The sequence below is a fragment of the Mustela nivalis genome (assembly GCF_964662115.1).
Source record: "Mustela nivalis genome assembly, chromosome: 10".
Taxonomy (NCBI): Eukaryota; Metazoa; Chordata; class Mammalia; order Carnivora; family Mustelidae; genus Mustela; species Mustela nivalis.
The window spans coordinates 21,732,368-21,802,163 of NC_139029.1; the positions used below are offsets into that span (position 1 = coordinate 21,732,368).

Sequence of the window (69,796 nt, forward strand, 5' to 3'; positions counted from 1 at the left end):
TAGGAGCCACTGAAGCTGGGGCATAGCAGGATAAAGTTAACTCGTTAGAAAGCGCCCTCCAGCAGCACTGAGCCGGCAGCAGTCGGAGACGAGCTGGGAGTTGGGTGCATGTCCTGGGCCCAGTGTTTTAGGGCCCTCCTCATGACAGGTTTCTTGGCACACAGGGATACAACAGGGTTCAAATACCAAGTGGGGGCCAGCCTGGACAATGGCCTGTGGTCAGTCCCACCCAGAGCCTACCCCATGACCCAGCAGACAAGTGCACACCTCACTCACCCCCATAAAGCCCAAGCGGATCCTGAAGTCAGCCCCCAGCCTCCATCTGCCCCTACCCAGGGCTCATCACCACGGGGATGATTTCAGCCCCTGGCCCCTCCTCATGCTTCCCTCCCACTCTCCTGTCCTCATCAGCAGGAGGCCTCCCTTCCTCTCTCCAGAGAAAATCCAAGTCTTGAAATAGAAACTCCCTAGGATTCCTGACACCAAATACCCAAACCTACCCACACTCACAAAGCCCTCCTCCCCTTCCTCCTGAAGATGGAGACCCCATTCCCTCCCGCTGTCTGGGGCCCAGACCTGCTCCAACCAGCCCCTCCCACCCGCAAACCATGCAGGGGGAGAGGGAGGAGCTGTTTTAATCTCTTTATCGATTTAACTGTCTATTCAAGTCTCTCTCACCTTATAACAAACCTCACATCAAACCTGAACTTGATGTTCCCACTATCGCCCTCTCTTTCGCCTTCCAGTTGTGGGAACTTCTTAAATCAACCGTGGATGCTGCTTGCCTCCCCACACACACTCTGGGGACTGCTGCAGTCCCCATTCATCCCCCCACGGCACTGCCCTTGTCAAGACCTGACCTTCACGCCTCCAGCCTGCATTGCAGCCACTACCTCCAGACTGGCCTCTTCCTTTCTTCAGCCCTGTCCACACCCATGCAGTGGCCAGGGGGACCTTCAAACCCAAATTTGTTCATACCCCTCGCCTGTCCACACCATGCATGGCAACTGTCACAATCAAGAGAGCATCCCAACTCCCCAGCATGGTTCTGTGGCCCCTGCCACTGTTTACTGGATGGATGGATGGATGATGGATGGATGGATGGATGGACAACGTGTGGATAGGATTGTTGATGGTTTGATGGATGGATGGATGGATGGATGGATGGACAATGAGTGGATAGGACAGATGATGGACAGATGGATGGATGATGAGTGGATGGATGGATGGATGGATGGACAGATGGACAATGCGTGGATAGGACGGATAATGGATGGATGGATGATAGGTGGATAGATGCTGAATGGACAGACAGATAGATGGGAGATGAATGGGTGGACAGATAAGCATATCTAGGATAACACATCTAACACTCAGAACTGATTCAGATGCTTCTCCAGATTTCACCAAACTCTCCCTGTCCAACCGGCAGATCGTCACCCCACTGGAGGGCAGACTCACACAGGATGACGCCCCACTGTTCTGGGGACTTGACCTGCCTTTTCATGTTGCTCCTCACATCCACACGCCTGTGAGGTGAGTCTCTCACAACCAGCCTATGATCAGGGCCATGGCAGCTCCAGGAAGCTGTGTCGCCCCCTAGTGGGTGGCCCAGCTGGGCACACACCCAGGCAAGCCTGACCCAGAGCTGGGAAGCATGATGAGGGTGCCCCCGGAGGGGCTGCTGGCTTTGGGCTGGGCAGAGGACTGGGTGACAAGGTCTCTTACCCCATGAAGGCTATGCCAGGCTGGGGCCAGCCCTCCACTCTTCTCGCCCCACTTAACACTCTCCCCAGCCCCCCGCGAGCCACTGCTGCTCAGCTCCCTGGCGAGGGAGGCTCGCAGAGGAGCAGTGGCCTGATCAAAGTCCCTCAACCACCGGCAGAGCCAGGCCAGACCCCCAGGATCCCACACGGGGCTCACGGGCCTCTCCGAGCTTCCCAGCTCGGGTGGTTTCTCTGGACAGCCTTGATTTTTCCAGCTCGGCCTCCTCCTGCACTGTGTGGACTCAATGTTCCCCTCAGATCTCAAAATAGGCCCTTTTCAATGGGCCTCACCCTGAGCAATAAAATCCATGAAATCAAGGGTTTCAGGCATTCATTGCTGGTGGGGTTTTTTCCTGATACTCATTAAAATAAAGACATGACTGGAAGAATATAAAATATAGTTTCTCAGTGCACCACCCGCTGTCACCTCTCTGACTCAGCGGGGGCTGGTCCCCCTCCCCGGGGAGGCACAGGACCCGCTGCCGGAGCGGCCAGGAGGAGCAGGGAGGAGGCAGCATCCGGGCGCGTGAACATGGCACAGCCTCTGCCAGCCCAGCCCAGGACAGGGGCGGTTTCTCTTTCCCCTGGGGAGGCCCCAGCCCTGCCTGCCGTTCCAGCCTGGGTTTTGGCAAAGGAAACACCATGGCAGCTGGAGGGGGCCCGGCTGACCTCCGGCCCCCTGACAGAAGGCCCCGTGGGGAAGGCTGCGATGGCCCCAAGAGTCCCCAGGGAATGGGGAGCATGGGGGCTCATCACAGGCGCTTGCCACAAGTCCTGGCTCTGGGAGGAAGCCCCACGCTTGGGACAGGATCCCTGGCCCTGCACCAGCCACAGGACAGAGGCTGGGAGATGCTGGCTGTCCGTGGACCAATGGCTTCTGCCAGGAACGAAGGCAGGAAACTGCAAAGGAAAATCTGATACCAGGAAGTGGGGAAGTTTTTTCCCAAGCTGTGGCCACAAGCCCAAACAGCAAGGCCCGCCAGCCATAGGGGGAGGGAGGCGGCAGGCGGGGAGGACTCCAGGTGCCAGTGGAGGCTGCGGGGTCCCCGAAGGAGGCTGTTCTGGCCCTCTCTGTAAGGGACTGTGGCAAAGCTGGAGGGGGTCCGGAGGTGGAACCATCGGGGCCAGACCCCGACCTGTGGACCTCAAAGAGCATTTAGAACAACAAAGAGATTTCCCCCTGGAGGAAGGAAGACTCAGAGGCCACGTGGCGCAGAAAGGCCTGGGTTTAAGACCCAGAGACTCTACTTGCCTCTGCAAGTCCCTTCTGCTCCCTGAGCCTCACTTGACCCAGCCTGTAAAATGGGGACAATCCTTTCATCCAAAGTAGCTACAGAGAATCAATGAGGTTCGTGCTATTAGGACAATGCTTAGCTCACAGTAAGCAGTGATACATGTTAGCTATCCACAGACTTATATTTCTAAGTTACTATTTATAGCTATATAACACACTATAGTATTATTTAATAATTATATATTATATTATAATTTATATATTATATATTTATGTTTATTATTTACAAGGGTATGTTATTTGCATGTTTTATTTATGTATTATAATGTGTTATATAGAAGTAATATAATACACTATCTGTACTGTAATATACTATAAATCCTTATTTGTAAATTATTATTGTCACACTGGAAGGCTGTGGGACCCAGAGGGAGCAGACACGTTCTGTGTGACCCGCATATCACACATTTATTCATTCTATCTACTTACCAGGGCCCTGGGAAGCCCAGGGGAGCCCCTTTCCTGGGCTTCCTCGAGCACAGGTATCTTCAAAGGTGGGCTCCCTAGAAAGGAAGCCATGGGGAGCTTGGAGGCTGCTGGGGCTACATGCTCATTCGTGTGGGCCGTGGGCCCACTGCACACCCACCCAACCCAGGCAGCCGGGGGTGCAGAGGCCTGGGGAGTAAAGGGCTCGCCAAGGTCACCCAGGCCTGAGTACGGAGCCACGCCTCACACCCGGGTCTGGACACAGGAGGTCCCCCTGCTGACCCCACGCTCCACGTCACCTTCACGGAGTTGTGCAGCCCCTCGCACTTTACAGGGAGGGGGCGGGCAGGAAGGAACCACATCAGGCCCTGGGAACCTGAGGAACCTGAGGAGACAATGGAAGCAGACGAGTTCTGACCTGTTGGGAGGTTTTCCATGAGGGAGGGGGCGCTGTCTCCTCCTGGAAGCCCCGGTGGGAAACCTGTGGCTGAGGGGGTACCCGGGCCCAAACCCCGGCACAGATGGCGTTTCCATCCCGAGCCCCGATGACACGCTATCCTGCACCTGCTGTCTCATTCCAGTCTGCACACCCCAGGTGGGACTTGTTATCTCCATGTCCTCAGTGTGCAAACTGTGACCAGAGGGGCAGTCACGGGCCCCAAGTAACACAGCACGTCGGGGACAGCCCGGGTCTCACCCCCAGCTCTTTGGACTGTAGGCGACTTGCTCTGTCCAGGGTCCCCGAGGAGCCTTTTGGGGGCCCCTCCATCATGTCTACTTCAGGGTGTCTAATGGACCCCTCCCCCCACTCCGGCTTGAAGACTTTTCTATCCCGAAGAAGGGACAAAAGACTTTTTTCCATTGCCTATAGGAGCAAGAGAGGGGAGGGGAGCAGGAAGACGCCCCTTGGGGTGCTCCTACCTAGCCCCCCGCCCGGTCCCCAACCTCCAGGTCTGGGCTGCCACCACCAGCCCAGCAGAGCCTGGGCCAGGCCCTGCGAAACCAGAGCTGAACCTAGCCCAGGCCCCACACGGTGCATGTCAGGGTGAGGGTTAGGAAGAGCACAGCCAGCCAGAGCCTGGAGAAAACAACCATCTTGGGGGAGACCCCCGCCCACGCTCTGCCCCTGGAGACAGATTGCTGCCTCCTTGGGGGTCTTTGTGTGTGGGAGGGAGGGGACAGTTTGAAGGGATTAGATCGCAGGCTACTGAATGCCACAGGTGACAGGCGCTAGCCTAGCTGGCAGGGACTGGTGAGGAACCCCACCCCCCAGCCTGGCTGCCATCTCATTCCTGGGCCGATGCCGCCATCCAGTGGCCAGATTCATCCCTAGCAGCCTCGGGCCACTGTATGATCTCCAAGATCCAAGGTGGTCCTTGAGATCATCTTACCCAGGGTCAGGAGTCCATTTCACAGATGGGGAAACTGGGTCACCCAGGTAGCAGCAAAGGGTGAGTGAAAATAGTAGGAAATCTGGAGTTCAACAGCACTGGGCAACAGCCAAACCCTATAGGTCCTAGGGTGTCCAACTAAGTCTGAATTTTATCTTGGAGACAATAGGGAGCCAGAGAAGGATCTTGAGCGAGGGTGAGACCTGATCAGATGTGCACTGTAGGACCATCACTCTGATATCAGTATGCAGGATGGACTAAAGAACAAGGAGGGAAGGCCAGTTAACCTGCTATGGTCCCAACCTGGAGAGAAAGGACTAGAACCCACCTTCATCATAGTGAGTCCAAACCGCAGAGAGGCAATGTTCTGGAAAGAGTCCTGACTTTGGAGCCAAAGATTCCAGGGTTCAAACCCCAGCTCTGCCACTTACTGGCTGTGTGGTACTTTACATCTGGCAGCCTTGCTTTCTCCGTTTGCAAAACAAATTTATTCACAACATCACTGGGAAGTTTGAATTCAAAATTATGTGTGTTCCCAAAAAAGGGTAACTCAGTGGGGGCGCTAAATATGATTCTGACTTCAGGAGCAGAGATGGCCCCTCCCAAGCCAACCAAGGCTTGTGTGCACGAAGCTCCTGGGCTCCCGTGACGGTGACAGAGCTGCCCATCCGCACAGCGGCTCCAGAGGAGGCTGGCCCATACCCATGCAGCAGGAAGCCTCCAAGAAGCTACTGTCTCCTCTCATATTAATTGCATTTGCATCTGGAACATATGGGGTGTTGGGACTACACCCCCCACCACCACCACCACCACCATTTTTCACAGAGCATTGATCCAGGAGAAAATCATGTAATTAAAAGAGGAGAAATGCAAAACAATCCCCTTAGCGGACTGTGCTGTCTTCCCTCCCTTGTAAATCCATTAATGAACTGTAATTGCAAAGACAAACCTGGTAACCAATTCACTGTGGGGCCAGGGGACTCCCATTGTAATCCAAGACCTGGGGAAAGACAGGGGGAAAAAATCCTAATTAGTTTAGTCCTGTTTATCTATACACAAATCAAAACAACAAAAATATCGGTTACAGAGTAACTTGCCATCTGCCAATAGACTGTGGGCGCCCTGGGGAGATGTTGGTTTTCCTTCTTTGTGGGACTTGTTTATAACCTTCTGTTAATCAAATGGCGAGCAGGGGAAGATGTGGAATTTACATGGAGAGGGTGCTGCAACTGACGTGGGGAGAATCGAGATGAGTTGGGCAGGAGTTGAGGTTTGGAAGACCCCAAGATGCCTGCCCTCGCCGTCCTCAGAGCCCAGCAACATGGTTCTGTATGCGCCAGCTCCCCCGTCCCCATGCAGAGAAGAATACAGGATCTATTCCAGCCAGGAACTAAATAAAACCGCAGCTTGGACCCTACCTGTTGGGGATATCGGGTGGTTCTGCTCGGCCTGCACCCAGACCCTGGATCCGATTACACGCCCCTCCTTCTCCTGGAGGAACCACTCAGTCCTAGTCCTGGGACGGCCAGTGCGGCTGGTCCAGCCATCATCCAGGGACAGGCAGAGCCCTGGCCATTTGATTAACAGAAGGTTATAAACAAGTCCCACAAAGAAGGAAAACCAACATCTCCCCAGGGCGCCCACAGTCTATTGGCAGATGGCAATAGAGCCTTGCATCACACTGGTCACAAGTGATTGTACAAGGGTGGGCACTGGACCCAACCTGAGCCAAGGAGGCTGAAGGCTGCCAACTCAGAGCTGGGGGGCTTGGAGCCACCTTGAGACGAGGCCTGGCTGGACATGAGGCCTCCAGGTCGGAGACCAGAGTCAAGAGTGGCAAGAACCCTTGGCGCCTGGGTGGTTCAGTTGGCTGGGTGTCTGCTTTCAGCTCAGGCCATGATCCTAGGGTCCTCGGATTGAGTCACGTCATTCCTCCAGCAGGGAATCTGCTTCTCCTTCTCCCCTGCTCCCTGCTCGTGCTCTCTCTCTCTCTCTCTCTCTCTCAAAAATAAATAAACAAATCTTTTTTAAAAAAATTTTTAAAAGAGGGGACTGGGGGGCATTGGGGAGGGAGAGGTTGATTGGGTTATGGACATTGGGGAGGGTATGTGCCATGGTGACTGCTGTGAAGTGTGTAAATCTGGAAATTCACAGACCTGTACCCCTGGGGCTAATAATACATTAGATGTTAATTAAAAAAAAAAAAAGAGGGGAGATTGCTGGAGGCCAAAGACGTCCCGGAGTCCAGCTCCTCCCCGGCACCTTCCATCATGGGATCCCATCAACTCCCTTCTCGTGCTGAAGCCGGTTGGTGTGACATTTCTGTCCCTTGCAGCCCAGAGCCCTAACTCATTCTCAGCCAATGGTGCCCGCCTTCCAGTCTCCAGGTGGTCGACCTGCCCTGCTTCTCCTGCAGCCACCCCAGGACTCCCCCTCCTGCCACAGGATGATTTGGGCGGCACTGTTGGAAACAGGAAGCAACCTTCTCCTACTCAAAAATGGGTGAGTTCTGGGCACATACCCCCTTCCATGTGTTCCTTTATGAGAAATCCTGAGCCTCAGCCCCAGAGGCACCAAATCCCCAACCCACCCCAGTTCAGCCTGCACCGGGGCCTGAACCAGGCCAACTGCAGCCACAGGAGCATCCAAGCTCCTGGGTGCTGATCTCCCCATCCAGCACCTTCTCCAACCCCCAGCCTGCTTGACAAGGTGCTCGCTCCCTGCCTGGCTCCCAGCAGCCGCTCTGTGGGGGTCCAACCCTGCTCCCTCTGCTCGGGGATCCTGGGTCCAGCTCCAGGCTCCTCTACGACCAGGTCCACACTCTGCCAAACTGTGAGCCTGCCGACCCTCTGGGAGGAGGACAGGGGAAGAGACTGGCTGCCGGGGTCTGCTGAGGGCCTACTGTGCGCCCAGAGCTTGACATTCGTTGTCACAGGCAGCAAAGCTGAGTTGGTGCTGCTCTTAAGAAAGGCCTGAGCTTTCGGTCAACCTAGGAAATGGTGCCGGCGCTGACTCGGACAACCCCATCACCTGTAAAACGGGTCACACTAACTGTCACACAGGGTCACCAGAAGGATTTCACTGGGCCCTCGGTGCCACCGTCCTAGCAGTTTCTCTGTTCTCCCTGCAAGTAAGGATGTCGCTGCCTCACGGTGACAGGGAGGTCAGCCGCCCTGCACGGGACCCAGCAGGGCCAGCCTCCAGGTCCCCACCCCACCCTGGGCAAGTGAGAGGGATGCTCAGTCCCCACCCACCCCAGCTCAGGTCTCTTCACAGCCCATCTTGCATGCCCTCCAGGGTTTGTGGGGAAAACATGAGTCCCATTTCTAATCAGAGTCCGTTCTACTTTCTGATCACATCACCTTGTTTCCTAAAACCCTTGCCTGGCTTCACACCACTCTGCAGGGGGAGTCCCGCCTCCTCTGGTCCTGGGCCTGTGCCTTGGTCCCTGTGACAGGCAGCTGCATCCGGGATCTAGGGGGGGCCCCGCACACCTTCCTCCTCAGGGCCCTTGCACACGTCACTTGCTCTATTTGACACACTAATCCCCAGCCTCCCTCTGCCTTCCTAACTCCCAAGTGCCTTCAGATTCAGGCGTAGGACGACCGCCTCCAGGAAGCCTCCTCCACCCGCCCACAGCAGGGGAAGACCTCCTGTGGCACACCCTGAGTCCTCCCCCGCTACCCCAGCCAGACTCCCGGTGAGGCTTTCTGTCTGTCTGCCCCTCTAGGCTGGGAGCACCACAAGGCCAAAAAATGCTGGGCGTTTCTCTATTTTATCCCGAATGCCTTGTGCATGCTTTGGCCTCTGGTGGTGCTCAGTGAATGGGGAAGGAAGGAGGGAAGGAAGGAAAGAATGGGGGGAGAGGGTGGGGCTAAGACCCGGCTGGCTGGACTTCGCAGTCCCTGGCCCCTCCCTCTCAGGCATGTGCCCTTTCACAGCCCCTCCTCCCTCCACACACTGCTCACCTTCCAATCTTGCCCTGCAGGAGCAGCCCTCAGTCTCCCTGCTAAGCCACCTCTGCGGTCTCCTCCAGGGAGCCCTACAGGGCTGGCCATGCCAAGCCCTCTGTCTGGGTGCCATCAGCATGAATGCTAGTGAGGAGGGTACTGTTGCCCCGTTTACTGTCAAGGAAGCTGAGGTCAGAGCGCAAAGGAGTCTGTCCAAGGCAAGGGGGTTGGGGAGAGCGGGTCTCACACCAGGACTGTCGACTCCGAACTGCTAACCTGTCCACTGTCACCTCTCCATGGGATAGTTCCTGGGAGCTTGGAGTCTGACGCTTGGTCTCTGCCAGGCCAGACACCCCCTGGCACACCTTTCTCTCGTCCGACTTCAAGGAAGTAGTGACAGCTCTCAGCTCTCAGCTCATGCGTCCCCTGGGAGATCCTCAATGACTGCTTATTTCTGGATCATCTCTCCATTTAGCAGATGAGGAACTAAGGCCCACAGGGAGAAGGGACGGTTTGTCCAAGCTCACGCCACCCTCCGAACCTCATTTCCCTGAGCCGTGACCCCCTCCCCCCACATACTGGCACTGCTCCAGGCAGAGAAAAGGCTGTCCCTGACTTTGCCTCCTGGTGGAGCTGGGGGATCAGTCCCATGACCGTGACGCAGGTGGGCCAGAGCCATGGTGCACACTCTGGTCTCCAGCAGGTAACAGGTGCCCCAGGTGGCACAGTCCCCGGAAACCAGGTGACTGCAGGATCTCAAGGGACACTGGCCCCAGATGGGAACGAGGGAGCTTCTCGGGTGCTGACAGGTTTAAATGTGTCCCTGAGGCTGGGAAACCACTCAGCAGATGGCAACAATGATGCCAACTCCACTCTGGGTGCAAAATGTGGGTGGGCCCTGAGCTGGGTACCCCCCACCCATCTCACTGACACCCCGTAAGATCTTCGAGGTGGTGCCAGTATCCTTTGCCTTGGATGTAGGTGGGGAACTCAGAGGGGGAAAGGGTTCCCACCAAGTTACCAGGCAGCTAAGGCACGGCACTGGAACCCAGGATGGTCCCGCTTCGATGCAAGGGTTTCCTGGGTGTCCTGAATAGCCAAGGCAGGGAGTGTAGCCAGAGAGGGACGCCAGAGAACAACCCGCTGCAATGGATTAAAAGTGGCTGCAAATTCTTTATTGCTCTCTCTCTGTGAAGTGGAGTGTACCTCCCCACCCCTTGTGTTCAGCCTGGCCTAAAACTGCTTTGATCAAAAAATAATGCAGCAAAAGTCATGCAGTGCCATCATGGGGCTCCAGACCTAAAAAGCTTTCCACAGCCCTGGGCTGCCAGGGAAGAAGTTGCATTCCCCCGCCGGAGAGCCCGCAGGGACATACATGGAGAGAGAAGTGGAGAGAAGCCCAGCCTTGCACCCCCATCTCCCCAGGTAGCAGTCATACCAATGAACCCTGTGGCACAGGGGAGTGGGCCATGCTGGAGGCTCCGGCCGGGTCAAGACCACTACGAGTGTGACCCCAGCCGACTCCACATGGAGCAGAAGAACCACCAGCAGAGCCCAGCCAACTCGCAGAATCATGCTGGGCACAGGTGTTTTTCGGGGGGGGGGGTGATGTTTTGAGTCACTAAGTTTTAGCAGGTGTAAGGATATAATTCTGTCTGCAGGAAGTGTCTCTAAGGAAGACCTCTCAGGATGGTCTGAGTCTCTCATAAAAGCCTTTTAGAGACTCCCAAGTGTGAATCTAGTAGTAACTTAAAAATGCCCCATGACACAGGAATGGGTTCAGCAAATCACCCCAGCTCCCACTATGGGACACCAGGGACTGAGACTGTGGGGGGCACTGCTCCAGAGGGGCCTGGGTGAGGCCAGGAGACCTCAGGTAGGGCTGGGGGAGACATGGGGTTCGGGAAACTTTCTCATGTGCCATCCTTGAGGCAGAGGGGTGCCGCCATTGGTGCTGGGGATGGAGGCAAAGCTGCTAACACCCAAGAAGGGAACAGAGAGGACACCAACACGGGCATGGGGTGTGGGGCTGGTGGGGGCACCCGGGGCCAGCCCTGGCGCAGCTGAGACCCTCCCAGCATCTCTAACTCACGCACACACACTCAGCCCACCGGTTCCTGCTACAACCTAAACACTCTCTCCTTTTCCCCAGCTGGGGTGAGGGTGACAGGCACTCAACTGGACTGTAAGTCCCTTAAGGGCAGGGACTACATCTGTCTTGAAGGCCACCATCTCCCCTCTGCCTGCCATGGGCCCGTATTCTGTGTTTGTCTTCTGCATGCACACGTGAATGAATGAATGAAGCAGGAATGAATGAATGTATCAATGAATGCATGAACCAGCCTGTCTGGTGTCCTGGCTCTTCTTCTTCTTTGATGTCTTGCAGCCCTAGATTCAAGTCCTTGCTCTCCAACGGATGCTCCACTGAGCAAGTCATCTGAACACCCAGACACAGCTTCCCCATGCCTATAATGAGGGCGACTCAAGTCCGCTGCAGGCAGGGCTGCAGGAGAAAGAAGCAAGAGCTGCAAGGGCAGGGCAACCCCGTGCCAGCTCTGGGGTAGCGGCCTTCACCCCTGTTCCCACCACAGTTGCCAGCCTGCAGGGTCCCCCTGCACCCGCCCCCCCCCAGTCCTTCATCCCGCTCCCCAAATGACCACGCTACTTCCGGCCCCATTCAGGGCTTAAGTTAAATCATATTTCATTGTTTTTCAGAAGGCAATAGAAAAAAACAGGAAAGAGATTCACAGCACTCGCAGTCAAGAAAGGGTTAACTAAAAAAAATAGGAATATATTATGTTTCGATTGAAGAAATGCAAACACAGTCCCTTTCACACTCACCTTTATGTTCTCACTCACATACACACATCCCTACTCCAGATACACGCCCACCCTCAGGCACGCAGGCACACACAAACACACTCCCCAACACGGCCACGCTCCTAACACATGTACACAGGCCCATGCACTCACACACACACGTGTGCTCCCAGACACGGCCACACACCTGGCACACTCACACAAGCCCAGCAGGGCTGGCAGGATTGTGGGGGAGGCCTGGTGCCCTCAGGGCCTGCCCCTCCAAACCCCCCTCTCTAGAATGGCAAAGCTAGACTACACTTGGGGCTCTAGGGGACACACGCAGGACTCAGGGGGCTACGTGGGCAGTGGGGAGACCGAGAGGCTGCGGCGGGGATGGGCAGCCTCACACGACTCTGTTCTCCAGGACGGCCAGCCGCTGGCTCACAGCTTCCAGTGGACTCGGGGTTAAGGACAGGCCCAGGCTGACCAGAGCAGGGCAGTGATGGCTGTGGCACCTGCCCTCAGGACCCCACCTCCCGTGTCCCCCACCTCTCAAGAGCCCCTCTTCCAGGGAGTTCTCCCACCCCATCTACAACATGTCACTGCCCTCAGAACAGTGCCTTCCCTAAAACCCAGTAGTTACTGTACACCCTGAAGGCCCAGCCCTGCCGGGGGCAGCTTCAGGCCTGCTGGGTCCCCCACCTGGATTCCCACCTTATCTTGACAGAGCCAGGGGACCTGTTCCAGGCCCAGCATCATCTGAGTGGAGACTGGGATCTGTCATGTCACTGAAAGCCTGAGAAATGGGGAAGCCACACACTCCATGTTTTCCTGAGCACAGCTAGGACTCTGGATGGGTGTCCAAATCTCTAGGTCTTGGCTTCTGCCTCAGTTTCTCTGTTTACCCTCTAGGAGCCTCTGCTTTTGACAGGATCAGTACCAAAGGCCATGCCAGCCCATCTGTCCAGAATCCAGCCTGTCTCCAGCAGGAGGCAGAGTCCCCACCTGCGACCCCACACACAAGGGGGTGCCTCCCTCTCCCTCCCCCTCACCCTGCCCCTGCCCTCATCCCTCAGTGGCCTCTGGGAAAGGATATGCTTCCTGGTCAGGGCTTGCAGCAGCCCCTCCACTCTGGTCTGGAATTTCACGATGGACTCGCAGGCACACGGGTCTTCCTCTGGAGTGGACAGGAAGCAGGGAAAGAGAAAGGGGAAGGTGAGCGGTGGCGTGGCAGGGGGACAAGGAGAGCTCACAGCCCAGGACCAGGACTGGGGAATCTTGGGGAAGTGTGGGGGGCCTGTGAGAACTGAGAAGACAGAGACACGTGTAGGGTTCTGAAGCAGAACTCCCAGGAGCGACAGAGGGGGAGACACCGAATGTCTTCCCAACCCCACAGAGCCCCAATAAACCTCCAGTACCAGCATCTCCATGCTGGTCACCTACTACATGCAGGACACAGTTGCTAGGGACCTCGAGGTCATCTTGCCAGCTTCACCCAACACTGGGTTGGAAGTCATTAATCATCCCATTTTACAAATAAAGGACCCGAGAAATGAAACTACTGGATCATGGCCCATAGGCAGTGTCACAGCAAACACACAAACCCAGGCACCTCTGGTTCTGTAATCCATACTCTCTAGCCACAGGAGGATGGGGAGGTAGCAGCATTCAAATCCTGGCACCTCTGGTTATTAACGATCGCTCCACCCCTCTGGGCTTGGTTTTCCTGTCTATAAAATGGGAATAATATTTCTACTAATTAGGATTGAATGATTTAGTATTTGGAGAGTACTAACAACAGTGCCATTCATGTAAGAAGCATATGTTTGCTAGTTGCAAAAGTGAGAACGGTCAGCCCTCCTCCTGCTTCTGCCAACTCTTGCTGCCACCGCAGCTCCTGCTTCTCCCCACCCCCATCCAGTTCCAGGATGGTTCCATAGTCTCCCCACAGAGCCCCCCCGACCCCTCCCATCAGTGCCCTCTCTGGCCTCACTAACCCACACAGATCTTCTTCTGCAACCTCTTGCCAATCTGGTTGATGGTCTTGAAGTCAGCCGTGTAGAAGTAGTGCTCTGCCACGGGCTCTGAGGCGATTTCCCTGAGCTCGTCCTCCACGGCATTGCCCACACCCACAGCAAACATCTTAAAGCCTGCCAAGAGGAACAAGATGAGTGACAGTGGCCATGGGGACAGGCAGCAGCATCTCAGCCTCTTGAGAAATGCCCAGCTGATCAACACCAGACACCTCCTAGTGGCAGCTGCTGGAATTACAAGCACAGTGCCTAAGAGACTTCCAGTGTTCCCTAAGGTTCTCCCATATGTCAGACCTGCACTGATTCCTTGGACGGGGAGCTCTGTAATCTCATATAACCCCAGAACCATCCATCTGGTGGCTATTTTTATCCTCCTTAAGTAGGTGATAAAACACAGACTCCAGCTTGTCCCAAAGTGGGGCTGCCTTCCAACAGTTGGTGTGTTCTGGAGAACATTCATTTGAAAAATTTCAAAGCCCCACCTACAAAAGGACCCTTGAAACAGACTTCTTACTTTTCTGGGGACTCTGTTGTCTCATCACAGATAAGAAAGAGTTGAACAGACCCAGAATTCCTCATTTATCTTGCACCTGGGGTTAGGGTTTAGACTCAAGACACCCCTGGCCATCAGTGGTGTTCAGGGTCCAGGCACCACCTACCAAGGTCCTTGGCTTTCTTGGCAGCATCGTTAATGTAGTCTTGGCTCCGGCCATCGGTGAAGACAATGCCCACCTTCTGGGCCCCAGGCCTAGCCCCGCTGGACACAGTGAAGGAATTGTCGATAAGATACTTGAGGGCAGCCCCAGTCATGGTGCCCTTCTCCATGTAAGACATGTTCCGCACAGCCGCCTTAATGTCCTTCTTCGTGTGGAAGCGGCCCAGTGGGAACTCCTGCCGCACAGAGCTCGAGTATTGCACGAGCCCCACTTGGGCCAGTTTATCTGACACATCCAGCGTGTCCACGATCTGATTGATGAACTTCTTCACTAGTTCAAAGTTCTCCGGACGCACACTTTTGGATCCATCAATGAGGAAGACCAAGTCAGTTGCCGAACTGCCACCACGGCCATTGCAGACTGGGAAGGGTAGGAAGGCGAGGAGATGAAGCTTAGGAGCCCGTCGTTCATCCTGACCACAAGTCAGGAACCCATCACACACCTAGCTCTATATTGAGGTTTATCCCAGCCTCTTTTGTCCTCAAAACTCCCTCTCGAAAGCCAAGGTTCCTGGCCTCGTTTTATAGCGTTGGAAACTAAAACTCCAAAAGCCGTTAAATCATACAGCTCTGAAGGAGTGGCGCTAAGATTTGAACTCAAGACTATGTAACTCGTTCCACCATACTAAACCTACCACCCACCGTGACAAAGAGGGACAAAAGTAGAAAATAACTTTCTGCAGACACCAAGTTCTAGGAGACATCTACCACTGTTGCAGACTAGCCCAGAAACAAAGTGCAGAGAGGCTCAGATGGGCTTCTGAGAAAGTGGCCAAGCCCCATCCCCTCTCCTCTCCACCCTCCCCAGGGCTTGCCTGTGTCCAGCCCACTGACCATTGCAGGTCTTGCCGTCACTGTTCAGGGTGAAGCCCTCCCGACAAGCGCAGGTGTAGGAGCCTGGGGAGCTGAGGCACACCTGCTCACAGTCGTGGTCTCCTGTGGCACACAGGTCTGACACCACTGTGGGGACAAAAGGAGACTCAGAATCTAACGGTCTCTGGGCCTTGGACATCTCAGCCAGGGTAGCCCTTCACACACTCAGGGAAACAGACCATCCCCTAGCTGAGGTCTGAGCCCCACACTCCCAGCCCCAGGCCAAAATCACAGGTCCGCCCCAAGCTGACTCTCTCAGCCCCGCCTCCCGCCCTATTCAGCTCCGCCCAGTCAGCCCCTGCCTTGTCCATCTCCGCCCGGCCCCGCCCCGGCCTGTCCCCGATGCCTACTCAGTCCCGCCCTGTCCTGCTCCTGCCCCGATCGACCCTCTAGTCACTCCCCCATCCCTCCCTGCTCCCTGACCCCACCCCCACGCTCAGTCCCAGCCCTGTTCATCCCCATTCATCACCCCATCCCTCCATGCTCCCCGCCCTAGTCCTCCCCTGACGTGAACTCAGCCCCGCCCTACCCAGCCCCGCCCTATATAGCCCCGCCCCAATCGACTCTAGCCACGCCCCCACCCTGCCCCTTCCCTGGCCCCGCCCCGGAGCTCAGTCGCGGCCCTATCCATTCCCGTCGGCCCCGCCCCGGTCCCACCCCCGAAGCGCGCTCAGTCCGGCCCCGATGCTCTCAGCCACGCCCCTGCCCCCTGCGGTCTGGCCCCCACTCCAGCTCCCCAGAGCGCTCCCCGAGACCCCAGCCTCGTCCATCGCCGCCTCTCCCGGCGCACCGCAGAAGGCCTCCTGGAACTTCTTGGACAGCTTCTCGATGACGCTGTAGCTCTCCACGTAGTCGACGTGCTCTTCCTGCGGCTCGCTGGCGATCTGCTGCAGCGTGGCCTTGTCCACGCGGCCCACGCCGATGGCGAACAGCTCGACGCCGCTGGCCCGGGCCCGTGCAGACACGTCCCGCACGCTGTCCTGGGGCCTCCCGTCCGTCACCACGATGACCACCTAAGACACGCGGGGCGCGTGTGAGGACCAGGCCTTCCTCCCGCGCTGCGCAGGGCCGCTCAGCCCTCCACTAAGCCCGCGGGGCCATGGCAGAAGAGGACCCTGAGGCCTGAGGGGCAGAGCGGCTTGCCCAGGTCACACAGCTAATCCACACCAGATGGATCTGACGCCCCGCCAGGGTTTCGCCCCAGGGAGGGGAACCTGACTAGCAAAAGAGGAGACAGGTTTCCTCTCTCACCGAAAGGCATGGCTGAGATGTTCTTCCATCTGACTAGGGCCTGTGGGTGTCTCCCGGCTCGGGCAGGCCGCAGTTCTGTGATGATCTGAGGGCAGGACCATGTCTCCCCCCTCAGACTGGGGCCTCTGAGGACAGGGGCCCGGCAAGCGGGCCCGACACCATGCAGTTCTGTCCTTTGGCCAGCAGAGAGCAGGCGAGGCTAATAAACGGCGGCTCTGCTTCCAGCCTGGCCATCCTTTCCCTCCCGGCCCTGGGAGGAGGGTTGTTCCCACATAGATGATGGCTCCCTCTTCTCCCTCCGTTCCCCAGGATGCTACATTTCCTTTCCGAAGGAGATAACACTGTCTGCTGCCCTCCCACAAGGTTCCCCTGTTTGTGCCCTGGGAAGGGGCACAGAGGGGACCCTGGTGCTTGGCCTAACCTCACCACGCCCACCTGAGCCTGCCCGGAAGCCAGAGTCCTCACAGCGCTTCTCTGCTTCTGACCTGGGTCCCCACCCTCCTTCCGGGGCCCCAAACCCCTGTCTTAGTGACCTGTGGTTGGAAATGACGCTCACCTTCCTGAGTCATCTAGGAAGGGGGTGGGTTGTTTCTTTATCACTGTGGGGACCCCTGGGGAGTGATCTTGCACCCTGCCCTTCCCCACCAGAGGCCGAGGCTCGCCTGGCTATGACTGTCCACTGTCACAGGCTGCCCCACTCCCCGAGACCCACTGTCTCCCGGAGCCCCGACTATCCCCCTTCAATCCAGCCTTGTGACCTTGAACCCACCTTGTAGGGGCCTCCCACAGGTGGATTCCAGGCTGGATGGCACAGGTCTGGGGGCTCTGTGTGTCTTCATGTGCCTAACTGGAGGTGTGACACCTATAGACACTGCCACCATCCCCTTCACCACCTCTCTCCATTAGGATCACCCCAGGTCACCACAACCTGTAACGACCATGGCCATCAACCTCACAGCAGAGCTTGTAAAGAGCCCCCACAGAGGACGACCAACAGGCTTAGCGCTCACAGGCCACTTCTTTGAGGGCTGTAATGGCCGGGATTATGGCCTATCCTCTGTAGATGTTCCTACTACTTATTAGCTGGGCAAGACACTTGGGCCTCTGTGCCTCAGTTTCCTCATCTGTAAAATGAGGTCACCACCTTCAAGCAGGATTGCATTCCTTCAGCACGCAGATGTCAGACATGGCCTGCGTGGGGGTCAGAAAGTATGTGCCCGGGGCTGAGGTCCTGGCAGGTAAAGGCTGACTCCTTGGGGCTGTTGAGGGCTAGGAAGGAGAGGTGTGGGCATCGGTGGGCAGACCACCGTGGGATGCAACCTCTGACCGGTCTCACAGGTCCTGGGCTGTGCTGGGAAATCCTGCTGTGGGGACCAGGTCTGTGAACTCCTCGGCACCTGGCCTGGAGCCCGTACTGACGTCGGCTTGGGGCACATCACCTCATTTTTCCAAACCCCTGCCCTCGGAAGCTTATTAAATCAAACTGAGCTAGCCCTTCCATGGGACTTGCTGGGTCCATGCCCTGTTCCAAGCACACTGTGCAATGGACTTCACAGAGGCCTGCTGACAGTCCCTCAAAAACGAGTTGCATCATTGTGGTTTAGACGTGAAGGGACTGACACGTGCTGCTCAGGGTGACAGCTAGTCCAGGGAGCAGGGTGGAGGGCAGGCATCTGGACTGCCTCAATCAGCCCCAGGGAGCCAAGGTCCACCAATCTGAAAAAAATCAAGCACGCTCCAGATTGAGGTCCTGCAGTCAGAGCGTGGATAAAGATGGCTTCAAGGCCCAGCTCTGCCCCTTGGCTTCTCTGGGCCTAAGACACAAACTGAAGCATGTTTGGGGAATCCGGGAGGGCGGGAGGGGTGGGTCGCGTACCTTGCTTATGTCAGGGGACCTGGCCCGACCCCCCTCGGCGTCGCTGAAGGCTTTGTTGATGGCGAACTGGATGGCCAGACCCGTCATGGTCCCCGTGGACAGCGGCTGGATGCGGCGCACGGCCCGGAGCAGCGCAGCCTTGGAGCCGTGGGCCCGCAGCGGGAATTCCTGCTTCACAGCGCTCGCATAGTTCACCACGCCCACCTGGGTGGCATTGGGCCCCACGTCCAGAGACTCGATGACCTGGGACAGGAACACCTTCACCTTCTCGAACTCCACGGGCCGCACACTGCGTGAGCTGTCCACCACAAACACCAGGTCCGTGGGCCGGGTCCGGCAGAGATGCCCTGCAAGGGGGGGCAGGAGGGAGAGGGCCAAGAGAAGGGGGCGAAGGTCAGGGGCTGCTTAGACCGAGACTGGAGGTCCCGGACAGTGTAACCTGAAGCTGGGCCAGGCCAGCTCGGACCTTCTGTCAACATGTGGACACCCGTGGCTGGCCCAGCTTCTCAGCCCCTTGGGGAAGACAGAGGCTCAAATCTCAGCCCCACGGAACTCATGGTACCTCCCTGAGCTTAGTTTCCTCGTCTGTACAATGAGCTGACAGTCCCCTCTTTACTAGAACCCTCAGGGCTGAGCAGGAGTGCGTGCAAGGTGCCAGGACAGGGCTAGGCATGCAGCTGGTATCCAGGGGGCGGCAAAGGAGATGACAGACTTTAAGACACACTTCCCAGGCTGTGGCCCAGAGTGGCTGCCATGGCCACGGCAGAATTTCTCCTGTGGGGGCGGTGGGGGAGAGGGCGCAGAGGACAGAGCCCCAGGGCCCAGCGCAGGACCCATGGGCTTGGTCTCTTTCATCTCAGCATCAAAGCCAGTCACCCGAGGGGACCCAGCTTCCTTCAGCCCCAAGGAGTCTTCTGGCTGGTGTCCGTGGGCAGGGAAAAGGGCAGGGATTCCTCGTGGCCACTGTGGCAGCCTGACCCGGTGGGTTCCTAAGACACATCCCCATGGAGGCATGTCTTTCCAGACACCCCAGCAAGCAGCCCCATGGGCTGGGACGTGCATGAAGCTGGAATGAAGCAGAGTGAGGTTCGAATCTCGGTTCAGCGCCCCCCTGTGGCCACGGGCAGCTCACTGCACCTTTAGGAGCCTCAGTTTCTCATCTGTCCAGTGGGGAGAATAAGGCTCACTGCTTGTTACTCTCACTGGCCTGACCCTGCAGCCAGGAGAGACTCAGTACAAAGGCCCTCCTCTCTGTGCCCCAGAACTAAGCAGAGCTGCTCCCAAGAGAGGATTCAGGAAGGCTCAGAAAAGGAAAGGGGTCCTGGGCTGTCCCAGCCCCCCATCCACAGCGCCCTAGGTATCAGAGCTCCTCAAGGGACCTTAGTAATGACCTTGCAGCCGCACCCTGGTCCCTACTAGTTAAGGCTACGTACGGGTAAACTGAGGCCAAGAGAGGCTGAGGGAATTAGCCACACCATGGAGCATCAGGAACCAGGAGAACACCCTTCTCCAGCCTCAGTTTCCCCATCTGTACAGGAGGAGCTGGGCATTCTGGGACTCGGTGCCCAAGGCAGAAGCTCTGGGAGTGGTACAGGAGGCAAGAACCCACACCCGGAGAGGCTGGAGGGGCTAAGGAAAGGGGTTGGAGTCCTGGTGACCCCAGATAGAGTGTGCATGCAGCCCTGGGCTTGGTGCAGCTCCAGCATCTGTCCTCAGGGACCCACAAGACTGGCTCTGGCAGCATGCGTGGTCCCCAAGGGGGGCCTGGGAGCTAAGGAGCCCCAGGGAAGCCTGTGAGGCTGCAGAGAAAGGCCCACTCCTGTCCCTCAATAGCGCAGACTGAGGATCATCCCTGCTCTGGCCCTTATGAATGTCACCATTGCTGTCGGCTCCCGGGCCAGCCTGCTGTCCTCCTACCCCCTTGCCCCCCGGCCCCTCAGCACCCCGGCCCATCCCGTACCCCATTTAACCTCTGCTCCTCTTGGCCAGGCTGCTGGTCAGAGGCCGCTCACCCTATGTCCCCCACCTCACATGGACCCCCTCACCTCTGGCCTGGGGGGCAAGGCCCAATGTGCACAGGGCCTGGAACAGCAGCAGCAGCAGGCCACACTGCACGAGGCCAGTGCCAGAGAGGAGCCTCATGGTTCTGGCAGGGCAGGCAGCAGCCAGCACAGTGCTGAGGGCCAGTGGGGTCCCGGTCTTATCAACCTCGGCGGCCAGGCGGCCCCCACTGACATGGGGGTGGCTGCCAGGGGCCCCTAGCCCCCTTGGGGGGCGTGGCCCAGGCTGAATGGAGGTGTGTGTGCCCAGAGAGGGAGGGAGCCGCCTGGCCTGGGCTCAAGAGGCCCCTCCGACCACAAGGGCTCCTTTGCCTGCAGAAGCGGACCTGCCGCTGGAACTCAGGAAATCTCAGGTGGGTGGAGGGCAGCTCTGCCAGGGGTTGGAGCCTGCCCTGACCCAGAGCTGCTGCTCCAAGCCCAGGGAAAGCCAGCCCAATGGCCTCGAGCCCTGCACCCTCACCCCACACCCTACCCCAACCCCCACTCTCACCTCCATCAGTTTCCTTATCTGGCACTCGCTCTGCTCACCTGGCCTGTCCCCTACCTCCCCGCCTTCTCCCCTCCAGGCAGTCACACCTGGGGTCCCTGACAGGCCCTCCAGGGCTTTGTACCAGCAGGGTCACCTACCCCGAACGCCCCTCCCTCCCTTTCACACTCTGACATGTGTGCACAGGGCAATAGAGGCAATGGGTAAGAGCACAGACCTGAAGCCAATTACCCAGGTTTGCTGCTCGCTGCCTGTGTGACCACGGGCCAGTTGCTTCACCTCTCTGATCCCACCTCCTAGGATGGGTGAGAGGAGCAGAGTTATAGGAACAGTCTCATTTAATTCCCTTGACAACCCCATTATGCAGCTACTATTACTACCCCCATCTTCCAGAAGAAGAACTGACAAACAGGGAGATGGAGTAACTTGTCTGAAGTCACGCTGCCAAGAAGTCATTGCCAGGGGCGCCTGGGCGGCTCAGTCCGTTAAGTGTCCGACTCTTGGTTTCGGCTCAGGTCATGATCTCAGGGACGTGGGATGGAGCCCAGAGACAGGCTCTGTACTCAGTGGGGAGTCGGTTTGGATTTCTCTCTGTCCCTCTCCCCCAAAGGCCCTGCACATATGTGCATGATCTCTCTCTCTCTAAAATAAGTGAATAAATCTTTTTTCTTTTTAAAGTATCATTGACAGAATAGGGCCCCAGGCCAGTGCTCTCAGCCACCCTGCTTGCTTGGGTGTAGCTTGGTGGAGGTGCCTTCTCCAGGCCTACCTCTCCCTCACTCTCCCAGGATTAGGACCCCCTTCCCGTGCTTCTGTCATTGTGTGTCTCACCTCTGAGCTGTTAAGAGTCTAACTGATTCATCCCTGTGTCTGGGCCCAGTCCAGGCTCTGCGCTGGAAGGCAAAAATAAAGGCTTGTAAATAAAGGAGCGTCACCAGAAATGGACCTGCTGCTGCATGGAGGTTCAGTAACTGATGAGATCACATGAAAAGAGCACAGGCTTGGCCAGCTGAGAGGCCCAGGTTCAGATCTCTGTCTGTGACTGAACAGCGGTGTGACCTGGAGCAGCTAACTTAACCTCTCTGAGCCTCAGCTTGTTATCATGCGGTGGGAATGGTGGTTCTTGGCATCCCTGCCTCACTGGGACCAGGTGAAGAGGCAATGAGAAGACAGGGCAGATGGGGGTCAAAGGATTGTCATCTTTCTGGGAGACAAGACCGTTAACATTTAAGACTATACGAGTTATGCCTCAAAAAGAAATGTACAGACTTTTTTTAAAAGATTTTTATTCATTTATTTGTCAGAGAGAGAGAGAGCACAAGCAGGGGGAGAAGCAGGCTCCCCACCAAGCAAGGATCCCGATGTGAGATTTGATCCCAGGACCCTGGGATCATGACCTGAGCTGAAGACAGAGGCTTTAACCCGCTGAGCCACCCAGGCGCCCCTGTTCCCTTTTTTCCCTTTTTTTTCCCCCTTTTTTTTCCCTTTTTTTTTAAAGTGACCCAACCAATAGTCTCACAATCTTGAGCGATAATGGCAGCCACACACTATTACTGTGTCTTCCTGTCTCCAAGGGCATCATCCCATTTGTCAGATGAGACAACTGAGGTCTGAAGAAGCCTGAAGCCACCAGCCAGTTAGCCCTGCCTGGAACTCGGGCCTCACCCCTCTTTGCCCTGGGTTTAGAGAAGGAGGAAGCAAAGAGTATTTCCCTCTGATGTTTCCCATTTAGATTTTATTGTCTTGTATCCTTCATAGCCGTCCCCAGCTTCAAATGCTAGTCGAGGCTGCCGGTCCCTTTCCCTCTACAATTTTTAAGTAATTATTTCCTCCAAAGACACTATAGGGCACAATGACTGCAGTGCCTCTCACTTCCCCACAACGGATCATAAATGGGTTAACTGCCTCCCTTCTGGCCATCAGCTCCCTCCAAGGGGGGCATCTGGCCCCACCCAGCCTCCAACGACCTTCAGGACCCAGCGCGAGTCTGGAACAGGGTATCTGGTCATCAAGCGAAACAATGCATTAAAAGAAGCAACAGGTGACAAGTGGGTTCCGTTCCCTTGGGAACCGAACAGGGTCAGGCAGGGGTCTGCAGCGGTGGCCATGGCCCAGCGGAGCTGCTCGAGGAGAACGTGATCTGCAGCCTCCCAGCCCCGCATCCCCTTCCAAATGCACCGGGCCGCGGCCGGAGCCCGGACTACACGGCTCTCTTGGCCGAGCCAGCAGCTGGGCCCATGAAATGGCTCTTTCAGCTCCGCATCTGAATGGCCGTTGTATGGGCTCCCCCAGAGGAACACAGGCGCCTTTTCTGTGTCACCCATCGGCTCATTAGCAGGGCCACAGAAATGGGCCACAGGTACGTTTTCAGGAGCAGAGATAGGTTTCTTCCCAAAAGGGGGGGCAGCTTTCACATTCCACAGCAGGAGCAAGGGCTTAGAGGGAGGAAGCTCAGCGTATACATTGAGGAAAGAAAATAAATATTTGTGTTTTCCAAATGTGAAGCAATTTTCTTCCCCCCAGGAATGAAAATCAGGAACAGTGTGTCCGGTATGACCCAGAGGGAAAAAAAAACGCTCGCAAGTCAGACGGGCAGCTGTGAAGGGCTCCCGCTGTTCCCTCTCCTTGTTTTCACACACCTCGGGTTTCCAGAAACTTAAAGCCTTTAGTGTTTCGTCCGAGAGAGCCTTGGTGCTAAAGCGAGGGGCCCCGGGCAGGCGTGGTTCCATGGCAGGGGCGCAGGAGCCCCCTCCCGCGCCCCATGACTCCACTCTTTTCCTGAAGAGCAAACCTGGTCATCGCGCGCTCCTCCTCCCTCCGTCACCACCAGCCTCGCCGTTTGGCGGGATCCACACATACTTTTACTCTTATTTATTTACTCTCTTTAATTAACTCTAAACCAACCAACACACTTGGTATAAAACGTTCCCCTCCTCCTCCTGAGAAATGACAGCCGTGAAATCTCTGGGTTGCTGTGCAATTTATAAAGGTATTCCAAGGGGCCTTCAGATAAATTTGAAACTAATTAAATTTAACTTCTGCATCCGCACATCACCGCAAATTACCTCGCGTCCTGCCACTGGCCTGCATGCCAGACTTTGAGGAATCCTGTGAAGTGCAAAGCTCCAGAATCAGACACAGCCCCGGGGCGGGAGTCCCTGTGGCTTCACCCGCCCGCTGCACTTGACTTCACGGTTCTGTTCCTCCGCTTCAAGTCTGCCAAGTTGGGACCTCGGCGCCCAGGTCACGGGAGGGTCGAGAATGACACGGATGAATGCTCCATCTTGTTTCCGCCTTACCTTCTTGTATCGGTTAGAGAACAGGCTAAGCCGCAGTGACAAATAAGCCCTCGGATGGCTTATTAGCACAAAGGCGTGTTTCTCTCTCAGGACACAGCCCAGGGCTAGACACACCCACCCCCACAGCCCCTTCCCAAAGCCTCCTCCATCGGACTATCTCACCATTTCCAAGTCCTCTGTCTCTGGCCACGAGAACAAGACAATGACAGCAAGAATCTCTCTGCACACCCTCTGATAAGGAGTAGCCTTGCCTGGCTCTGCCTAGAAGCCCAGGGACAGGACGTGGGTATTCAGGGTCACCTTCCCAAGGGAAAAGAAAAGCTTCTGTGGACCCTATATCCCTTCTAGGTGAAAATTCAGAGGCCACCGGGCATTCGAGCCTTCTCACAATCTGTCTCTTGCCACCTTTTCCAGGCCATTCCAGTCTCGCTCCTGTCCCCTCTCTCCCTCCCCGGCTCTGTCCCCTCTCTTCTTTGGCACTGAGCAAAGTGTTCCTTTTCCTTCACTGCAGCGGAGTCCACTTCAAGTTTTACTGACCAGTGGTGGGGGCTCTTGTCCCATGAGCTATCTTGTCCCATGGGGTCCTCCCAGGAGGCTATCCTAGAATTCTGCCTAGCTCAGGGGGTATAGACCGGTGTAGAACGAGGGAGGGCGGGAAGAGGGGCAGAGGGTAAGAGATTGATAATTCTAGCATTCTTCAGTTTGGGGAAAGTTGCTTTGGGGTCAGTATGGGAAGGACTAGGTGCTAACTGACGTACCAAAAGGATAGCCCAGTGGTTAGTCTCATAACTCGGTCTCCAGGCCCTTGCCTCTTGGTGCCTTCAGCAATGAAGGAGGGTGGGAAAAGTGACCCATGGAGTCTGATGTCCGGGGAACAAGGTTTGGCATGGTCCTTACTCACAAAATGACTACAGACACACAAGGGCATTCCTAAGGATGTCCAATGCCAGAGACATTTAAACCTTTCCTCCCCACCCCCGACCCTCCCCTGAGATACCCAACATCACCTCCCCAGGAAGAAGGGCCAGAGACGTGTGCAGTAAGATTCCTGGCATGTCCTTTCTTTCTTCCAAAGTCCTACGCACAGTGCTCGAGAATACCTTGGCTCTTCCCAAAACCCTCTGTTAGGATTTCAGCTCCAGGGACTATAAAATTTCAGCAACTGGGTCAAGGTCAAGCGACCATATCTGCGGGATTACAAGCTCAGAATGGTCATCACAGGTGAGACTCCCAGGCCGGAGTCACTCCCTGACAGGCAGTCCCATCTCCAGGTCTTTACCCAGGCTGCCTCTCTGCCTGCATTGTCCGTCCAGCACATGGAAAGGAGGAAAATGCAAGGCCAACGTCCTGCCTGACCAGCTGGGCCACTGAGGTTGACCAGATGGACTCTGTTTATTTAGAGCCATAGCTCACTTGCGTTGGTTGCTCTCTGCCAAGCCTACTGCCTATCAGAGCGCTCCTGGTGGCTAATTAGGCAGGCTTCCTGCTGGAGTGCCAGGAAACTGGAATGCGAGTGTGGGCTCCCAGAGAGCCCATCCAGGAAGACAGTGGACGGAGACCCACAGCAGCTGCTGCTTATATCCACAGCAGAGTTTCCAGCACCTCCCAGAAAAATCCAAGGTGGTCCCAAGGGCGGGTCATCCCCTTCCTTTACTCGGGGAACTGTTTTTCTTGACACTTTTCATTGCAGACTGGGGACATTCCTCAGGGAAGCAGAGGGCAAGGGTTCTTCACCTGCAAAGTGGGCATACTCATCCCCATGCCCCTGGCTGCTGAGATGTAGCTAGGAGCCCATCCTGTCCATGGCCCCTTGGGACACACCAGTGCCTCTGAGGCCCCTCAGGTGTCCATCAGGCCTAAGCAGTTGGATCGGGTGGGAAGCCAGAGGCTAGACAGGGCAAGGAGGCAGCGGCTTCCATCCAAGGCTGCATCTAGTATGGCCACAAGTCAGATTAGATCCCACGATGGGTTAACACCTCTATGAAACTTGGTGACACCCCACCACATGTCACCCCCCACATGTCCACAGATGACACTCACATCCCAACCTCCCTCCTTCCTCTACCTCCTGACCTCCAGACCTGTAGTCATAGCTGCACCTTGAGCTCCTGCCTCGCATGTCCCCCTAGGTAGCACAAATGCAAACAAAACCCAGCACATCCTCTTTTGTTCCCTGCTCTGTGTCCTCAACTCAAAGCTGGGCACCACCTTCTCACATGCTCTCCAAATGTGGACACCATGCCTTGACTCTCCCTCTTCCTCATTTATTTGTCTGGGCCCTTTGGGCCCTGCTTCCCAAATGCCTCTTGAGTCTACCCAGGCCCATGGCCGCTGCCTGAGTTCACACCCCCACCATCTCTCCCCTGGACCACGCCCCCCACCCACCTTCTGCTGGGCCCTCCACCTTCGACAGACCCCTGTCCACTACAAGCTCTCGAGCCAGGCCTGTCCTCAGCGTCAAGTGCGCAACGATGGGTATCCATCAGTCCCTATCTGCCAGGTGCTTTCCAAGCTTCTAAAATCACGCCCTTGTCAGGTGGATGGAGTAGGCTGGAGAGGACCAGGGGGACAAGCTCAGACTCCGGTCAGGCCTATTGCAGAAGTCAAACTCAGCGTTGTTCTCCAACAGATCGTGACTCTGGGCAAGTGATTTGTCAGTCTGAACCTCAGAACTGATCGTCACACAGCGCTTGCCACATGGGGTCTGGGGGGAGAGGCAGAGATGACCCTGAAGTCTGGGAGGGTCACAGAGGTTCACATTCCAGCTACCCTCAGAGTCCTGAGAAACCAGGGCTCCTGCTCGGGGACCCTGATTGTATTTTGCTGACTCTCTTGCCCTTCAAGAGACATCCATGCACAGGCAGCCCGAGCCTTCCTAGCCTGCGCGCAGCCCGAGCCTTCCCAGGGCTGGCTCCTTTCCGGACCTCCTGCTCAAACAGGGCTTCTCAGTGGGTCCCAGCTCAGCCCTGTCAAAGGACCCCTGTGTAAGCCTCAAACGGGGCATTGATAGGGACGTAGTGAGGGCCGCCCAGCCGAGGGCAGGTTGGCTTGGCTTGGCCAGGCCACGCAACTTCCCCAAACCCAGCTATTTCCTGTTTCTCGGGCCAGCCCCCTCCGGGCCGCCTGGCCACGGGGCACAATCCCGCTACACATCTCTGCCTGTGCCTTAGCTTCCGGCTACGGGGGAGGGGGGAGGGGCAGGGTGTCCTTCCACTGGTCCTCAGGACACACAACCAATGCCCCCTGGCGTCCTCTCGATGAGGATGGAAGGTTGGAGACGAGATCAGTCTTCCCCTCTCCTCCCCTCTGTGCCCATTTGATGGGGGCTTCTGGGGAGCTTCCTTGTGTGGCTCACCCCAAGATGCAGGGGCTCACACAGACTAGAGCCTCAGACCTTAACAGACACCGTTGGAATAGAAAAAAAGGCAGTCAGTCTAATTTCCTGAATGCTGTGTGACTTTGAGAAAGTCACTTGACATCTCTGGCCTCAGTGTCCTCATGTTTGAATGGGAGCTTGCTGTCCATCTCTATTAAAACCTCACTCTATCAGTTCACTGGGGATCTGGCAAAGAGTGACAAAAGCCATAAAGAAATCTGCTCTCCCGAGAAAAGCTGACAACCTCGAAGGTCGGTAACTCCTTCCTCAGTCCTCTGTGGCTCCCTGCGTCTGCTCTCATCCTCTCTAGGTCCTGATCCTGTACTCCCCTGCCCAAACCCCGCAGGCTTCCTCAGTCCAGAATAAGTCCCTGCTCCTGCGTGCAACTTTCAAGGCTCTGTTAGTACCGGGGACCAAGCCCAACTCACGCTGCCCCGGGCTTTCTTCTGACTTCACTCAAGCAAGCCCTCAGCAGCTCAGCCTCAGAGGAAGGCCAGAGGCAGAAACAGAGAGAGATTTATTGCAGAATATGATTCCTGAGTCCAAGCATGCCCAAAGCCAGAAATCTCTGGATTTTTCATTTATGTGAGCCAAGCTATACCACAGCCACCTTTTTTTTTTTTTTTTTTAAATTAAGTTGGCTCCTACAAGTTTCTGTTACTTGCAACCATCTCCTTCCTGCAAATGCCTTTCTTGGTTGAAGCAAGCCCAGGTGGGCTTACGGCCAAAGGACCTTAATGAATGCAAAGGCTCCACGATCCAGGCCCCATACTTCGCTAGGCTGCCATCCCCACACGTAGCCACACTGACCTACCTCCCCCGACTCCTCTCCCTGACTCCGCAGAGGCCCCCTGCGTCCTTTCCCCCTTTGCTTACCACTGCCCACTCATCCTTCCAGCTCAGCTTGGTGAAAGGTCCCCCAGGAAGCCTTCGCTGACTATAGGGATCTCTGGGACTTTCCTTATCGTGGTGCTGGCCATGGGCTATGATAATCACTTGTAGATCTGTCTTCTCCCACCCCAGACTGTGGGGGACTGGAGGCACATCTGACCCATTACGGTCACCCCTAGTACCCAGCCCAGGACCTGGTTCCGGGCAAGCACTCACCAAGGGAGTGGACTTCACACCTTCTCTGGGGAGACATCAGGGCACTTATGTGTCTGTGACTTGTGATCGGAAACAGGACTGGGTCAAGACACTGCAGCTGGACATGGCCCCTGTGAGTCTCTGGACTGAATGAATCCGTGCATGTGTGTGTGCGTGTGTGTGTGCACGTGAAGGTTTTGTGGGATACGTAGGCAGCGCTCCCAGCCCTGCCTATGCCACATTTTAAGAACCACATCAGCCAAAGTGAAGCGTGGTGCTGCTTTATTCAAACTTCTTCCCCGTCCCACACAAAGCAATTAAATGAGGAGGTGCTGGCGGGGAGCCCCTCCCTCAGACCCCAGAGAGCCTGCCTCCGTAGCCCTGTTATCTCCACCTCGGGATCAGGTCCGTGGAGAACCCCAGCCTGCAGGGAAACAGGCGAACGAGGGCGTGTGGGAACCCAACCTTCCCATCTACCACCACTGCCACGAGAGCCCGTGGCAGGGTCTGAGCCCACAAAGAGTTCCCCTGCTTTGACCGAACCAACACGTGGATTTAGTCTAGCCCCCAGATCTGCCTGATGTCAGGGCTAACTTGTGTAAGCACAAGCATTGGGCAGGACAGAAGGGCCTCGGCCCAGACTGGTGACAGAGGGGTCCCCGCTGGGGGCTGGTGGCAGCTCACTGCCGGGGACAACTGTGCCTGAGGCCGCCCTTGTCACAGGCCCCATTGCCGCGGGAGGATGCCAGCCACATGTGGCCGACTGTTACTGATGACTGTCTTCAGCAAAATGACTGTGTGTTTGTTTGTCGGGGGACAGTTCGGTGGTAGGAACAACTGTTACCTCCTGCAAGTAGCTGTCAGATGACATTGGGCAAGTGCGAGGATTTTCGTTTGAACTGACAATTACGCAGCCCCTCGGAAGTACGGGGTGGATCTGAGTGGGCAGCCAGTTACTGGACTCGATGGAAGAGAATGATTTGGGGCTCATTTGATTTTTATTGTTATTATTGAATTTTATCTCTGCTTTGAATCGACTGGTGGTTGGCTGTCTGTAATTGTTGAAACCAGAAATTGGACGTAGGTGTTTGGTGGAGAGGACCCAGGGACGATGACTTGGCCGCATGGCCGTGTGAAGGGACAACTTTCTAAAACCAATGCAATGGATGGCAGCTTTCCCCCACAGCTGGTTCCCTGCACTGAGAAGCATGCTTTTCATTTGTCAGCCACGTGGTTCCACAGGTCAAGTTCCACGTCCTTTAACCAAACCCACTGGGCTAAGAATGACAAATGGTTTAAACAGATGCTGGGGCCGATCACAGTAAGCCAAGAACTATTGGACCGAATTTCCGAGAGACTCAAGGAGTCCTTCAGCCTGAAGTTGACCCAGTTGTGAGCCTCTCCCAGGCCCCATGGGAAAAGCAGGCCAGCGAGGGGGACACAAGCGGGTTGTCCTGAAGTCAGGCAGGTGATTCACCCGGGGCCACCAGGGGCCACTAAAGCAGAGAAGCAGATTACGAGACAGCTCCACTCCTCCCAGCATGGAGGCTGGGGCCTGGCGGGTGTCACACTTCTGAGTAGGGGGGCGGTGCTGGGCCCCCATCTGGACTCTTGTATGGTAGAGACACCGCTTCCTCGTAGGATGGCAGGACCACCTGTGAGCAAGAGAGATGGGAGCTGAGGACTGGCCAGAAGGAACCAGGATCCCATCCTGGAGTCAAGAGGCTCCAGCCCCAACCTCTGACAAAATGGATGATGGTGATACCAGCACGCCTTGGGGTCATCCTACACTAGACACGGCATGCCCGAGACAGGTGCACTGTCTATTCCTACAGGGGACAGACTTCCCTCTGCCTGCCCAGCTTCAAGTCCCTGTGTGGTGTTAACAAAGCACCATTTTCCCTGGAAGAACCTTTTCCATCCACATGCTTTCAGAAGACTTGGTCCCACCCCTCAGATCCAGAGTGGGACATGTGACCTGAGTGTGGTCACTCAGAGAAGAATTTCGTCCTCTCTGGCTAACATCAGTGGTTTGAGGATAGCTTGTGAGCCAAGCTGGTCCCTGAGACATGCTCCTGGGCCTTTCTGCTGGGGTTGCTAAGAGGGTGGGGGATGTCAGCCTAGGGGTTTTGGCAGTCACTTTGCCACCATGAGGAAAGCAGAGTCAAGAGATGGAGAGGATGAGGTCACACCCAGGTGACCAGCCTCACAGCCAGCCTCTGTGAGCCAGACCTACATTGGACCTTCAAGTTCTGGGAGCTAATAAATTCCTTTTTTTCACATAAGTCAGATTGAGTTGGGTTTCTGCCACTTGCAACCAAAAGGGTCTTGACTAATACAATCCCCATTTTATAGATGAGGAAAATGACACCAAAAATTTAAACCAGCTGCTCTTTTCCCATGATGTATTCAATGAGCTACTTCTAAGTGTACCTCATCCCTCCACCTAGAAGGTCCCTTCCCTTTCCCAGCTAACTTGTATCAGCTGAGAGTCTAAGACTTGGACAAGTATCACCCATTCCAGGAAGCCTTCCCTGATACCCCAGGTGAAGCCAGGTACCTCCTCAATGTTTCCCTTTCCCCCATACTTCACACTGCGTTGCTATCAGAGCTCTGTGTCTGGATTTCTTGTGGGTTCTACAGTCCCCTAGGATGGGGTGGCATCTGCCTTCTTTGTACCCTCACGGTTGGATGCAAAGCAAACAATGAGGCAGAAATGGTGAATGCATGAATGAAGGAATAAATCCTAGACTATCAGAGCCAGAAGAGATCTCCACATTTCTTCTGGTCCAATCATCTCACAAGGGGAGAAACCGCAACCCAGGAAGGGAGAGAGACCTGCCCTTGGGGACACAGGGAGTGGCAAGGCTGAGACTTGATCCCCCACCGGGCTGACCTTCTGCAGCATCTTGGAGCCGCTCCTCTCCTCGGCCGAGTTCACGTACTTCATGAATTTGTAGCATCTCCACACGCACTTGAACATGTAGACCTGGAGAAAGAGCCAGATCAGACGATGTTTTGCTGACCGTCCTCACTGCCCCGGCAGGCCTGGGACAAATGCGGGCACTTCCTGGGCAGCCCCAGCTCAACCCAGAAGGTGACATCTGGCTACTGCACTCAGCTCCCTGTCCCGGAGCAGGGTTACCTCACCTGCTGGTCCCAGGTGTTCTGAATATAGTTCTTTCTACCCCCCCCAACGACCTCGTGCAGAAGGGAGCTTTGGGGGACTCCTGGGCCCCCCTCCAGCCTCCCTGGAAATGGTCCTGCAAATTGTTCTTCTCTACCCCATTGGGGCTAGAAGCTCACCACCTCCTGAGATGGCCCGTGATGTAAGCAACTGCTTTCTCTTAGCAGTGGTTGTAAGTTAAGGGGGGATCTTCAGGGTGGGGAGGGAGGCCCCCAGGGGCCTGTCAAAGGAACAATAACCTATGTAGGTCTCTGCCCCCGGTGCCTCCTAAGAAATGAGGGTGGGCCCTGTCTTCTGAGATTTCTCTTATCTTATGGAACCCCATGATGGAAACTCAAGAGGCAGGAATAAATAAAATGAATTATAAAAGAAGAAAGTAGGAGGCAGGTGAGGGAGGGTGACCAGTGAGACAGAGTGAGGAAGAGAGAAAACTTCCCCCAAAGGCGGATAAAGAACTGGAGGGGCAAGGGAGACAGAGCTGCGCGCTGGGCCCTGGGGACTGGCTCTGCAGGAGGGTATAGGATGTCAAACCACCACCCCTCCACCCCACCCCACACTGGCTCCTTGAATCCTTCAGGAAAGTTCTCACTGAACTTCAATGAAGCCCTTGGGCTAGGCCCATCCTTTGAGGATGGCTCAGAGGGGGGAAGTTCCGTTTCCAGGCTGGCAACAGATGACAGCAGAAGCTGCTCAGGGCGCCAGAAAAATCAGGCATTGACACCCGGTTACACCCACACACACACAGAAAGATTGGGAAGAAATGCGCCCCAGTATCAGGGGTGCTTGTCTCTCAGTGGTGGTGGGTCGTGAGCTGATTGCCTTCTTTCTGCTCATCTGTAGTTTCCAAATTTCTACGATGATCCTACTTTACTTTCACAGTCAGAAAAGAACACTCTTGAAAGCCTTTCCTTCTGCTGAGTTGACATCAGCCTCCCCAGAGCTTTGGGACACAGCCTCCAGGCCTGGCCTCTAGAATCCCCATGAGGGTCCTTTTGGTATTTGAAAACCTCTTGAGTCATCTCTTTCCAAGCTGAATTGCCCTGGTTTCCTTGACTCCCTCAGATGGAAGAGTGTTCTTACCTCTCCTCCCTCCTGGTTGTGTGGCTATTAACACTCTCCAATTTGTCCTCTCTCTCTAAGAATGGGGGACCTGACATGGGACTCTATCTTCTGGGTTTGACCCCCTCAGAGAGGAATTAAACTATTCCCCTCCCTCCTTTATATGACCAAACCTCTAGTAATGTGACCTCAGGACCCATCTTTACTTTGGTGCCTGAATCTTATAAAACTGTGACAGGGACAAAGCAATATTAATTTTGTCCCTTTCACAGATGAGACCTAAAGCCCAGAGAGAAGTGACTCAGAAGGCAACCAAACAGCTAGCAAGGGGAGAGCTGGAACTCATATTCAAGATTTTCTGAATCTGATTTCAGACAGAACAGCTCCTCCTTCCCTGGATCAGGGTCTCTCTGGGTTACACAGTAAGTCTCTGATACTCGAACGCAGTGGTCTTTCCTGCAGCCCCCTCCCCCTCAATGCAGTGTCCCCAAGGATCCCAAGTGGGGTCCAAGGAGCTGGTGGGGGAAGGTTGGAGGAAGGAGCCAAGAGCAAGTTGGGCAGCAGCGGGAGACAGTGGAAGACTTCCCTGCCTCCTAACAGTCTGGCATGGGAGGGCCTGGGCAACGCAGGCTCCCCACCCTCCCCAGGGCCGTGTCGGGGGGCCTCTCACCTTCAGGATGAGGACAGTGATGAAGGTGATGGAGAAGATGATCATCATCTTGATAAACTGGCTGTAAGCCACGCCCTCCTGGCTGGGGAGGTAATTCTGCAACAGATTTGGGGGCCGCATCAGTGCTTCTGCCCACAAGGAACCCTTCCGGGGTCCACTCGTGGAAGAATGAGACCATGTGGTACAACCGCTGTCCCGGCTGACCCCTACCAGGGCCCTAGGAGACAGGCACTCCGTACCATCAGTCCCCCGTGGCGGGCGAGTAAACCAAGGGAAGCAGGTGCAGTGGCTACCCGCCCAGTTGGCTCTTCCCTGGCTGGACCGCCCCAGCCCCCAGCAGCCACAGGCCCGTCTCTAGAGGCTAGGCTCACTGACAGAACCACCCTGTCCCCACACACGTGTGGGGCATGCCACAGCCACGCCAGCCAGCCATCTTGGGAATGGCCCCTCCAGAGCTAGTCAAGCCCTTGGCGTCCACAGCCCCATCCTCATCTCAGGGGGCGGGAGGGACCTCATGAGAGATGCTGAGTGCAAATGACCCAGCTGAGCCACTCCCAGATTCCTGGCTCTCAGCAACTGTGAGATGGCAGTTGTGCATGGTTTCAAGTCACTAGGTTTGGGGACAATATGTTAGACCACTATAAAAAATGAATATTATTTTTTTCCCTTAGAGTCTTTATTATGTTTATCTGAGTGTGTGTGTGTGTGTGTGTGTGTGTGTGTGTGTGTGTGTGTTCTTATCATGGACATCCTTAATTTCTTCAACTCAGATATCTCATTGATTCAAGAATCTCATCATGCCTGAAGAGTATATGTAGAATTAAAGCCTGAACTTCACAAAATCACTTACTCTGTTGCCACAATGATTTCTAAGGTCGAGAATGAGATTGTGGGTTGTGTTTTGTTTCTGTTACGCTTATCCACACTTTGGAGTGAAATACTAAATCCAACATTAAACCAAAACATGGGATTATACGAAAGATGATGCGAAAATGCAAATTCTCAAAATTCAAAATTTCGGAATTCGGAATTTCAAAAATGCGAAAGGCCCTACCTGAACAGTGACATTCTTTTGCAAGGCTGGCATGTGGGAACAAGTTGTATAGGTAACACGTGAGACTGGAAATCAACCTGTCATATCAGAATGCTTTTGTAGTTTTTCATGTATTGTATGTGCGGTTACACTGATAATCACGCCAGGGATAATTACATCCTTTAGTGGTGTTAATTTGGGGATTTGCAAAAATCTGAGGACGCATCTTTATAAAAGCTAGGCTACTTTATCATTGATCAAGGGTTGTAGAGAAAGGACCTGAGGCAGTCATCTGGTCCTCTTTAGTTATACGGGGTAGTGCCCTGAAATCGTGCAGAGAAGCCTCAAGGGCCATCTTGAGATGTGTTGAGTGCCCCCTTTCTCCATGAATTTTTTTTAAAAATGAATATTATTTCTGCGATGCAATTCACACCACAAAGTTCCCTCTGGGATCAGGCAAGGCCGTCCCTGAAGTCACAGGTCTGCCTGCTTCTTCCCTTAGTCTCACACGCTCCTCCCTCCCCTTTTCAAGGGTCTTCCTGAGAGCTCTCCCTCAGTCAGGTACTCACACAAGAACCCTCTCCCCTGGCTCCACCTCTAAGGAACCCAGCCTAAGCACAAAGGCACAGAGAGGAAGCAGCTCGCTCAAGGGTACAGAGCCAGTGATGGGGGCGGGCCCCCAGCCCACACTCACCATGTGGTTCATGGCCTTGAAGTTGAGATAGGTGGGTACTTCCATGTAGGAGCTGCAGAGGGTCAGGATGCTCAGGCAAAAGTCGAGCAGCTGCAGGGTCATCAGTGGGACTTTGGAGGGGCCCTTGAGGGCAAAGGCAGGAAGAAGACAAACCAGCAATGAAGCCCTAAGCCAGAGGTCCCTGTGCTGTTCGACACAGTCAGCCAGAGACACCGGGGAATTTCTAACCCACAGGACCCAGAAAGAAACGGATGCCCGCTGTTGAGACATCCCGCCGAGGGCTGGCAGCGGGACCTGGGCTCCAACCAGGGCCTCTTGATGCCCAGCCCAGGACCAGCAATTCAATCTCTTCCAGGACAACAGTTAGGGAAATTCTGAAAAGTAACTTTCGGGGAGCTGAGGCAGGGATCAACACCTCCATCATGGGCATCTCCCCTATGGATGTTCATAGTTGGCTTTAATCAACTTTATCTTCCTTCTCTCCACTTGGTTACAGAGGAGGGACAAAGCGGGGTCTGGGCACGGAAGTGGGCATGTGCCCTTTCCTGCTGTGTAAACTCAGACGGCTGGTATTAGCCACGTCCCCACAACGTGCTGCCTGCCCTGTATATACTGTCCTCTCTTAATGACCCCAACACATGGGGATGGGGAACCCTCACAGGTGCATTTTACAGAGGAAGAAAGCTGACCTGATTTGATGGGGTTTGGGCTTATCAACAAGGGAGGGCCCAGGGGACAGAGCCCCTGCCACACACGCCCCCAGGCTGGCCGGCTGTGGGACGTGGAGCAGGGCTGGGTACTCACCACCCAGCTGCTCTTGGAAGTGAAGTTGAGGAAGGCGGGCAGCTCAATGTAGGAGCCCAGCAGGGTGAGCAGACACAACAGGTAGTCCATGATTTGCAGGGACAGGAAGGGCAGCAGGTACTTCTCCCGGTTCTAGAAGATAGGCTCAGCACTATCAGGGAGTCCCCCACAGCCTGAGGTCCCCATGTGCCTCCCCCCAACCTCATCAGAAGCTCCCTTCCGTCCCTGGGTAATATGGCCCTCTCCCAAATCCTCCCCTCCTGACTGGGCCCAGGTCATTCCCAGTGGACCCACATCCCTTCCCCTGAAGGAGGTTCTGGGATGCGGAGAATGTAAGACCCAGACCCTGAATGCCAGGCATCTTGGTGTCCCCAGAGACACAGAGATAAGTGCCCCTGGGCCTCCAGAAGCAGCCAGGACAGCCTTCAAGAACCCAGCCAGGAAGGGCTTTGTGTCCATTTTACAGATGGGAAAATGTCAGAGAGGACTTCCTGGAGGTGGGGACGCTGAGGCTTGATCTGGAAAGAACCATGAAGGAAACGGGGAGGGTATTGGAGACAGAAGGGCCAACATAAGCAAAGGTCTAGTGAGGGGGAGGGAAGGCCCACACGGCTTTGGTGGTGGGACCCTCCTCTGTGTGGACCGCTCTTGGGGTGTTTGGTCACGGTCAGAGGCCCTTGGTGGCCAACGCTGAAGGTCCTCTCCTTCAACTTCAAGCAAGGGACGACTGTGACCAGTGTGAGTGCTCATGAACCCACCCTTGGGGACAAAATCACAGAAGGGTGGTTTTGTGGTTTCTCAGGTGGCTGTCTAAAATCACTCAGGAGGCAGCCCAAAGAGCCAAGACTCAGTCTCAGGACCTTCTGGAACCCTGGTCCACTTTCCTAGCTGGATCACACCCGGCTCTGCAAGAGGTACAATTGCCCCCTGGGGCACAGAGCTTCCAGAAGGATGCCATTGGCTCAGGGAGCGATGGGGGCAGGGCGGGCAAGGGGCATATATTCCAAACAGCTCCTGCTCCTTCCTTGCCCCACGCTGCTGGCTTGTGAGTGCCCGGCCACCAGCTCCCCAGGGAGGACACTCTTGCTGGGTCCTGCTCCGGTGGCTCTGTGTTGAGGCCCTGGCTTCCTGCCCCCTGGGGGCCAAGGGACAGCCTGGTTCCTCTTCACAGAAGCCTGAGCCACAGCCTCTCTCTCTCTCTCACCAGCTCGCCGGGTGGAACTGAGCCTGACGCATCTACCCTCCCCTAGTCTGGTTCCTCTCCCTGATTACGAAACCCACTGCTCTCTCCCCTTCCCACACCTTGAAATGACCCTTCCTCTTCTCACTCATGTGTGTCACCAGCTGGTATGACCGAAGTGTCCATGTGCCTGACCCTACTCTTGGGTGGGGTGGGGGGGGTTCTGCGTCAAAGTATGGAAACGAGGCTTTCCAAACTGCAAGAGAGCGTAAAAATCTCTAGGGTGCAGGGTGAAGGGGGGCGGTCTCCCAAAACACCCGCCTCCCACCCTCTTGGTGGCCATTGCTGCCCACCCAGCAGGTGTGAATGGGGGTGGGCAGGAGGGTAGCTGGGGCTCCTGGCCAGCCCCCAGGCCCTGATTCCCATTCCCCTCCCCTACAAACCCTCACCTTGACCACTCCGATCAGCAGGCTCAAGCTGATGGCAAAGAGCATGGTGATGAGCAGGAAGCTGGAGACCAGGTTAGCTGGAAGGCAAGGAGGGCAGTGAGGAGCTCCGAGGTGACCCCAGGAACCCCAGGCGGGTTCCGAGGACCACATTTTGGGAACCATTGGTGTGGGGGCTGTGACAGTGAGGAGTGAGCTCAGACCCTGCCCTCCTGCTGTTCTCAGTCTTGGGGGACTACGGAGATAGCAAAAGAGCATTTGGGGTAATATGGGACGCAGGGTGGGAGAGTGGCCCGGGTCTGCTTTAGCCAGGGAGAGGCCGGGGAAGGCTTCTCAGGAGGTAGCCCGTGAGCTGAGTGACCGGGAGTCCAAGCAGCTGAGACGGGGCTGAGCTCGGTGTGGTCTACACAGCAGAAGCAGGGAGCGAGGGGGTGCTGCAACCCAGAGCCAGAGAGGCCAGTGGGGGCAGGATCCCACCATAGGGAGTTTCTGTCTCATTCCAGGGTGGTGGGCAGCCACTGACGGATGTCATCAGGACAGTCCTGCTGTCACCTTCCTAAGGCAGTTGGGTTTGCAAAGCACTTTCCTCTCTGTTATCACACCTAGAGACTTGGGTGGAGACAGGTCTCTGCTTGCAGAGGAAAGACCTGTGGCTCAGAAGGAAAGAGGCAGGGCAACTAACCCCAGCCCATCTGCCCAGAGCCAGGGCCCCTCTCCGCACCTGCTCTCCCCACACCTGCCCCTCCCGCTCCAGAGTCCCCAGGACCTACCGAGCCGGAGGTAGCCCTTCTGCCACACCTTGCAGGTCGCCTTGCCGTGGACCACCTCCACTGAGTGCTCGATGAACAGCAATACACTCATGATCTGAGGGCAGACAGAACATCCATCAGTGGGGCCTGTACAGATCCACCCCTGCTCCCTCCCCCCGCAGAGGGCTGGGTCTATGGAGCACCCTGAATCAAGTGTGGCCTGTACACATAGACGGCTCAAGCTTTCTTCCTTTTCTCAGTTATGTGAGCTTAGGCAAGCTGCTCAGCCTCTCTGTGCCTCAGTTTTTCCATCTGTAAAATGAGGCTAATGCCTATAGCTACCTAAGAAGAGTGAGTGAGGACATCCCAGGAGAGCACTTAGAACCACACCTGGTTCTCAATAAAACAATAACTGTGACTACTGAAGGTCAAGTTTGGAGGGCGAGCGTCTGAGGGCTCCTACCAGTAACTGGGTCCCTCTTCTGCACCCCTTTTACCACAACGGGCTTTGGGCATTTCAGGATCTTGGTCAGAGTTTCTGGGCAGCATAGAGCTCTAGATTCTTGGAATTACCCACAGAGGCGTGGCAGCACCTGACCCATGACTCCCCAGGGAGCCCTGCCAATTCTATCCCCCATGGCCCCTCAATGTCCCCATCTGCAAAATGCAGGTACTATAATACCTGCTTCGTAGGGTCATAGTGGGGCAGGGTGGAATCATTCACTTAAAGTAGCTCTGCTCACTATAATAATTGCTGTTATCCTCCCTGGAAGGTAGGTTCCAGGCAGGGAAGGCTTATGTCTCTCTAGTTCACTGGCCTAGCTACTGTGTTGGATGGATGGATGGATGGATGGATGGATGGATGGATGGATGGACAATGAATATACCCTATCCAAATCTGACAGACCTTAGTGTTGTGGCCCTGGTGACAACAGGAGTCTAGCCACAAATTTGAAAAGACCTCGGAAGTCACCTTGCCTGTGCCCTCTGCCATCAGACACAGGACTCCTTTAAGTACGTCCAGCCAGGGGAACTCCCAGTCTTCTGTGTGTCCACCCACTTGCAGCAGCCTTCTGCCCCTCCCCCACCACTGCACACCCACAATTCTCCAGGCACCGTCTGGCTGCGCTGAGAATCACAAGACTATCTCCTTCCTTGCCGTGGATGCCCTACCTCTTTTAATATAGCCGAAGTTTACATTGGCTTTCTGGGTGGCCCTGCACTAGTAACTCGTGCTTAGCTGACAGGCAACAAAACACCCACCATCTGTTTTCCCCTTGCTCACTGTGTGAGGGTTTTTTAGCTCAGACACGGGTCTCAATTTGTCTTCCTGCCATGTTACATTCTGCTCAGGGGGCACAAAGGGACAGCACGGAAGAGTGATGAAGAGCTGAGCTCCAGAGTCAGAGAGAGATGGTGCTGAACCTGGGTCCATATGTGACCTTGGGCAAGTCATTTCACATCTCTGAGTTTTCTCATCTGGAAACTGGCAATCACTGGATTTAGTAAGGAATAAATTGTATTGTGTTTATAAAGCACTGAGCCCGGGGCCTGCAGTGAGCGTTCAGCAAACACAATCTGCTTTTGGCTCCTGTGAGCTTATAGGGGGTCGTGGAACGGACCAAGAGCAGGGTGCCGGGGGGTGGACAGCGAGCTCGATCTAGCTGCCCCCTCTACCTGGTGCAGGGTGAACCAAAAATGCTTTGTTTCACCAAAAAGTTTGAGATCAGCCCCAAGGGGAAGGCAGATGCTGTGGGGGCTGTGGCTGGCACCCACAGGAAGTAGCCGCAAAAAAGAAAAACCACTTCCTTAGCCCCTGAAGCCTGAGGCTCCAGCCCCTCTCTTCCCCAATTTCACCTTTAATGAGGGAAGGAGGGAGGGAGGCAGATGACAGGTCCATCCAGGACACAACAGGACACCCTGCGAGGGGGTGAGCTCCCCATCCCTGGGGGTGTGTGAGCAGAGCACCAATAAGATGCAGCTGCGCTTAGAAGGGCACATGAGTATCTACCAGGTGTGGCAAGAGAAGACTCTGGAAGTCCCATGAATCCAGAATTGTTGGAGATTTGGAATGAAGCTCAGAATCAGACAATCCCAAGCTCCCAGCTGCTTGAAAGGGTCTCTGCCCACTTATCTTCTAAGCACCCTCTGTTTGTTTGATAAGCTCGGCTTGCCCAAGGACATACGGCAAGTTGCGGACACTGTGGAGACTGGAGTCTAAGTCCCCCAGGGGTGTCCTGGTGTCTTTGCACACACCCCACTCCCTGAAACACCTCGGAGCCCCCGCTAGCCAGTACCCCAGAGTGTGTGGGTATTTCGATCATGCACCTATATCAGTAAAACCTTTTGAACACACTCCTCTATATTTCTTTCTTTCAAAATTATATGCGTGTGCTACTGTTCTGTTATTACCAACATCATCACACACACACACACACACACACACACACACACTCACCCAGAAGTTACTAAAGAACGTAGTTGAAAAGTGGAAATTCTAATACTGTCCTCCTGGGCCCCCCCATCATCTCAGGCATCACCCCCCTTTGGAGACCAGTGCTAACCCACAGCTGTCCACAGCCCCTAAGTTCAGGCCCTAAACGTCTCTCCCAGCCCTGCCACGGCACCTGTCATCCTGCCATTAGCATCCCAGCTACCCCCACCCCCCACCCCACCGTATCCCATGACCCTGAACAAGGGAGGGAAGGGGAGGGACCCCGGTACACCCTGACTAAGGTGCGCTGCCCTCACGTCCCAGTGATCCTCCCAGAACAAGCCAAGGGACTCTTGTGAATACTCCCACCCCCATTTCACAGACCAGGGAAGCAAGGCTCAGAGAGGGCCAGGGACTTGTCTGTGGCCTCCAGCTGGCAATGGGTAGGGCCAGGATTCAAGCCCAGGCCAACAAGCCCTAGATTTGACACCTTCTGCTATCCTTCCAGCGCCTCCCAGCCTCTGGCCTCTGCCTGATACCTGGCCCCCTTCCCCGCTCCCATGCCAGCGCCCTGGCTGAGTCAGAGGGGCACCACGCCCTCCTCCCCCCACAGCTTGTTCCCAGGGCAGCAGGGGCAAGAAATCATCCTCCTTTTGTACAAACCCCTTGGGTTTAAAACCAGGCTGAGCCTTTCCTCCATTTCTACCCTCCCGACAGTCCTGGAAGGGGAGAGAGAGATTTCTGTTCCCATTTGCCAGATGAGAACCCTGAGGCCCATAGAAGGCAGGCACCAGCCCCAAGTCTCAGAGCCAGGCAACCTCAGCATCAGCCTCAGACCCTCTGCTGGCCCCCTAACCTTTGGTAGAAGACACCAGCCTCAATCCAGGAGAAAGATAGGAGTCTCGCCTCCCTAGAAGATGGGATGGAAAGTTACTGATATTTTTTGAGTACCTATTGTGTGCTCAGACCTGCACACACAGGCTTATATCAGTCTCCCAAAACCTTGCAAGAGAAGCAATATTTTACAGATGAGAAAACAGAGGCTAAGAGAGGAGAAGTCACATGGCCCAGCAGGCATCTGAACCCTGGAGCCTGTGCCCCTAAGGCTCCACCCAGGGCTGAGTGGTCTTGCCAACCAACTGCCTACTCCCCCGCCAGGCAGCTCTAGACACCACCACCACCACCCCTGCTCAGGACCCGGCAGTTGGGACACGAGACCACCCTCTGCCTCCCAGCTCCCAGTGGGCCAGTTCCCCGTTCAGCCCCACCTTCAGTTTACCTGCTCTGGTCAATGAGGACAAACACTCCTGTTTGCACCCAGGGCCCCTAGGATGATTGAACTCCTGCAAACCATGCCCTCTCACCTCTAGGGCACCCAGGGTGGCCCACCCGGAGATGCACCTTGCACATCAGAAGGCCCTCACCGCTCCACCCATGTCCCTGACCAAGAGGCTTTGTAGTTCTGGGAAACTAACTGGCTCACCTACAGTGCATGCTGGGAGAGGCCCGGAGCCCCCCAGCATCCAGATGTCCCAGGGCCCAGGCCCTCACCTGCCTCTCGCCCCATCCCCCACCCCTGTGAGTACCCACCAGGGCAAAGAGCTGCCTTCTCCCGTGACCCACAACCTCTGGGGACAGGGCTCTTCTCCTCCCACAATCCTGGGAAACAGCAGCCACTCACCACCCTCTCCTCCAGCACAGCGTCTCTCTCTGCCTTCCCTCTGCAGCATCGAGGTCATGCAGAGTAGAGCTAGGGTGTATGGGTCAGGTGGTCCCGGGCCCGACCCAAGCTCTGTGCCCCTGAGCAAGCCACTAACCTCTCGGAGCCTGTCTCCTCGTCTGGGGAATGGGGACAATAACCAGACCTGCCTCGTAGGGCTGCTGTCAGGTCAAAGGACAAGCTAGCATGGAGCCAGGCATACAGCTTGTGCTCCATAAACGAACACGTTGGTCAGGATTCATTAATCTGCATAGATATTCGTTCACTCCTTCTGTTTGTTCATCTGGTAAATACTCTTGGAGCACATATTGGCTCCAGGCTCTATCCGGAGAAACCACTGATCCTGGCCTGGCCTGCAGGTGTCGTGGACCCTGGGGAAACCACAGGTCACCAGTGTGTTCAGTGCCATAACAAAAGACACGAGGAGGACCATGGGCCCCTGATGAGGGAGTGATCACCACCATCTGGAAGACTCAGGAAGGCTTTCACAAATAGGAAAAGTCCGAGCAGGGTTTTGAGGGATAAGTAGGAGTTTCTCAACAGAGAAGAGAAAAAAAGCATTCCAGGAAGAAGGAACACCATATGCAGAGGCCCAGAGGCTGAGAGGGCAACTCCAGGGAAACCCACAGGCAGGAATGCCTCTCCCTGAGGGAGGGAATATTCCCAGTGTGCCACTGAGCCCCAGGACAACGCAGTGACCAGCCCAGGTTCACGCGGGAAGTCTGCTGCAGAACCAGAATCAGCCTCAGTCCTGACACGGAGTCAGGGCTCAGGCGACAAGACCACATCCGTGGTGGCCAGGCTCAGCCCAGCCCGCCATCACCGCTGCTCTCCATTCCTCTTTTGTACCTCTTCCCTCTGCTTCTTCCCGGTTTCGGTTCCCATTCCCATCCCCAACTCGTCCCTTCTCTCTCAGTAACACGCACAACTTCCCAGAGCTCGGCAATGGGGCAAGTGGCCAGGAAGTCAGGAGAAGGCCTGTGGGTTTGCCTGGTGGTTCTGAGGAGCAGCCAACAGCTTGAATGAACTAGAGGCGGCAAAATCACGGAAGGTGGGAGACACGGGGGCACCTGTGAATATGGCCAGGGCCACAACAGCAGCGAAGCCCCAGCTGAGTGTGATGGACAAAATGTTGGCCGGGCGGGGCTGATGGGGGCGACGTGCTGGGAGGTGGGGGGCCATCATGTGGCTGGGTTGGGCCATCATGTGGCAGTGAATGTTTTGACGACAGGGGCAGTAATAATAGAGGTGACCATGTTTGTGACCGGGTAACAGACAAAAGGCGATAGACAGAACCCCAGTGGGCATTCTGGGAAGCCGTGATGGACTGCCTTGATAATATGGCCATGACATTGCTGCTGATGTTGGTGACAGCAGTGACATCTTGATATGACGACCACGACGACAATCATGGCGGTGGAGACACGAAATCCCCAATTCTAGGGCTCAAACACCACTCTCCAGTCCGAGGAGGTGGGCTCACCCTCTCTGACCTCTGGGGGCTCAGGACCCACCATCTCAGAAGAAGGTGGGCAGAGCCCCACCCTCTGAGATGCCAGGGGGTCCCCTTTACAGAGACCCACTCCTCGGTGAGCACCTACCAGGTGCCAGCCAATGCAGGACCCTTTCTGAGCCTTCCACTTTATTTGCTCCTGGCAAATCTACCAGGTCAGATTGTCCCCCCACTTACACTGGAGGAGAGCGGTGGGCGGGGGGGTGGGGGGACGGTGGTGCTCAGTATGACTTGGCAGAGGTTGCACAAGGAGCCAGGCCCGGGCATGTCCTCAACCCTTCCCCAACAGATAATGCACTTTGCAAAATGGGAAGTGGGTCCCCAGGGCGCACACCCCTTCCTGCCCCTCTCCCTTTTCAGGGCCACCCCCACCCTGACCCTGTGTCCTCTGGCTCTGGTGGCCCAGCGACCCAAGGGTGGCAGCACATTTAAACCATTATCATCACCCTCGTCATCACACCCTCGCTGAAGCTCGTCTGCCCATCCTGTTTTCCCTGGGGGCCCCTGGCTTGTCTGGGGGGGGGGGAGGATAAGAGAAGAGAACCAGACACAGGAGCTTCAAGAGGAAACTCTCCTCCCCCAACCCCTCCTCACCAGCCCATACTTCCTGCAGACACTTATGAAGGCCAGGGCGGCGGGGGGGGGGGGGGGGGGGCATTCCCTCACAGCATTATCTCCCCAGCCAACCCCAGGTACCATCTGCCCATCCCTCTTGGAGGAGTCCGGGCTCTGCTGCCGCCCGGGGCCAGGCTGCCTGCTCTGCCCCAGAGCCGGCTCTCCTCCCCAACCCCCACCAAGGCTGTTGCTCTGCTCTCCTCGCCCCCACCCCTGCCCCTCCACTCTTCACGGACCCCTCCACCCGGCCAGGTTGCCTCTCTGGGCCTCAGTTCCCTCATCTGTGGAACAGAGGGAAGGATCCCTTGCCTCATGAGGCGGTCACAAGGAGCAGATGAGGTGACACGTATCTGCTACCAAAGACGGATCCACTCAGAAAGACAAACTGACCTACAGAAGTGCTCGTGTGTGGTCGGCGGCGAACCACAGCCCCTCACGGCCACGGCCACGGCCACTCTAACTATAAGCTCCCCAGACTAGAAGCAAGCCTCCGCAGAAGGACAGGCAAATACATGGTGATATATTCAAACAGTGAAGTACCGTGGTGGACCTTTGGAGGGGCTCAGGGTCATTCTCCAGGTTTGGCCAAAGCCCCCATCATCCTCCACTTCCTGGGTATCTGGGGACACACCGTGCCTCCAAACTATTCTCATAAGCCATCAATCCTCTCTTTACCTTCTGAGCGAGGCCACCCCCCTCCCTTGAGGGCTACCGCTAGCACGGGACAGGGCAGAGGCCAAGACCTCCTGGGGACACCCGCAGCCCTTCATCCTCAGCTCAGCCTCGTGAGAAAAGTTCTTCTCTCCCTATTGCTCCCCACTTTGCAGGTGAAACTGAGACACGTGGACTCCAAGTTTGGACGAGCCAGGCCCCCTGGCTCTTAGAGGCAACTCTTACCCAGTCACCGCCAAGAGGCGCACCCTCCCCACGAGGTCCGGACCAGGAGCCTGAGGCAGGGGTGGGGGGAGGGGGGCCGGGGGGGCTCTCCTTCTTCCTCCACCACAGGCTGCCAAGTTGACTGGCCCCTCCAAGCTTCTGTCCTCTCCGGCCGAATGGAGGCTCCCAGGTTTGCTGCCATTTGTGGGGGTGTTCGTGAGGTACCGGGTGTGCCTCCACCTGGTTTCCTGTGAGTCTCAAAATGACCCTGCACGCTAGCGTCACTGACCCCCATTTGCCAGGAGAGGAAATTGAGGCTGGGCATGGGGGGAGGGAGGCCCTGGGCTCACAGCAGGGCTAAGGGCTGGAAGGGCAGGGAGCCAGCACCCGCCCCTGCACAGCTTCATGCTCAGCTTCCTGCCTCATTAGGGCTTCAGGACTCTGTGTCACCTCCCCCCTCCCACCTCCATCCCCAAAGAGACCAGCGCAGGCCTCGCAGCAAGCACAGAGTGAAGTCTGGGTTCCGGGTCTGCTGCCTTGGGCTCAAACTAAAAGCTTCATTTCCTGGGGGAGCTCAGTGTCAAGGTGGTGACCGAGAAGCATCAGACCCCCCCTCCCAGACTCTGCCCTCCAGTCATGGGGCCCAGTCTGAACAGGAGGACCCCCTCCTCCCAGCTGGTGTCTCCCCGGCCTGAGGTCTGGCCTACCCTCTCCCACCTCACAGGGTGGAGACCTCCACCACTCAGCCCACCAGGCCTGGTGGCACAGGAAATGTTCCACTTTGCCCCCAGGGGATCTAGCGCCCAGGCCGCAGTGGGTCCAGTGGGTCCAGCAGCCTCCACAAGTAGCTGTGTGGGCCTCCAACATTTCACAAGTTAGAAGGCAGGCTACATGTCCCAGAGATGAGAAGCATAACTCAGGCCCAACTGGGCCCCCTGGGCCATGGCACTGGGGAGGAACCACAACTCCCCCACTACCCCTAGTGGCCTCTTCACACCTTCAGGAGGGGCACAGACCAAGGTCTTTCTGCCCCACATGGGGCATCAGGTGTGAAGGCAGAGGCCCTAACAGACTCTCATCTGGGGCTTTCCCCACCTGGCAATTGGGGCCTATTTTTAGGCCCTAAACAGATGAGATGAGCTTTCAAAGGTGTGTCTGCTCCCCCATCCCGCTCTGGGCCCCGGCTGGCAGCCCCTCACCCCAGTGGGGCCACACCAGCTCAATACCTCAAAGCAGTCACCCTTGAGGCAGGAATTCCTAGCCCTGGGTAGCAGATGAGGAAACTGAGGCCCCGACGGCAAAGGTGTCTGCTTACTCCGGGTCACATCACCTGTTAGTGATGGAGACCGTGCTATGATTTTCAATCTCAAAATGGAACAGAAAGAAGAACCCCTGGGAGTCTGAGAAGGACAAATCAGGAGGGCTTCCTGCAGAAGGATGCTTCCTATGAGCTAGACCATAAATCAGAAATGAAGACTTGGGGAGGGAAGGATCTCGCAGACAGGCGGGCCACCCCCAGTCCACGGGCCAGGTAAGGAATTCATTTGTTCACCCACTGGATCATTCCCTACACCTGTGTACTGGAAAGGGCGCCCCCAGAAAAAAAGCCGCTGTCTACCCTCTGGAGCCAGCCAGGAACCTTCCTGGCCCACTGCTTTCTCATCTCTAAAAGGAGAGGATTGGACCAAGCAGAGATCCATCCTCTGGGCTATGAAGCCTGAGAGAACTAAGGAACTCCATCCAGCCTCCCCCACTACTCCTCACAGCCATCCCTCCCTAACCCCCAGCTCTAGGAACATCTCAGTCTTCCAAACATCACAGAGCCTCTCCCTCCCCCGAGGCTTTGCTCAGGCTGCTCCCTCCCCAGCAGCCCCAAGCACACACCCGCTCATCCTAAGCACACCTCTGGCCTCCTCCAAGAAGCCGTTCCTGAATCCCCAGCCTCCACTCCAGGACTGGGCTCGGGCCCCTCATCAGTGCGCCCGTGTCATCCACCATCACACCTCTCCTTGAGCCCGGAGCCCCTGGAGGCACAGGCCATGGACGTGTCAGGCCCAGACCCCGGCCTGGGGCTCAGCACGGAAAAACGAAGTCATGTTGGAGAATTTATCTGCATTAAGAACAGGCTCCTTTACACAAGAGAGATTTGCTTGACTTTCTTTGTTTTGCAATTTAAAAAGTAGCATGCTAGAGCAACCAGAAAAATAAAGCAGCCCTGGGTTATAACCCAAGGCATAAAATAAATAACCACGAGTTTCTACGGACATAAATAAATACATCGTTTAGTTATAGAACAGATAAGGAGAACAAACCGATCTCCCATGAGAAATTCCACATATCTCTAATATTAGGTAACTCGTCTGCCCTCCAGAAGTAACTTTCCACTCCTTCAGTGACGTTCTTCCAGAAAGGACAGTATGGGGTGGGGGACAGCGGGGAGAAACCCGACAAACACGACCTTGGCCAGGCGGTCAAGGTCACCATGAACGGTGATGAGACATGTCGGGAGTCCACACCTTTGATAGGATGTGCTGAGAATCTCCCTTCACCTCTGCCGCCTCCCTCCCAAGAACACTTCACCGGAGCCCAACCAAGAGAAAACTAAAAGTCCCTTTTGATGAGTATTTGACTAAATGTATGAGCAGTACTCCTCAAGACTGTCAAGGTCACCCAGAACGCGGAAAATCTGAGAAACTGTCCCAGCCAAGGGGAACCTGAGGAAGCACGAGGATTAAATGTAACGTGGTACCCAGGGTGGGATGCTGAGAGAGGAAAGAGATCCGAGGGAAAAGCTGAGAAAAGCTGATTAAAGCCTGGGTTTGAGTCAGGGTCCTGATGGGGACTCGATGGTGACAAATGTGCCATTCTAATGTAAGATGCTAGCCCCGGGGGAAACCAGGTGAGGAGCGAACAGAAACTCTACTGTGTTCACAAGAGTTCTGTGAATCCAAAACCATTCTAAAATTAAATTTCCTTTAAAAAGCAGTACACGCACTGAGCGCCTGGGTGGCTCGGTCCGTTGAGTGACCGACTCTTGATTTCCGCTCAGGTCACGATCTCAGGGTCATGGGACCAAACCCCAAGTTGGGCTCCCTGTTCCTTGAAAAGCCAGTTTGAGATTCTCTCTTCCTCTCCTTCTGTCCCTCCCCCTGCTCATACTATAAATAAATAAATAACATAAGCTTAAAAAAAAAAAAAGTAGTTTATGCTCATTGTACCAAGTAGAGAGAATATAGGCATGTAGGAAAAATTAGAGTTTTCATAACCCGATTACCCAGAGATAGCCAGAGCTAGCCTCCTTCTCTCCTTGGCCTAAAGCAGGTGCAAGCTTTTCATCTGGGCAAGGCATTTTAATGCAATTCTAGGCAGCTTGGAGGGGAAAAGTCAGGGAAGGAGCTATTTCTGGGCAAAGGGGTCTTCTGGGGACTCGCCCACTCCTGTCATTGGCTTAGGACGGACGTACTTTGGGTTGCCAGACAAGCCAGGCCCAAAGAGGCCAATTTAAGAAAGGTCTCTGGGGGTCCTGGGTGACTCAGTAGGTTAAGCATCTGCCTTTGGCTCAGGTTATGATCTCAGAGACCTGGGATAGAGCCCCTCATCGGACTCCCTGCTCAGGGGGAAGTCTGCTTTTCCCTCCTCTGCCTCTTCCTGGCTTATGCTCTCTCTCTCTCTCTCTCTTTCTCTCTCTCTCTCTCACTCTCTCTCTCAAATAAAATCTGTAAGAAAGAAAGAAAGAGAGAGAGAGAGAAAGGGGAAGGGAGGAAGAAAGGAAAGAAAGAAGGAAGAAAAGAAAAGAAAGTTCTCTGACTCCTTTACACATGCAAGTTTGAGTCAGAAATCACCCGTGACCAAGGAAACCCTCTACACAAACCCAGGGGGACCTTGAGGGAGACCCTCCAGACCTTGGACACAAGAGAGTCCTCCCATAAGGAGGTCCCCCATGACCGATAAAGTGTAGCGCTGTCTGAGGATACCAAAGACCTAATTTAACCCTCCCCAGAGAGGCCAAGTCCAGGAATAGCTCAGTGTGCCGTTGTCATCCATGACCGGCCCCAGATGACAACCGTCTGGGCCATCAACACATCTGGACAGCAGCTTCTCTTTTTCCATCCAGATGTTAGAGACACTGCCAGCACACCTGCCACCCAGCCCCTCCCTGTCCTTTCTGGGAAGGAGCAGAGGCTTCTCCAGACTATGATTCTCCATTGCAACAAACCAAGGAGCCCAGAGAGGACTGCCCAGGCCAGGAGTCCAGCGTCCAGGCTTGCCCTCTGTTCTCGTGCCTTCTGCTCTAGAACATCTCATGGCTCCCATGCTTCATGTTACAGACAGTGATCCTCAACTGGGAGTGATTTTGTCCCCAGTGGACATTCGGCAATATCTGCAGATATTTTGGTGATCACAGCCCAGGGGTGCTGTCGGCATCTTGCGGGTACAGACCAACCATGATGGTAAACATTCTACAATGTGCAGCTCAGTCCCCACAACAGAGAATTCTCCAGGCCCAGATATCAGTAGTGCACTATAGTGAAGGCCTCAGCTTGCTCTCAGCCCATACCACCTCCCTCGCCCCAAGCCGAAGCCTCTAAGTCGATCTGGGTAGTATCCCTACACAAGCTGCTACCCCTCAGTCTCTATACTTTGCACACCTGTTCCACCCTGTCCGTACTCCCCACAAGAAATATCTATGCCTCCACCAGCATCACCACCTCCAAGAAGGCTTCCCTGATCACTTGCCCACACTTTCTCCAGCTCTGTGAGCGGGCCCCGATGTCATTTCCCCACAAAGAGGTGAGGACCTCAGACAATGGGATAAAGAAGAAACCCCAACGGGGCACCTGGGGGGCTCAGTTGTTGGGCATCTGCCTTTGACTCAGGTCATGATCCCAGGGTCCTGGGACCAAACACCGCATTGGGCTTCCTGCTTGTGGGAAGCCTGCTTCTCCCCTTTTACTCCCCCTGCTTGTGTTCCCTCTCTCGCTGCCTTGCTGTCTCTCTGCCAAATAAATAAATAAAAACATCTTTAAAAAAAGAAAGAAGAAGAAGAAGAAACCTCAAGGGTCCCCAAGTCTGCACCACACAAGACAGACAGCGGCTGGCCCACATGGCTTGCGTATGGACTCTGTCTGGCCAGCACGGGAATTTCTTTCCATCTTGAATCAGTCACCGATGCAGAAACATATCAGAAAATGCAGCATAAAAGCCTGTGTTTCCTGCTTCCCAAGGTGTCAGAAGAGCAGCTCCCGGGCCCACTACTCCTTGGTGGCAACAATCAGCAGAAGCCAGAGCCAACCCAGGATGGGACCCCCAGGTCAGCGCCGACCGTCTGTGCCACCGCCCTCCTTTCCATGACCTGTCCAGCCCGCAAACAGGATGGAGTTAGAACCCCCAGGGCCAGTCCCCTGACACCCTCCATCATTCTTAAAGGGAAAACTGAGGCCCAAGAAAAAAAGTCATCCCAGGTCACACAGCCAGTTAGTGGCAGAGCTGGGGTCAGAGCCCAGGGGCCCACTTCCCACAGGGACCGTCTGCGTCCATCACTGTCCTCCAGAGAACATTCTGCTATCTCAGAGCTTAAAGAGGCCCTAAGGATTGGGGGTGGGGACAGCCAAGGTGCCCTCGCCATCTCTCAGGGTCACCCCTCTGGCTGGAGCCAGGCAAGACAGCCTCTGAGCAACTCCCCAAACCAGCATTCTGGGGTCTGACAGCTTAACTCTGGCTACGCGGCCATGGGCGCTGGGTCTGACGCACACCGATAACAAACACTTCCTCTCCATCAGGCACTGCTCTGAGCCTTGTAGATATGAACTCCCTTGATGCTCTCAGCAGCCCTATCAGAGACGTAGTACTATTTTCAGTGAGGAAACTGGGGTTCAGAGAGGTTAGGTAAGCAACCCAAGATGCACAGCTAGGAAGCAGCGAGGCCAGGACTTGCACACATGCGTGCACCCAGAGGCTGTGAGCTGATGCCCCTCGGGAGGCCGTGCTCTGGCCACAGCCCTGCCTGACCTTCCCCGAAGCAGAAGGCAGGTGCAGCCAGGCTGAAGCAGGTCACAGACACCCACCACAGAATGCCAGATTTAGGCTAATTTTGAGGAAGCCCTTCTAGGCTCATGAGAAAACGGTTACCCACAGGCCCTGGGGGAGCTGGGTGTGGCTCAGAGTGGTACAGTGGGTGGGGGTGCAGGGAGAGGGTCCGGACAGAGACCCCAACCTTCACCCACCAAGACAGAGTGGGGAGCTTCTGGCCCCAGGGGGCTGGGGCTCACCCAGTATCTCCCTACATTCAGAGAAGATAGAGGCTCCATGCTGGGACTGTGAACACCAGCTTCCCAAGGGGAACCGCTGGGCCGCTTCTCCGGAGCGTGGGCCAGGCAAGCCATCCTACCCATCAGCACAAGATCGCAAGTTTCCTTTGGTGGAGAGAAGGCCGTGGGGTGCCAGGCTACCAACCAGAGGCTCCAGCCCCCTCGCTCCCTGCTAGGGAGTCCCGCCTTCCTCCCCAACCAAAACGCCCAGGGCCCCCACTGGGGAAGAAGCAGATCCAGCTCCAGAAGTGGTCTGGGTCCTCAGACCTGCCTGCCTTCCACAGCCCCTTCCCAGCTGCTGTTGCATTGGAACCTTGTGGATGCTAAGTCATCCCATTTTACAGCGGCAGAAACTGAGCCTTGGGGGAAAACAGTGAGTTCCATTCACTTAGAAGGAGGCCCCTTCTCCCACCCCTGTTCCTCCCCGGCTGTGGCTGCAGAGCCCCCTCCCCTGTTAGGCAGAGGGGGAGACTGAGGCCCAGTGGTGGGCGGTGGTCCTCCCAAGGTGGGGAGTTCCGTAGATGGGGGCCCTCTCATTTACACCCGTGCGTGCACACGTACACACACACACACACACGCACGCATGCATACACAGCCTCCCCACGCCTGCCTGCACACTCACCATGTGGTAGATGGCCAGCGCAGTGGTGGCAATGCGGACGTTAAAGCAGCAGCAGGTCTGGTGGACGGCAGGTGTACGGGGAGCCATGGTGCCGCTGTCCCTGGCTCCTAGGCACTGACAGGGAGAGCCCAGCGCCTGGAGCAGGGCAGAAAAGGGGAAGCTGCAAACTGCCCTCCTCACTTCCTTCCTGCCCCTCAGACAGGCAGGGGCCCCCACTCGTCACCATGGGGGCGGGGCAGCAGGGAAGGGCCACAGCCTGCCTCTAGAGCCCTGCAGCTGACCCACTGCCCACCCCCGGGGAGGAGGGCCTCCCTGGAGAAGGCAGGTTCTTGCCCCTCAGGACCCCGCCATTCGGTAGCCAAGCAGACACATGCCCTGCTCACGGGATGCTCCCATCACTTCTGGAAGCAGCCTTTACCAAACCCACTTCCAGACAGAGAAACGGAGGTCTGGAGAGGTCAAGACCATCACCCCAAGTCACATCGCAGTTAGTGCCGGTGGCAGGATTCAAACCCAGATCCGCCTGGAGGCCCATGTAGCTCCCATGTCGTGTTCCGCACACGTCCTAAGCATTATCCTGGGTGGATTGTTGTAACCCTCCCCTCAGTCCCTTGAGGGAGGGACTATGACTAACCCTGTTTTCCAGATGAAGAGACCAGGGCCCAGAGAGGGGAATTGATTTGTCCAAAGTCACACAGCTAGCGTGTGGAGGAACTGGGATCTGAAGAGGGGCTGACTGGCTCGAGAGGCGGCCCCTTGGAGCGGTTCTCTTCACTCCATCCCCAGCCTCTGATGGAAGCACACACTTCCTGAGTTCCGTCCGAAGCAGGACAGAAGAATAATTACTGAGCAAATCCATCCATCATGCATCAGGCCCGGGGCTAGGCTCTCCCCACGGCTGGCTCCTTAAGGCCTCACAGCAATCTGGGAAACCCTCCGCCAAGCATCTCTTTGGGGGTCTCCAGACCCCCTGAGTCTCCCATGCAATCAGGGATCTACCCCCCCACACCCCTACTCTTGGGAAAAAGTGGAATTAATAAAGCATGACTATTATCAGGCTACACTGGGGCCTCTACTCCCTTCTCGAGTGATGAATTATCCGTACTGCAGGAAAAGAAAGGAGTATGAGGCACTTGGGAAATCTCTCCAAGTCTGCTCTGCCCAGACACAGAGCTCTCTTGCAACATACAGCTTCTTCAAGAGAACATGGGGGACCTGAAGTCCCATTCCCGCATGAGGTCAGGGACTTAGGATTGGCCACTACGGCTTCTAGTCATCTCTGCCCTGGAGAGGTTATAAAAGGTCTCTAGGCTCCTCGCCCTGGGCAGGAATTGTGCTGTTGGACCTACATCACTGAGCAGGTAGGCGTGATCAAACCTTTCTCTGTTTGCCTATGAGACCAAGAGGGACCCCGTAAGCCTGTGGCTCCTGGGCGACCCTGCCAATCCCTTCCCTACCTCGCTTTCAAGCCTCTTTATTTGCATCACAGGCCTTGCTGGGACCAGACATCCCAGAAAGGAGGTACAGCGTCCTGGATCGGCGTGTGGGCTCAAAGCTCAATGCCTGGGTTCAAATCCTGGCACCTGCTGGCGGGGGAGCCAACACAGCAAGGGAAGTCCGGCTTTGCCCAAGCGCAGCAGGACCTGAGTGTCAGGAAATGAGAAATGCAGGAGCCAGAAGGGCCCTGAGGCCATGCTAGGGAGTCCGGAGGTAATGGAGCTGGGAAGCCACTTGAAAATTTAATACTATAATAAACGAGAGCCATGAATAACATTATGATTTGGTGAAAACTGAAGCAGGTGTAGAGCCAGTTCCCAGAGAGAGTGCCAGAACCCACTGCTGGTATGTGAGGCCATTTTGTATGGTATATGGATGAACACTTTTCATTTTTATGGTAATAAATTCATTTTAATGTGCATTATAAAAATAGACATAACTAGCCCATGAATTTTGTGATTTTCCATTTATGAGTATAATATAAAGTCCCTTTTTAAAACAGATGCATTTAAATAAAAAAGCAAGTCGGTTTAAAGAAAAATACCAAGCCGGCTGCAGGCCAGGGGGCACAGCCAGGGGGCGAGCAGGTGGAGTAAACAGCCAGCGCCAGCGTGGGCATCACTGGGAATGCTCACAGGAGCTGTGTGATCTCAGACAAAGTGCTTGAGCTCTCTGAGCTGTTGTTTCCCCATCTGCAAAACAGAGGCAGAGGGTCCTCATCCTTGATGAGGATGAAAGGAGGTTTGTTTATTTCCTCCCTTCTCTTCTCGGGGCCAGCCTGCTCCCCACCCCCACTCCCTCCCCTCAGGCCCTTGGGCAGAGGCACAGTCTGGACTTGAATCCTGATCCACCTGATCCTGGCTGGGTCCTGGCCACCCGCTCCCTCCCCGAAGCCTGGAATTCTGATCCATCCTTAGTTCCCGCAATGAGTAGCCTGCCTCCGGTACATGTGGGGCCCTGGGTGGGAAGGGGAGGCTCAGTCAGTCCCTATGGGATGGAAGCCCCTTCCTCCCACCCTCCTGAGGAAGGGATGCTTGTTATCCCAAATGTCAGACCCCTTCACCAAGGCCACTGAGATCAGCAGAATAAAGAGACCCACATGCCCTCCCAGGAACTTGAGAATCTATGTGACCTGACATGGTAAAGGGACTTTGCAGGTGTGATTAAGTTAAGAATCCAGACGGGAAGATGATCTTGGAATATCCAGGGCCCAATATAATCAACAGGAACCATCAAACTGTAATCATAATCATCATCAAGAAAGTAATCATAAGTGAAAGAGGGAGGCAGGAATACTGGAGGCAGACAGATCAGAAGATGCTAATTTGCTGTCCCTGAAGATGGAGAAGGAAGCAGAGTTTCCCTGTCTGAAACGAACGCACCCCGCCCATACCTGATGTCAACCTGGTTTTAGCCCCGAGAGAGCCATTTTGGACTTCTGTCCTCCAGAGAAGTCAAGTAATAAAGTTGTGTTGTTCAGCCTGCCGAGCTTATGGTCATTTGTGACAGCCGTGACAGGAAAGGCATCCTGGCCCTCCCTGGTCCCTGGGTCTCCTGGACACACCACAGAAGCCACGGCTCCCACGTTGGGCATGTCACGGACTTCTCTGAGCCTCAGTTTCCCTCCTGCCACTTATCAGACCATGAGCACACCCATCTCATCGTCTGCAAGGATGAACTAAGGACATGTCTGTGCGGGTGGCAACCCTCCCACTCCCCTCACCCCTCTTCTGTGCTTTTCCATGACAAATGACACATTTTGGGCTTCTCCAGACTTCTTTCTAACTTCTTTGCCAGCTGGTGGAGAGCTTGCAAACTGGAGACCTTCAAAAGTCCAGATAAGGAGAAGGGCAGTGCTCCGTGTTCCTGCAGTGGCCAGCCAGCGGGGACGCACCTGCCGGCAGAGTTGTCCTCCTGAGTGTCCCTTCTGACAAGGGCATCTGCCAGGATTCCCCCTTCCTCCAAGGTCACCTTTCATCCCCAAAACGTCTTGTCTTGCTTCCTAATCTGCTGCCACACTCTGTTCTTGTTTCCACGGACATCTCACTTTCCTCAAAGGTAGTTACATGTGAGCTTTCTTTGTGAAGCCCAAAGAACATCTCTGGGACCTCTCTCTTCCCCCACATGCCTGGAGGTAAAAATAAAACCCGCCAGGACTCTACCGGCTTTCATATTTAGACAGAGAGCTGGGGAGTCTCATTTTTTCAATTAACCTGAACTACTTAGGAGGGCCCAGCTCCCAGTAAGGACTCAACGCGGGGGAGCTATACTGATAGGATTATTGCTCAGATCAGTCACTAAACCCTTTTCCCAACTTGTAACTCAATTGAGCTTCCCCCAGTCCCGGCCTGGAGAGGAAGGGGGTGAAGAGGTGTTTATCAGCCCCTTGGCAGGCCCAAGAGGTCGGGGGCCTGCCCAGGGACACACAGTAGGCCAGCAGCGGAACCCGCATGTGGGTCGTGCCTGCCTGGGGACGGCTATGGGAGGCCCATGGGTGATGCAGCCACAAGGGGTCGTTTGGGGGCTCTCTTCCTGGGGGTGCTCCCAAGTGCCCTATGCAGCTCACCCTGTACAAGGATCAAGCTTCCTGCCCCACCACGGTCCTGTGATCAGCTCCTGGCTACCCTCACCACCTCCTCCCCACTTTTGAGTTTTGGAGCTGGGACCTACAGGGCCAAGGTCAGTGGCATGGAAAACACGAGAAACCACCCAGACCTCTCTCCCCTGTCCATCCCCTGCAACCCTACCTGTTCCCCAGGGGCCTGCCCACGTAGCCTTGAGGTAGCTCCCCTACACCCCTCTCCTGCGGAAGGAAGCCAGGCCTGGACCTCAGAGTGTCATCCTGGCAAGAACAGCCCGCCAGGGAGAACAGGCTCTCCTATGACTGACCTGTCATAGGCTGCACCCAGGGGCCTAATCACACCCTATACTGCTCTGGGGAGCTGCCAGGGGCCATGCAGGCAGAAGGCCCCTGGGCAGGGGGCTCCACGACCCGGCGCGGCGCCACGGTCAGAGACGGTGCCGGCCGCAAGCAGAACAAAGGGCCGTGCCAGCCAGAGCCCCGCCACCGAATCCCAGTGCCTCCCTCCTCCCAGCTGTTAACCATGCCCTTGGAAAGCACCTCAGAGATCCACGTCCCTGAACAGTTTGTGCTCAAGTCGCACACCTGCCATTCACACCACAGTAACGAATGAACTCACTGGGGCATTTCCCCCAGACAGGGGATTTTCACTTAATCAAATAAAAACAACAACAACCAAACAACAAAAATGACAGGTCCCTCTAAGGGCCAAGGCCCTGGAAGAGGTTTAAAGAAAGAGAAAGGCAGAGAGAGAACTGCTATATATGGCTCTGGCCAATGAACTATGAAGGGCCTTCCTGGAAATCTATAGCTGTCCTGATGAAGAAGGGACAGATCCCACAAGTACCTGCCCTTCTACCCTCCTTCCTAATGCCTGGATTCCTGCCAGGGATGCGGGCACAATGCCTAGAGCGGCGGCAGCTATTCTGGAAGCATGAGAACAGAAGCCATACTTCAAGGGTACGGAGGGAGAGAGACAGAGCCCTGGGCCCTGAGAGTGTCACAAAGCCTCTGCACCAGCCCTAACCCACTCCTTCTAGATGCTTTGTCATATGAGAAAAGGAAACCCTGCCAGGTTTTCTTCATTCAATATCCTTGAATATCCATTCCCTGAAAGACTTGTGGTCTTGTGGGACATAAGACTTTCAGGTCTTGTGGGACACGGCAACGGACAAGACAGACAGGGTCCCTGAAGACTCTGGTGGGAGGGGACGCCTAGGTGGCTCAGCTGGTTAAGCGGCTGCCTCCGGCTCAGGTCATGATCCCAGCATCCTGGGATCGAGTCCCGCATCGGGCTCCTTGCTCAGCCGGGAGCCTGCTTCTGCCTCTGCCTACCACTCTGTCTGCTTGTGCTCACTCTCGCTCCTCTCTCTCTCTGACAAATAAATAAATAAAATAAATAAATAAAATCTTTAAAAAAAAAAAAAAAAGACTCTGGTGGGAGGACAGTACCAAGGACCCACAGAAACGAGGCCACGTCTGTGAGGGATAACCTTCACTTCGCTCTGTGGCCTGAACTAGGCCGACTTCCGGTCTCACCAGAACAGACCTGGTGGGCCCTGGGACAGTCCCCTCTTATTAGAATCCCGTCTGCAACATGGAGGAAGGAGTCACAGCCATACTCTCAGAGGCCTGGCACCCCTCGGTCAGGCCCCCGGGCCAGGCAGGTCAGCGCCTCTGAGCAGCTGTACCCCACGTCTGAACACCCTCTGGCCTGACCAGGCTGTCACAGGCCTCAGATTCCTTGGTGCTGAGTAAAGGGCTCAGAGGGCCCCCGGGGGGCTGGCCCAGGCCTCTTGACTGCCACCCTTTAAGGGCCACCAATAAATCTCCACCAACGGCTGAAAGCTCGGTCCCCAGCCAGCTGCAGGCTGAAGAGGCCGATTGTGGCCGAGACCTCCGGCTGCTGGCACCAGGCCCAGCCCTCGGCAGGTCGGGAAGCCAGGCCATGATGTGGCCACCACTGTATCATGATGCTGCCCCAGGGCCACCAAACCTGTTCTGGTGACCACAGCCACGGTAGTCGCCGGCTCAGGTCGGCCGCTGACCCACCACCACCGCCCCCAACACAGCCCTGCGTCCACCTCACACTCCATGTGCCTTGAATGCCCTGGAATATCAAGCCCTCTGGGTACGGCCCCCCTGCACAGCATCCCTGTCTCCGCGCCCCTGCCTCCCATTCCTGCCAGTCACCAAGCGCGGTGGATATGGTGTCCCTCCCACCCCCCAGATCCTTCTGCCTTTCTCCGTGCCCATGGCCAGGGCCCAGCCACTACCTCCTCCCTAGGACTTGGCTGTGGAGAGAGGCCGGGGCCAGAGAAGCAGTCCCTGGGCTGGGCCAGCTCTGGGAGCCAGGAACGTGTTTGTTCGGCCCAGGGGCTTGAGGGGCTGGACCTGCTGTCAGACCTGGGCTTCGGGGCCCTCTGGAACAGGCGGACGATTCCGTGTATAGTCGTAGCCTCAGAAGCTGCCATCAGTATACACTTGTGCAGTAAGAGCAGCCCGGGCTGGGTGACAATCCCAGCTCTCAGACACATACCTGCATGTCGTTCAACAGTGAAAGACACTAGACAAACGAGGAGACCACTTAGGACACGTGCTCACCCCGAAGGCCACATACCTCACCCTCCCCAGACTCTGCAGGGTGCCCCATGTCCCCACTGGCTCATGAGGCTGCCCTGATAAGACACCCCTGCTCAGACCCCGCCACAGCCACACAGGCCCGAAGGCCGGGTCTGCTCGGGTGTCCCTTCCCGGGGACGGTGCAAGTGCACGAACATGACGGGTGACCGCACCGCTTGTTTGAACGAGGGCCACTGAGTCTCCACCACCTGCCGAGCCCCGAGCCAGGCCTTGGGGATGGAACCACGAACAAGACAAGCAGCCAGTGAGGTGCTGTAGGCCAGCGGCCACTACGTGCACCAGGTGACCGCTAGATCTCGGCCCCCCACTCGTAGAAGTCGGAGCAGGGGCCTCTTGCCTCTCTGGGGCCGCCTCAAGCCTGGGGCCAGCCCGGGCCCCAGGTGGCAGCTCCCGTGACTCCGGCCAAAACCCAGCTGCGGGAGGCAAAGGCCAGGGATAGTCACATTAGTAAGAGCGGCACACGGACGGGTAACAATACCACTTCTTAGTAAAAGGCATCATCGAAATGGCACCTGTGGTCTTAAAATAGCTGTCCCCTCAGTTAGAGGGGTGTCAGGGGTGGGGGAAATCCACAGACCCTTGAAGGAGGCAAACCCGGTTCACTCCTCACCTTTGACCCTGCTAAGCGGTGCAGCCTAGGGCCAGGCTCACCACCTCTCTCGGTTTCCTCATGTGTAAAATGGGTACGGCAGTAGGTTGGCCTTTCTTGCAAAATCACTATAAAGATTAAGATAATGGGGGCGCCTGAGTGACTTGGTTGGACGAGTGTCCAGCTCTTGGTTTCAACTAGGGTCGTGGGATTAACCCTGCTTCGGGTTCCACACTCAGCACGTGTCTGCTTCTCCTTCACCCTCCCCTTCCGTTCCTCCACTACCCCGACCCCCATCTCCCGCTCTGTGAGGCATCTATCCCTCCCCCAACCCACCCCTTTCCCCACTGCCAGACATACTTCCTCAAGGCTGATTCTGAACACACCCTCTCCGGCTCAAGAACTTTCAGCGGCTCCCCATGGCCTGTAGGACCCTTTCTCAGCAGCCACTAAGAGGACAGCAGAGGCTGTCCCTCTGTCTGCGCCCGGGCAGGAAAGCCAGGACCTCCTCTGAGGTCTTCTGGATCCTACAGAGGGGCGCAGCTATGAGGCCCAGAGCCCCCGCACATGCAGTCCCCCACCCCCCAAAGATACCTCGGCTCTGAGGGCCCAGGGATACAAGCCTGAAGATGTCACGGCTTCACCGGCCTCGGCTCCACCCCATTCCCCTAAAACCCCACTACACTGGAGGGAAACGTGGGGGTGTTTGTGGTTGGACAAGTGTGCTATTTCCCATGGGGCTAATCTGATGTTGACATTTTCCACCCCACCCCTCAGCCGCTTTGCTGAGCAGCTCGGCTGTGTGCTCCTGCTGGGGAGGGCAGGAGTGGGGGGCCGGGGGGGCGCCGAGCTCTGCTCTGGAGGGGTTTTCCAGAGATGGCAGCGGGCACTGCTGAAGGGGCACCTTGGCAGAGCACCTCGAGAGGGTCGGCCTGCCACATGCCTCGTCCCATCTCACCCTGTGAACATGCTGTTCTTGTCCCCATTTTACAGACTAAGAAACTGAGGATCCCCGTGGTGAACTGGTTCGCTGCGAGTACCTTCAGAATTGAGGTTTGGGCTTGAAGTGCTTTATACTTTCCTCCACACCATGAGGCCTCCTAATGCTGCTCAGGACTCTGAGATCATGACCTGAGCTGAAGGCAGAGGCTTAACCCACTAAGCCACCCAGGCGCCCCGGCTGACATTGCTTTCTTAACCCTTCTCCCTATGGGTAAAGGACTACTCTTGCCATTCACTTTTTTTTTTTTTCAAGATTTTATTTATTTATTTGACAGACAGAGATCACAAGTAGGCAGAAAGGCAGGCAGTGGGGTGGGGAAGAGCATTCACTTTTTTTAAAAGGTTTTGTTTATTTATTTAAGAGAAAGAGAGAGAGCACGAGCAAAGGGAGGGGCAGAGGGACAGGAATGGGACAAGCAGACTCCTGGCTGAGCCCGGAGCCCAAAGCGGGCTTGATCCCAGGACCCTGAGATCATGACCTGAGCCAAAGGCAGACCCTTAACCAGCTGAGCCACCCAGCCCCCCCCCCCCACTTTTTTTTTTTAAAGATTTAATTTATTTTAGAGAGAGAGTGTGTGTATGTGCGAGCCTGGCACAGGGCTCCATGTCATGACCCTGAGATCATGACCTGAACTGGAATCAAGAGTTCAATGCCCAAACAGCTGAGCCACCCAGGCACCCTGCCATTCATTTTTTTTAATTGATTTTGCATAGATAACAAAGGCACATGATATAAAATTTAAAGAACAGAAAATAATACAAAATGAAAAATGAGCATTCATCCCCCCCAACCCAATATCTACCCCATCACCCTCTCCTGGGGCAACACTATTACCTAGTTTCCGGTGTTTCCTTCCGGAGATTACTATGCGTATACAAACACAGCCATATACATACCATTACCAGAAATGTAGTAGCATATCTACTACGACAATAGATGCCATTGTATATGCGTCAATTTCACACTGTTCAGGGACATGTGTGAGACAAACCCCTAAAAGCTGAATTACTCAGTTAAAGGACATGGACAGGCCAATTTTGATCATTAAGGACAAATTGCTCTTCACAGAGGTTGAACTGACATATACTCCCACAAGCAATGTAAGAGCGCCCGTTTCCCACATCCTCGCCAACACAGTGAGTTATCAAACTTTGAATCTTTACCAGTATGATAGATGAAAAAATGGCTTGCCTTGCAGTCAATTCATTTTATAAGTTAAGACTATCTTCATGTGTTTAGGAGCCATTTGTGTTTCTTTTTCTATAAACTGTCTGTATCCTTTGTCTGTTTTTTTCTGTTCATTGGTGATCTGTTTCCTGTTGATTTGAAGGTACTCTTTACATATTAAGGAAGTTAATATTTTGTCAGTAATGTAAGTTGCAAGTATGTTCACAGAGTTTATCTTTTGGCTTGCCAATGAGTTTTTTTCACCATTTTTAAAGAATCCTTGAATGTATTGGTATTTTAGGTTATAGTATCTGTTAAAATGTCAGGTTATAAAACTATTCCTACCTGGCTTTTTTCTAGTACTTTTATGCCATTGTTTCTGTGTCATTTCCTCTTCTCAATTACTTGTGTGCCCTGGTTTGTACCACTTTTCAGGCCCTGATTATATTGTCTCTTCTTTCTGCTTGTGTGTTAGTCTGGAGTGGAGGCTGAGTCAGGCAAGGGAGAAGCTAGACACGGAGTTGGTATCCATTATGTGTGTCTACAGGCTGCCTGGGTTCCTGGAAGGGAAGGAGTAACAGATACACAGGAGGCCACGTGCTGTGCGGGAAAGAGCATTGTACAAGAAGCCACTTCTGTTTTCCTCACCTTGTGTCCTGACTTATTTTTCCGTGCCTCAGTTTACACGTTGTATGAAATCAGACATCTCCCCTGCCATGGGTATTCAGTGGCTACTTGTGGAAGGATATTAAACAGAAAAAGCAGAGAGATTGTACAAAGAGGAACAGTAGGGACCTCCAGAACCAGCTCGGCTCCTAGGCCACAGTGCACCCTCCTCTTCTCTAAGAGTCAGATTGAGAAGCCCGCCCTAGATGCCCACCAAGCTCCCTTCCTGCTCCTTATCTCTACCCACTGCCGAGCTCTTTATTCTTTGCGTCTGGTGGCTGGAGTTCAGCCTGAGTTGTGGCAATCAGGGAAGACCTCCAGGAGGAGGAAGACCTCCAGCCAGGCTCTGATGGACTGAGACCTGAGTCTTGAATGCAGCCTGGGAGCCAAGCTTGAGAGGAGGGGTTTGTATTGAGCCCCTGCTTTGTAACACACAGACTTACCTTACTTGGCAATTGTTACTACCACCCAGTGAAACCAGCAGGACTGGATTCCCATTTTACAGATGAGAAAACTGAGGCTTTGAGAGGTTGAATAATTCACCCAGCCAGTACGTGAGAGAGCTGGGCTCGAATGCAGGCTGAGGATGAGCAGAAGCTTGTTCCTGGCTTCTTCAAGGGCTTGGTGGGGGGATCAGGGAGCCTGGGCCAGGGTGAGGACAGTGGTTGGTGGCCCATGGCTCTCCTTCAGGGCAGGAGGGTGGGTGGGAGAAGCATCCAGAGCTGGGAGACAGGAGGCCAAGGGCCCACAGATGAGGCAGGAGGTGGGCGGGCCAGGTGCACAGCCCCACAGCTGGCCCCACACAAAGGCTGGAACAGGGACCACATCATTTCCAGGCTGGCCCGGCCCACTCCCTGCTTCTTGGCCCATGCGTCCGCCGAGGCTTGCAGAGCTCATGGCAGGGTTTCCCTGGGCCTGGGTGCTGCAGCCCCGGCCAGCCCTCCATCTCCACTACAGTCCTATGACAGGGACAGAAAGCAGGGGTCCGTCCTTCTGCCTCAAGCCAGCTACTCGAGCAAACAATCGGGGGACCAGCAAAGTCCGGCAAAGCCCGCAATTCCTGTCCCTGTGGCACTGAGGGTGCTCTGGCACGGGACACACACCTTCCCATCCCACGGCCCTCACCCCGGCCGGCGCCCCACAGCAGCTCCCATCACACACCCACCTTCCGTGCCTGCCCCCCAACTCTTGAGTTCGAGAACCTGATTTACTGCGGTGGACGCTGTGAAGCTCAGAGCGGGCCGTGTCCTGGGAGAGGGGGTATGACGGAACGAGGGGAGGAGTCCTGGGGCCCCACAGTGGAACGGACTAGAACTCGGGATTCCTAACTCCCACTCCCGTGCTCGCTGACCTGCCTTTTGCCATCTCCCGGAAGCCCCAGGAGGAGAAGCAGAGACACCACGCCCCCGCAAAAGGAAAAGCATGGAGACATGAATGTTCTTCGGACGGCTGGTCCTACAGCTCACACTGTGACCCAAGGCCGGTCCCGGCCACCTCCAGGCCCCAGCTCCCCCGGCCCCACAGGCGGAGCTGGGCCCAGTGACATCAAGGGCTCCTTTGAGCACCTGAGTCCGCCTCTCCTTCTCCCTCCCAGAAACCACAGGGGACAAACGGCCCCGTCCCTGGACCTGTTCCGCACGAGCTCATATTGACGTAGGGCTGTTGCCTTTGGCCATGCACGGAGGCTGTGTTTGCTCTGGCAGGACCCCCAGCCTGGCTCACACCCCTCTGGGCTTCAGCTGAGCTGGCCAGGCCGGGAGGGGCCAGGTGGAGCCCGCGGGCCCCATGGGCTGGGAGGCCAAGTGGAGACCACGAGAGGCCCAGGGCACAGTCCCACGACTCCCATCCACCCAGTTTTGAAAGCTTCTAGTGTGTTTAAAAAAGAAAAAAATGAAGAACAGCCCAAACACAGTTATAAAACACCTGGGGTTTTTTAATGTTGTGTTTCATAAATAAACTCTCTCGGCGCCTACACACACTGTTCCCCCTCATGTGGGAACCACACCGCCAACTTAAACTCGAGACCTTTCCTTGAAGAAACGGCTGATTCCAGGGTTGGGCCAGGGATGGAACGAGGTAACAGAACGTCTTTTGGTGCCAGGAAGTTAGGAAGTGTTCGAGAATGACGGGGACACAGGAGACGGCGTCTGGAGAGAAAGGCCTCGCCAGCGCCTTTGGAGCAGCAAAATAAAAAAACGTGAGTAACATGCTCTCATGCCCTGAACACAGTCCTCGCTGTGGAAACCCTAAGTCCTTGCTGACGTGAATAAACGAACAAACGAATTAAAAGTTTGATGAGTAAGGGCCAATTTACATGGTCTCAAGGTCCCTCCCTGCGAAATGCGGGGGTCGGGGGGCGAGGTGCAGGCAGGCAGGCGGACCCCGGTCAGTGGATCTGGGGGACTTCATCAGCGTTATTTGTGGGGACAAGGTCCCTGCAGGCAGGAAAGAGACACTAACTATCAAAGGGCTGGGTCTGCACTGGAACAACTTAACCTCCCATGGTTAAGGGGCGTAGCTTTTAGTGCTGTACTTGCAAGTTTCCTATGTATGTTTGAGAGGGTTAGAAAAGAAGAGGGTGGAGCCAGGGTGGAGGGGGCGGGTCATGACTCTGTTTCCAGCCCAGACACCCAGTAGAGGCCAGAAGGAGAAACAAGCTGCCTCAAGAAAAGCCACCTCCCCCTGCCCCCCTGATCTCCTTGTGTTCCAAGCACCTCCAGCAAATGTCCAGAGAGGGCACAGCCCTGCCTGAGGCCACACAGCCAGGAGGCAGCCAGGCACCTGCAGCTGCCTTCATGGTGTGCTCCTCTCTCCCCACTCAAGACTTTGGAGGCCTCCCCGGGATGGTGGGCAACTGCTCCTTCCTCGGGGCGGGCAGTAGACAGAGACGGAGCCCGCCCTTTGATCCCCCTTATCTGCACACCTGTTAGTTAAGTTTGTTCTCCTCTCTAGGCCGCCATCCCCCATCTGGACCAAGGTATAAGCTCAGTCTCTTTGATGCTCTTGCTAGTGGCTTTCTATGCAGCCAGGGGCAAGGACTTGGGTTTGATCGCTCCACCTCCGACCTACTGGTCGACCTCGTCCAGGTCACTTAACCTCTCTGTGTTTACTTCCTTGTCAGCACGTGGAAGGATAACAAGTTCAAATACCTACCAGTGCCTCTCTCCGTGGAATTTCCTGGGTCCCCACCCTGCCTCCCGCCATGCCGTGCCTCCTCTCCAGTCCCCACGAGGCAGCTGGGTGTGCTGCTGACCTAGGGAATAACACAGAAGAATGCAGACAACACAGGAGTCCAATTCCTTGGCTTCTGAGTACAGAAAATGGGGAAGCCCGCGCACTGAGCCAGAGGAGTCCTCCAGCCTTAAGAGCAGGTGGACTTCTAAGCGACAGAGGAGGCAGGCCAGGAGCCGTGGTGGGAGCTGGGAGGCTGGGGGTCCCTGGGCCTCTGTGCTGCAGTCAGAGTTCACCACATGGCTCTGGAGACCTAAGACAGAGGGAGGGACCCAGGATCAGCCGAGAGCAGAGGTACTTACTGCCTGGCGCTGGAGCCAAGGACACGGCCCTCCGCCCCCTGGCAAGTGCCCCGAGAGCTCTCTCCCCAGAGGGGCAGGTGCAGGACCATGTCTCCCCTGTGCCCTTGGAGGCACAGGCAGAACAATGATCCAGGGACCCAGGGAGAGTCTCCACAGGACACTGTGATCAGGAACAAGGGAGGACCCAGCAGGACCCCGCAGGGAGTAGACAAGAACAAGGACAACAGACACAGAGTGACAATGTCGGGGTCTCATGGGCCCAGTGTCCCAGGGCCACCTAAACCCCCAGACCTTAGGCAACCCAGAGGCTAGGGGACCAACAGTGACTACTAGGTGGTGATGTTCTCATGACTTCGGGGCCGAAGACACTAAACAGGAATTTGGGTCAGTCCAGAAAACAGAACGAACACTGCCTTCCTCACACATCTGTGTTTGCAAATCACGACTGCTCCCCAGCCCATGTTCTGGGAGAGAAGCGAACAGGCCAGCGGCGGGCTTGAAGCAGACCCCCACCGGCTGGGGAGGCCAGCCCGGCCCCCGCACCCCTCCCCGTGCTCAGCAACGGTCTCAGCCGGCTGCAGTGGAGGTGTTCACATCCCGGCCACTGGAGAGTCCCAGCAACCAGGGGGAACTGTGGCAGTTGCCTCTGTTTTCAGAGCTCCTGTTTACCGGCAAATGCTTGGCACGGGGTGGTCAGGACATCAACAAAGATTCTACAGCGGGTTTAGGAAGCAGCTGCTGCTGCCGGGCTGTTTTCCTAACAGAGACAAACGGGTCCGGCCCCACCTCCGAGCCCTGTCCCTTCCCTGTCCCACTGCTGGGGTCGGGTTTGAGGGGATCATCAAAGCCGTCCTCTGTGAGGGACCCCCTAAAACAGCCTTTTCTTGAGGATGCTACCCTGGAAGATTTGCAAGGCCCTGAAGGAGGCCAGCCAGACCTTTTCGGGCTTTCCCAGGTGAGCCAGGAACACGTCGGTCTCCAGGCAGGACCCAGAGCTAGCAGTAGGGTAACGAGTCCCCCACTGGGGCAGCCAAGCCAAGAGGGAGAGGCACCCCCGGGCACCCGGACACTTATCTGGAGCCAACTACGCAAGGCCTAAAGCACTTCCAGAGGGAAAATTCCAGAGTTGTTTTGTCCCGTCCCATGGGCTGGTCTGCATTTGTCATCGACCGACAGGGAAATGGCTTTCTTCCTGGTCTCGAGCTACCTGGAATGGCCCGTCACACACCGCCGAGGCCTCACAGCCAAGTGACACTGGGATCCTTTGTGTTATTTTATTTTTGTTTTTAATTTACTTTGGTTCAGGATGCCCCTCCTCGGCCCAGAGGCCACACTGCCATCCATAGAGCAGGACACTTCAGGATCCTGAGCTCATGCCACCCAGCCCGGGCTTAGGGAATCCGAGGCCTCTGCCGGATTCCGGCCACTGACCGGCCACGGAGCCAAGCGGAGTGATGAATGAGGGTGAGTGGGGGATTTCCAGGCCTCCCTGGTGGGGGGCAGTTTATTTGGATGAGGACAGAGAGCCCTGACTAGGTGCCCCAAAATAATTCACGTGGCCAGGGCTGGGAGCCAACCCCTCCATGGAAAATTTAAATTAATTCTTCTTGGCTGCAGGTCCAGACCTCCTGAGGGGCCACCTGGAATCACCTGATTGCTGGTTCCAGAAGCCCAAGGAAGCCCATCCTCAGTCTCTGGGCTCCCTTGTGGAGCCAGAGGTCAGGAAATGTCCCCACGAGGATGGCCCAGCTGCCAGCTCCTCGGACTGCCCAGATGTCCCACCTCCAGCATCGCGCAGGAGGGGAAACTGAGTCCAGAAAAGGCAGACTAAAACCCTACGCACAGAAGGGAGGTTTGCCCAGTGCAGGTGTCGGGCACTTCCCTAAGGGCAAATCAGCTGGGTCAGTGGGCATTGAGGGATGAATCGGGGAGCAGAATGAGGGAGCTGCCAAAGTTCAAAGACAGGGAATCTCAGCTTGAGTCAGCGATGGGCCTTGCAGGGGCCCCACCAGTGCATGTGCGCGCAGGAAAGACAAGAGGATGAGAAAGACCTGCCCAGAAGCAAGGCAGGCAAAGGCAGAGGTGGGGGCACACGACCCCCGCCCCACACCACTTGGCAAACCACAGAACCCTCAAAGCACAGATCTTGTTTCATAGCAAAAGGCCATCCCCAGGCCACACGGTGGGACAATGGCAGAGCTGGGCTTGAGCCCCATCCCTGATCCTGAACAGTGTGTCCTTCCCATGACCTGACGCTGTCTACCCAGGGGCTGAGGGAGCCAAGAATGGGCCCCAGGGACCCCACCTCTGCCCTGCAGCACCCTGCACTTGGACCTCGGCTGGAAAGGGTCTGGCCTTGGAAATTTTCTTGTTCCCCAGAGTCGTCAGGGAAGAGAGAGCCTGGGGCCTCAGAGTCAGACGGATGGAGCTCCACTCGAGGTTTGCTGACGGCCACGGCCAACGTCGCTGAGTTCCCGCCGGCCGGGTGCAGCATCTCCATCCCCCAATACTCGGAAGGAAGTGCTGGTATCACCCCCACTTTACAGATAGGGTTCCAGGGCACAGAAGATAAGCACCCTGCTCAAGGTCACCCAGTATTAAGGGACCAGTCCAGGAGGTCAGCGCCGGGTTCTCTGACCCCAAAGTCGTCACCAACTGCTTCCGTCCTCAGGTAAGACACCAACCCTCCGCCCAACCCCCAGCCTCGGACTCTCACAACTACAGTGACTCCTAAGGGGGGCGGTGGGTGTGATTATCTGCTTATCAGGGACTTTTCCTAGCCAGAGAGCCTGTGTGCCCTGAAGCCCCCATCCCCTTGACCTTCCCCAGGTCTCCGGCACCAAAGACCTGGCCTAGCCCCTCTGGCCCAGCAGGGATTCAGGTGAACTGGGGCTGCTCCAGGAGGCCTGGCGAGGGCAGGGACTGGGCAGCCAGGGGAACACAGGCCCACTTCATCCTCTGCTCAGCCTGCTGGACCCTCCCTGCCCTTCCAGGACCCACTGGGAACTTGGGGTTTGCATACATCTGATTAGCATAAACTAGCAGCTACCAGCAGGAGGGAGGAATGCTGCATTCCAGGGGGACCCAGTCTTGTTTTTGGAAACCTTATGGAGTTCTGCTGAGGGCTCCCTTGTTCCGAGGCCACTGGATGGCGGACGGGTGTTTGTGTACCTGGCAGAGCCCCTCCCAGCCCCTGGTGAGCCCACGGCCCAGAGGCTCCAAGGATAACACAGAGGGAGAGAGCATGATGCTTGAGAGGGTGCCGGATGCCTCAAGGAACGTGGTGTCCTCAGACTCCAGACCCTCACCCAGGGCTCTCAACACACTGAGAGAGACCTCTGTCCCAGGTAGTGGGGTTTGCAGGGGAAGTGACCCAATGGCCTCTTCCAGTTTGCCCAGCCAGGGAGCAGGCCAGGGCTACCCCCACAGAGCCCTTTTAGCCGGGCACTCCAACCCACGGTTCCTTTGTGATGAAGCAGATCCGATCTTCCAAGAAAAAGTAGTGGGATCTTCCATCCCAAA

General features: G+C 55.6%; 2 protein-coding genes across 2 annotated transcripts; both read right to left on the reverse strand.

Moving 5' to 3' along the window:
* Positions 1-11,503: 11,503 nt before the first annotated feature.
* On the reverse strand, positions 11,504-20,561 carry MATN1 (matrilin 1). Its single transcript, XM_082686121.1, has 8 exons — positions 20,423-20,561; positions 18,378-18,724; positions 16,041-16,263; positions 15,212-15,337; positions 14,322-14,738; positions 13,627-13,779; positions 12,726-12,806; positions 11,504-12,082 (listed from the first exon to the last, which is right to left on the reverse strand). The coding sequence occupies exons 1-8, from the start codon at positions 20,517-20,519 to the stop codon at positions 12,033-12,035; spliced, it is 1,494 nt and encodes a 497-aa protein (XP_082542247.1). The 5' UTR covers positions 20,520-20,561; the 3' UTR covers positions 11,504-12,032.
* Positions 20,562-28,950: 8,389 nt separating this feature from the next.
* Positions 28,951-53,079, reverse strand: LAPTM5 (lysosomal protein transmembrane 5). Its single transcript, XM_082685589.1, has 8 exons — positions 52,596-53,079; positions 38,529-38,622; positions 37,762-37,838; positions 36,133-36,264; positions 35,329-35,451; positions 33,602-33,697; positions 31,582-31,674; positions 28,951-30,340 (listed from the first exon to the last, which is right to left on the reverse strand). Exons 1-8 carry the CDS (start codon positions 52,680-52,682, stop codon positions 30,251-30,253), a joined length of 792 nt encoding a protein of 263 aa, XP_082541715.1. The 5' UTR covers positions 52,683-53,079; the 3' UTR covers positions 28,951-30,250.
* Positions 53,080-69,796: the final 16,717 nt, after the last annotated feature.

Excerpts from the sequence above, each read along its gene's own strand:
- MATN1 (XM_082686121.1), bottom strand. The coding sequence starts at position 20,519 with ATGAGGCTCCTCTCTGGCACTGGCCTCGTGCAGTGTGGCCTGCTGCTG. Across the intron at positions 16,264-18,377 it reads GGTCCCCTGACATAAGCAAG|GTGGTCATCGTGGTGACGGA; the intron begins GTACGCGACCCA and ends CGCGTGTCTTAG. Across the intron at positions 14,739-15,211 it reads TGACGGCAAGACCTGCAATG|TCTGCAATGGCCGTGGTGGC; the intron begins GTCAGTGGGCTG and ends TACCCTTCCCAG.
- LAPTM5 (XM_082685589.1), bottom strand. The coding sequence starts at position 52,682 with ATGGCTCCCCGTACACCTGCCGTCCACCAGACCTGCTGCTGCTTTAAC. Across the intron at positions 36,265-37,761 it reads TGCTGATCGGAGTGGTCAAG|AACCGGGAGAAGTACCTGCT; the intron begins GTGAGGGTTTGT and ends CCTATCTTCTAG. Across the intron at positions 31,675-33,601 it reads TCACTGTCCTCATCCTGAAG|GTCTACATGTTCAAGTGCGT; the intron begins GTGAGAGGCCCC and ends CTCTTTCTCCAG.